This window comes from Frieseomelitta varia, unplaced genomic scaffold, assembly GCF_011392965.1.
Source record: "Frieseomelitta varia isolate USP_RPSP 00005682 unplaced genomic scaffold, Fvar_1.2 scaffold_491, whole genome shotgun sequence".
In the NCBI taxonomy this organism is placed as follows: Eukaryota; Metazoa; Arthropoda; class Insecta; order Hymenoptera; family Apidae; genus Frieseomelitta; species Frieseomelitta varia.
The window spans coordinates 95,473-155,161 of NW_025110247.1; the positions used below are offsets into that span (position 1 = coordinate 95,473).

General features: G+C 35.2%; 4 protein-coding genes and 1 long non-coding RNA gene across 9 annotated transcripts; 2 read left to right on the forward strand and 3 right to left on the reverse strand.

Annotated features, from left to right (window-relative positions):
* Positions 1-2,358: 2,358 nt before the first annotated feature.
* LOC122533046 (cytochrome P450 306a1) lies at positions 2,359-16,861 on the reverse strand. 3 transcript variants are annotated; one of them, XM_043662390.1, is made up of 8 exons: positions 16,695-16,861; positions 7,705-8,137; positions 6,800-6,948; positions 6,359-6,561; positions 5,462-5,771; positions 4,613-4,768; positions 3,816-3,990; positions 2,359-3,439 (listed from the first exon to the last, which is right to left on the reverse strand). In XM_043662390.1, exons 2-8 carry the CDS (start codon positions 8,024-8,026, stop codon positions 3,264-3,266), a joined length of 1,491 nt encoding a protein of 496 aa, XP_043518325.1. In that variant the 5' UTR covers positions 8,027-8,137; positions 16,695-16,861; the 3' UTR covers positions 2,359-3,263. The 3 variants fall into 3 exon arrangements, with proteins under 3 accessions (XP_043518325.1, XP_043518324.1, XP_043518326.1); XM_043662389.1 differs by lacking the exon at positions 16,695-16,861 and adding an exon at positions 8,856-8,953; XM_043662391.1 differs by lacking the exon at positions 16,695-16,861 and adding an exon at positions 8,870-8,922.
* A 5,026-nt stretch (positions 16,862-21,887) lies between these two features.
* Positions 21,888-24,545, forward strand: LOC122533051 (zinc metalloproteinase nas-13). Its single transcript, XM_043662397.1, has 5 exons — positions 21,888-22,121; positions 22,388-22,567; positions 23,044-23,346; positions 23,445-23,578; positions 24,214-24,545. The coding sequence occupies exons 1-5, from the start codon at positions 21,953-21,955 to the stop codon at positions 24,391-24,393; spliced, it is 966 nt and encodes a 321-aa protein (XP_043518332.1). The 5' UTR covers positions 21,888-21,952; the 3' UTR covers positions 24,394-24,545.
* On the reverse strand, positions 24,453-27,848 carry LOC122533043 (serine/threonine-protein kinase fused). Of its 2 annotated transcripts, XM_043662386.1 has the most exons (9): positions 27,711-27,848; positions 27,497-27,610; positions 27,279-27,424; positions 27,042-27,221; positions 26,820-26,964; positions 26,552-26,748; positions 25,072-26,282; positions 24,706-24,890; positions 24,453-24,606 (listed from the first exon to the last, which is right to left on the reverse strand). In XM_043662386.1, the coding sequence occupies exons 1-9, from the start codon at positions 27,846-27,848 to the stop codon at positions 24,538-24,540; spliced, it is 2,385 nt and encodes a 794-aa protein (XP_043518321.1). In that variant the 3' UTR covers positions 24,453-24,537. The 2 variants fall into 2 exon arrangements, with proteins under 2 accessions (XP_043518321.1, XP_043518319.1); XM_043662384.1 differs by having other exon boundaries at positions 24,453-24,890.
* A 427-nt stretch (positions 27,849-28,275) lies between these two features.
* Positions 28,276-30,038, reverse strand: LOC122533050 (U11/U12 small nuclear ribonucleoprotein 48 kDa protein-like). Of its 2 annotated transcripts, none has more exons than XM_043662396.1 (5): positions 29,807-30,038; positions 29,563-29,731; positions 29,424-29,486; positions 29,050-29,194; positions 28,276-28,968 (listed from the first exon to the last, which is right to left on the reverse strand). In XM_043662396.1, the coding sequence occupies exons 1-5, from the start codon at positions 29,936-29,938 to the stop codon at positions 28,341-28,343; spliced, it is 1,137 nt and encodes a 378-aa protein (XP_043518331.1). In that variant the 5' UTR covers positions 29,939-30,038; the 3' UTR covers positions 28,276-28,340. The 2 variants fall into 2 exon arrangements, with proteins under 2 accessions (XP_043518331.1, XP_043518330.1); XM_043662395.1 differs by having other exon boundaries at positions 28,276-28,971; positions 29,807-30,035.
* A 209-nt stretch (positions 30,039-30,247) lies between these two features.
* On the forward strand, positions 30,248-31,304 carry LOC122533056. The gene is made up of 3 exons (XR_006307637.1): positions 30,248-30,373; positions 30,518-30,599; positions 31,201-31,304. It is a non-coding gene; the product is annotated as an uncharacterized LOC122533056 (long non-coding RNA).
* Positions 31,305-59,689: the final 28,385 nt, after the last annotated feature.

Below are 59,689 nucleotides of genomic sequence, written 5' to 3' on the forward strand. Positions count from 1 at the left end.
AACCATTTGAAGTAATATTATAATACGGCAAAGTAAAGAAAAAAAAAAAAAAAAAAAAGAGGAAAAAAGCGAGTCACAAAACGAAACTATTCGCAGCATCCTTCTGCGTTCGAAACTTCGAACAATTAGGTATCAACGAAACTAGTGGAAAAATAAAGAAATTTATTATAATATAATACTTGTTATATTATAGTAAAAGAGGTACTATAAAAAGTGCGTGTGATACGATTGTTTGGACAGTTCAAAGTCGACCGTATGCACGTGTGTATTGTCTGGATTGTGACCAGACCTGCAGAACGAGAGCGCGAGAATCTCTCTCCTCTTTTCCCTTATCGTTCGAAAGTTTCGACGCTTCGTCTGAATTCGAATGGATTAGGAGTCTCGTTTAGGGCTGCGACGGACGCGGGCTGTTGACCAAGAACAGTGATTTTCGTGAAAGTTTAGAACGAGAATTCTTGCGACACCGCCGCACGCGCACCGCGCCGTGTACGTTACGTTAGCGTTTCAGAATTCAAGACCAACATCGAACTCTCGATCCGTTTGGGTGCAGGCAAAGATTAAGGCTGTGAATTTCGAATTTAGGACGTGGGATCCCTGTGATATCGCGATCGTAAAATCATTTCCAAAGATGTGTTCTTCTGCTGCGCGTCCGACAAGGGCCGACGAACCATCGACGCTGAATAGGCTTCACCCAGTCTATTGTTCTTCGTTTGTTTATTTTTTTTTCTCTTTTTTTTTTTCTCTTCCAATTCAGCGAACTTCAAATCAGAAGAAACGCGTCGATGGTTCGTTTTGCACGTTCATCATTAAGAAATTTACATGTGGCGCCTGCTCGAATTTTCGCGGAGAGCATCGCATTGTGTTCACCCGCCGACCGCGAGTCTGTGTTAACTTAATGTTATTTTCTTCTTCTTTTTCTTTTCTTTTTTTTTTTTTTTTTTTTTTTNTTTTTTGTAACGACCATTAAACGTAATGTTAATTTCTTTTTCTCATCCGATCGAGCCTGTAAGTAATTTTAATTATTAATAATTGCGCGTGCCTCCTCTTCGCACGAAATAAATAAATCGATGTATTTGTATTTTCATGGAGATCAGTGAATGCCGTGTGGATACGTCGTACTCACGATCGAAAAGGACGAATATGATTGCGCTTGTGATGTTGTTGCAAGTTAAGAAAAATTACATTGTTCGTTTTTATTCGTCCGTTCGATTCAGGAGTCGATTCAACCTCCCTCCTTTTCGCTCTTCCTTCCCCGTAGGATAGTCATTTCGTACTTTTGCCAGCTACACTCGAAACACTGTCCCGTTAGAAAGAAAGGTAAAGAAAAAGAGACAGAAATTTTGTCGACCTTCGTGCATTTGTAAGAAATTTTGAAATATAAAAAAATATATAAAATGTCCAAAGTATAATGCTTTCTGTAATATTTGGTAAAGGTAAAGCAATTTTCTATACTATTTTTCTAATTACGTTTTCGAAAGTGGAAAAGAATGCACAAAAACCGGTAATTTAATGATAACGAAGAAGAAGGAAGGAACAAAGAAAATTGTACAAAGTGACCGTGATAAAAAATAATAAAAAATAGTAAAAAGAAAGTTATAAGCTATAAGGCTGTAAAAAAAATTAAACTACAGTGTTTCTTATATTATAAAATCGACAGTCTAATGACAGCGCAGAGAAAGAATAAATAAATATAAAATTCTTCGTATAAAATATTCAAGATAATTGTTATGCACCAATTTTTTTTATTTCTCATTCTTCCTGGACTATATTCACAGAAAAATGAAATGGCATAAAAAACCCAGTCTAACAACGATGAAAAAGAAGAAAGAAACAAAATATTCAATGTTAGTACTATCCAAATACCATTTCTCCCATTTGTATTTCTAAAGATATACAAGTCCGCATAAAAATCCGCGATTTGATGACGACAAAGAACAAGAAGAAAGAAGAATGCCTTTCGTCCATTACGAGGAATCGATTTTGTACATTTTTCAAGTCAGAAATATACCCGCCGAGGGAAAGATGAAAAGATTGGAGAAGGTGGAACGAGAATGTGGGCGGAAGCTGGGCTTTGGGATAACAACCGATATACAAGAACAAGACGAAGGAACAGGTATTTAAGAAAAAAGACAGATACGAAAAAGGAGCGAACAGCAACAAAGGAGGGAGGGAGGAGAACGGTATTGAGAAAAGGAGAAACGAAAGAGTCCCGTCGTTTATCCGTTGGACGAAAACTTTCTAAATCGATCGATCTTTCGAACAGGTTAATTATAAAAAGCGTTCGTTCTCGTAAAAAAAAAAAAAAAAAAAAAAAAAAAACAAAAAAAAAAAAACGAAAAAGAAGAAAAAACGCTTGTAACAGATTTGAGTCTCCTCCTCCTATTGGATCAAAAAAAGATGTATTAAAATTACGATCAAATAATAATATTGTAATAGCTTCTGCCAAAACTGAGAAAAGATAAAATTAATAAAATTACAGTAATTGAAATTGATCGTGAAAACAAATTAATTTGATCATAATTTAATGAAAAATTTTTTATTATAAAAATTGTAACAATAAAATTTAAAGATCCTAAAATTGATGAAATTCCAGTCATGTGAATTGAAAAAATTGTAAAATCAACAGATGGAGATGGATGATATAAATATGATGATAATGGAGGAGTAAGTAGTTCATCCGGTTCCTGAATTTGGAAAAAATAAATTATTTAATAATAATAAAAATAAAGATGGTGGAAGTAATCGAAATCTAATATTATTTATTCGTGGAAATCAGCTATATCAGGAAATCCTAATATTAATGGAATTAAAAAATCTAAATCACAATGATCTAAATCACATACAATGATCTAAAATACATACATATATGTGTGTGTAAAAGTCTATGAAATTTGTATCTTATGTTTTATATTTTATTTCTTCTAAAGAACGTAGCAGATTTAAGAGTTATCAAGAATCTACAGAATCTACGAAAAATCTGCGAAAGATTCAAGGGAGAATATTTTATTACGATATTTATTAAAACGAAACAAATTTCCATTTCTTTTAGTCATATTTGTAAAAAAATATAAAACTGTAATGTAACGACGAGTCACCGTGGTATTTTCCATGTTTGCACATGTATGCAAAATCGTGTAAGTATACGAGAAAGTGGAACACATATCAAACTTTTGCTTTTGATCGTGTCGAATAGAGAATAGAGAAATTTCTTATTCAAAGATCCGCGATTTGATTAATAATAAGAGTCACAGTTCGCGTTTTTTTTATCGTGGAACGAACGTCAAACGATGTGGCTTCGGGACGAGCGTGATGCCACACTCGCCTTCGAGATCAACAACTTCGTTCGGTGGTACGGATATAGCGAACGCGCGCAGTATCCTCCCGGCGAACAGGAACAGTATCATCCTAGCGAGTTCCTCTCCCACGCAAACGCGTTTCCCTTTGAACACACACAATGAAATGAAACGATATCGAAGAGATCGGAGGAAAAGAGAAAAGAAAGAAACTTGTAAAAGAAGGAATTGAAGAACGTTCTAAGCGTTTACAAATACTGGAATACCGAAGCAAAATGGTCGTTAAAAAATGTTAAGATTTAGGTATTAGAAGAAGCATATAGACTCTTTTTTTTTATGAGAAACTTGAAGTTCGAAGGTGCATGGAATGCATAGTAATATGCAGAAATATGTAATTGCATTATTGAATCGAACATTAAAAGGAGCAAACAAAGACGAGGGAACAGAAAGTATCTGTAGTGGTCGCGGAGAGAAGTTGAACGAGAGATGAGAAGGGGCGGAAGAAAAGTTGGAGATAATTACCACTTTGAAATGGCAGAAACGATTCCGGTTTGAAGAAACTTCCATCATCGGTTAGGAATCTGTCGGGTCGAAATTCGAGAGGATCTTGCCAGTAAGCGGAATCGGTGTGAACAGCCCACTGCATCGGCACGATCATGGCGCCGCGTGGCACGTCGTAATCACCTATTCGCGTGTCCTAAAACAAACGTCGAGAATTTGGAATTAAATCTGAAATATTAAACAGACTTTGGCTATATAATACGCTAAAGCGATGAGAAAAGTTCGCGTGAGTGTGTGTTCTATTTAACCAGAGTTACAGCTACTTTTGGGTTTCTGGGACCATTTGAAAACTATACTCGACTTAAGAAAAGGAAACGAATTCATTTTTATAAATAGAATGGGATCTTCTTGTAATCGATAATTTTTTTTAAACTAAGCAAACACTAACATTCCTAATTTTTCTATTCTTTTATATCATCTTTATGTGAAATTCTTTAGAACAATAAATAGTTGTTAGCACATGTTCATTTTATTCTAATATAATAGTTCCAATAGGTCATCTTAAATTTTTTGCTTGCATTAATCTACCGTATAATAATGTTAGTTAATTGACAATGATATTAGTCAAGTTTCCTTCTTGCAATTTTTCATCAAGTAGAATATTCAGAATTTACTTGTAACATTTCGTTCGTTTCATTCGCCAGACATTTATATTGGTAGTTTGTTAATAAGTATCCGCTTGCGAAATTTCGCTAATAACGTTAGTTCAATCGTGCAAGATGGCCCAGTTATTGAAATACTAATGAGCAGTACCGTACCTCTGATGTACCACGAGGAAAACCGAGCGGTGTAACACTTCTTATCCTTTGCACCTCGGCTATAGCAGCTTCGAGACGAGGCATGGCGATTCTATCCTCCAAAGTTAGTTGAGCTCCTTCTTTCACACACAGGTCCATCTCCGATTGTATTTTTTCCTGTGAGTGATTACGATTTCAGCAACAAATGCATAGAGAGAATCGCAAGGGAGTTCTACAGTAGTAGTTACAGAGTTTTCCCAAATTTTCTAATAAAATAGTTTTACATTTCCTTTTCTCGTCGTGTCGAAATTTTCGTAGTCATGTAAAAAGTACAGTTAAATCATACAAATCAGATACGTTTTGTTCAACTGATTCACGAAAACACTCGAACATTTTTAAGAACATTTTTGTAAATTCTGAAAAATTGAAACTAGATACTTTGTATAAACTTGGACGTTTATACTTTATGAACATAATTAGTCGATTCTAAATAGATATTTCGTTTGATATTATTATAGAAATATCTATAATGTGTTTCTATAAAATTCCTGTATCATCAGAAATTAAATTGCATGGAATAGGACAAAGTTTTTGATGCAACAAAGAATATCGGCTTTCATCCAAATATTTGACGAAAGATATTTCAAATACGTTGCTGCAAGTCTCTATAAAATTTCTACAAAGAATTACTAGAATTATTGTTAATCGAATTGGCCATTTTTACCATCTCGAAGTTCTATTATTAATAATGTGACTATGGATGTAATAATACTCTACCTTGAATATTTATACATGTTACATGCACTTTGTAGGTTTCATTAACTTTCTTAAACTTAAAAGTTACTAATTATAAAAAAAGTGTAAATGTACCTGCTCCGCGGGATAGGCAGCCATGAATAAGAGGAACCAACGAAGGGTGGTCAAAGTGGTGTCAACTCCAGCACCATAAAGATCCGCCAATAAATGGTACAGTTGAGGTTCCGTAAAAAAGCCAGACTCCGCAGCGTTTCTTTTTCTCATTTGTTCGTCGAATGCCGCCAGGAAGTTGTCAACTTTGTCCGTATTTTCGGAGTTTCTGGTTCGTGCACGGTGCTCGACGAGTATTTGGCGATATACTTCGTGCGTTTTCTCCTTTCCATCGACGATAGACCGTATTGTTCTCTCGTATCTTGGCAAGAATCTGCAGAATAATTTCGAAGCGCAAGCGTATTATTTTACTTCTTAATTTCAGTTCTGTCGTTTAAAATTTTGACATTTAAATATTTCCATGGTTCATCATTGGAGCCATTAGTTTAGCAAGCGTTTTATTTAGAAATGATAGAAATTCGATAGAGTTTTCAGAGTTGGAGTAAAGTATTAATAAAATAAACGTTAGAGTAACTTTCAGAAGTAAAACATTTGCAATTGAAAAGCAATTGAAAATATTCGCATCGGCTGAACAAACATACTGCTTTCGTTTTGTTGAGTAAAAGTTATACTCTCGTCATGCCATCAGTGTACATAATATATTTCATTTAGTCATTAACAGCCTGCTATTTAATGTTTAACGATTGCTCAAAAATCGTTCGTAAATGAATTTAATATTACTTTTAATGTTGTTTCACAGTCAAACGAAATGAATTTAATATCCTTTCTTTTTTGTGATTAAATGCTAATTATTTTGATATGCACGTTTATTTATATAAAATTTATTTAGAGCCGTTTGCCAACTATTGCATCGTCTCTATCGTTTCAAGCATATTTTTTTCTCGCGAAATTGAATTTTACCTGAGAAAAGGTAAAAAGTTGAGTGGCCCGGCGACACCAATCTGCTTCACTCCTTCTTCCTGCAAATGTCTCAGCCATTTCCAGACCTGTTCCTCCTCCTCGTACGTTTTCCCAAACACGATGCTATTAACGAGATTGCCCATACAGTGATGAAGCGTATCTAATGGATCGATTGGTCCGTCTGCCCCGCGTCTTTCTAGTATCTATCATATTCGAATGGTGGAAATTGTATCGAAAAATTGTGTCGTTTTGAATCCTCCAAAGTTTCATAAATGAATTAGCCAGAGGTAGTAAAATTTTGGAGGTGCAAACTATGGCATACGCAGTAAAACTTTGTTCATTTGTAATGTGTAATTTAGTGTAGCTGCATTTCATTGAGAACTTTTCGTTATATATCACGGTCAAAATTATGACCAATTATAATAAAAAGAAGCAATGTACCGATACGCATTCGTCTGCCGCGTCCAATATTCGTTTCTCCATTCTCTCTCGTTTCGGTCCTTCGTGCTTCACCATCCCAAAATTTCGCAAACAGTTGCCAACGAATTTTCTCTGATCCTTCCATCGTTCTCCCTCTGCACAGACCAATCCTGCACAGAGTCACGCGAAATTTCACTCGTAATTTTAAGTTCGAAATAACAAGATATTTCGTATTATGTATGTAACGGAGAATATTGATAACGTAACGAAGAGATTATAACGAGTTCGTTGACGTTCCTTTAAAAAAACAGTGATCAAAGATCATTGCTTTCGCGCAAGGTTCGTTTAATCAATAATTACACTGTTATCCGTTACAAGTTTGATTAAGTAAGCGAGCATCGGCCTATCGCTTTGGAATATTTTTAATTTCCTTGCGATATTCTAATTTTAATTTTAATGTTCTTGCAGCATTTAAAATTATATTTATAGTACGATTAGAACTCAGGATAAAATGTGGAAGGTAAATGGGGAAAGTTTAAAAAAATGTAGGAGAGAAATAGTGTAAATGAAAATTGCACAATAATCGTAAATAAGAAAAGTACACTCGCATTAATAGATTAGGGATGCTCGTTCAAAATTTATAATAATTTCGCGAAAGAAATCCAAGTGGAAAACTGTTTCCTCAAAATATCAAATATTACAGAAATTGTAAACTGCATTTTGTACATTTTCATTACTTTAAATTTCTCATATCACTTTTATCTATTTTATTTGCTACTCTTTCCCATTCTTTCATATATAGAACAATGAAAAGAGAGATTCACTGTTTTTCCCTTTTTTTCCGCGTAGATTCTGTAAAATTTCGTGAAATTTCAACAGTTCTCTCGGGTCAATCGGTATACATCAGTGATTTCAATTGAACTCACCATATCCTTCCATAATTCCGTGTGTGAGGTACAAAGGCGCTCTGCTGCTCAACGCATCCTTCGCGAACGTTTGCTTTATTATTTGAGGATCGGACAGTATCACGGTGTAAACGGAGCCCATGTAAAATCCGCAAACAGGGCCGTAAACTCTAGCCAATTTCGTTAGGGTTTCGTGTGGTTTCTCTGGATCGATCCATGGAAGATAGCCGACGATCGGAAGTTGCCAGGGACCAGGTGGCAGACGACGCGCTTTCCGATTTGCGTGGAAGATATATACGACGATGGAAACGAATAGAACGAATATCGCGTAAACGAGATTCATCGTGAATCAGTTTTTGTGCACTTCAATGACGCGGATACTTTATTTGATCCGTCGTGGTAACGATATTGATCTCTTCTGGAACTGGATATTTGCTGTTTCTTTTTTTTCTATCTGTAACAAAGAACAAATTGATTGTACAGTTTGTTTCGTCAATTAAAAGATTACAATTTGTAACTTAAAGCGGGTGAGATTAACGTTAACAGATATTAAACAACCTAGTCCCGACGAAAACGACTGACTGACTATTGCCAGTTCGTAAAATGGTGTTGGATTCTACTCGTTGTTTGCTCAAACATGGAAACACGAATGGAAACAGAAACAATTTAAATTTCCGACTATCAAATGGTCGATCGACCGTTTTACATTCGAGGAACGGATGTTTTTCTCTCACTCTGATTTTTAACGAAGCTAAATTTAAAAGGGACGAAAGCACCATCTCTTCGATATATTGAGTGTAAATTCCATCGAAAATTTCCAAGTGATTGCAAATAAAATATCCATGAAAATCAAGTTACATTTATTGTTCAGTATACGTATACACAGCTGTATACGTAAAACGACTGTGAGACAAATAAATTACTTGTTAATTAACAATAACAATATAATAATTAATATTTAATAATATTTATAATATTATTAAATATTATTAAATATTATTAATTTAACAATATATTATGTATATTTATTAATATTATTAAATATAATATTAATAAATTTAGTAATATTATAAAATATATATTTATTATTATTATTAAATATTATTAATTTAATAATATTTAATTTAATATCATATATAAGTAATATATTAAATTTATCTTTATCGTCTTACATATTTAATCGTACATTCAGAGCTTTGTTATTTTAACTTGAAATATCACAATCGAAACAGCGTGCACTCTGAAGCTATCGAAGCTTACTACTGACGCACACTATCGACGTGAATACCTGATCTCATCCGTTCCTTGCTACCTGTCCGTCCGTTCACATCTGATATTTCTTGGCTGAATTCTCCACTTCTTGTTTTTGATGTAAATTCCAAGTCCTTTTCATCATTATGCTAGAATATCGTTGACCTAACTTGGGCCCCTTAGGACGAAAATAGACAGCTAAACGCGACGAGATTTGCCCATCTGATTTATTTGAGACGACTTTAAAAGCTGATTTCGGTTCAAGATATGATTGTTTAAAAGAGAAATTGACGAGCTACAGTGACTTACATAAAGTGTTCGAACAGTTGTGATATGTTATTTGGTTATTTATTTAATTGTTTGACTATTTGATCAATTATTTATTTCATAATAGCTCATTTTATTTATTTATTTAGCGCACATCTTGGAATTTAGTTTAATACATTTTTCACACGAAATTCACACAATTAAAATGGCAATTATTTGATATTTCTTTGTCCACGACTTTATTCATCTCATTTCAATTGTTTTAAAATATTTGCATATAAAAATTGATGAGTAGACAGGAAAATGTATAATATGTTTAGTAAAAATTAATATAGAACGTGAAATAGTCACTTTTATTAAATATAGCTAGCTATTTTCATACTTATAATACTTGTTTCAAATTTGATTAACACAGCCATGATATCTCACGTTCGACAGAATACATTCCACACTTCAATATTACGATATCCTTTTAATTATATTGTCAAAAATATTTGAATTTGCATAAAAATTCGCAGTTGTAAATCTAATTATAGCTTTTGTTAATCTTACGGACGCCGTCACTGTTCTGACACCATCGTTGAGAAGACCGCCAACTTTGCTTCTTCTTTTTCCCCGTGATCAGCAGAAAATTGTGCACGCGTAATTCTAACGCGATTCGTACGTTCAACATGAATTTCTTAGTGTTTGTCTTCTATTTCAACGCTCATATGGTGAAATATTGCTATTTATATGAGAAGAACGAAGAGACAAATTTTTCTCTAGGACAAAAACGCGAAAATGTGAAAACGCAAAAAAAAAAAAAAAAAACCGAGAAGAGATGGATACAAAAGAGCGAAAAAGCGAAGGTGACGATGAAAAAGCAAAGAAATGAAAGGATGAAAAGCGAAAGGGTGAAAAATTGAAAAAAGGCAAAAAGTGAAAAGGCGTGAAAATAAAAATACGAAAGGGTGAAAGCGAAAATACATTCGCAGTCTAGCTACAATATACTGCATATGACTGTATTGACAGTATTTTGCCAATGTATTCTATGAAAATAATTAATAAATTATAGATTCTTCATATCGTGAAAAAGATTCATATTTCTGAAGATTAGTATTACCATACAGTGTAAGTTAAACTTGGACGAACCTAAAGAAATAGAATCCAAATAGAAATTTACTTTATTTATTATACGTTGCAAAAAATACTCTACTTTAGATATTTACATACATTGCCTATTATGTTCATTTGTGTATATTTTTGGAGCTTCAAGTTTTCCATAAATTATCCTCTTTGAGCTTCCAGCTAAATAAATAAAGTAGAATTATTTTACCATTAATTACGAAAATGATCAGTATAGTACTCTGAAACGCTCAAAGGAATGAAATGTCTCCTCGAAACCATTGAAATTATTTTTCCTAGTCTTTTTCGTACGTTCCCTTCTCTCGAAAGTTCAACATGCTATTGACTTCTTTATGCAAGGTGAACGAACCACCCGATTTGAACTCGATATACCTACTCGGCTCAAGCTTTTAATGTAATTTCATTATTTTTCATTTAACCTAAGGACGACTACTCCGAGTTCGATAAAACGAATTTTTCCCCAAGGACCGCGCCGCGCCGGTTAATAATGAACGGTTGGCTGGCTGATGACCGCAGACTTTTTGTCAGCTCTCTTCGAAGGGTATAACGAACTTTATGCTGATCGCAGTCCTCATGGACACGAACCACGTAGTACTTTTTCTTCGTGATTCCTCCCCCCCTTCCACGGTTCATATATACATACACCATCGCGCACGAGTATTTGGACAGTTTCTATTAATAACACAGAAATAACAAAGTGAATTTCGAATCTAAATCAATAATCTCTACAATATAAATTTAATAACAGAGTATACTGAAACGATGCGCACAAAATTCAAACCACGACAATTAATACCACGAAAGTATCGAAGGATAAAGAAGAACGGGGGAAAAGAATTTCATCATTGGACAGCAGGGGTGTGCGGTTTCATTGTGTAAAATTGCCGATGTTACGAAATAAACAACGGTTGATTGATGAAACGTGAAAATAAATATAGCTCTACTCTATATATAATGACACTTGTCGCTCACGCTTGTTTTTACGAAAATAAAACACAGGTGGAGGGGAACACACTCTTGGAAAATGGTAGAGACGCATGTAAAACGCCTCTCTTGCATGGTGTGTGTCCGCCATATAAATTTATTTCAACGACGCTAGAATAAATGGGAGACGACACCGGCAGATACATATCTATGGGGATAATAAATTGGGAAAGTTATAAACGATCTTTGTGTTGTATTCTGCGGAGTGGCGATTGTCAAGGGAGATACCGAGTGGTTGCTGAGATGGCTATGTTTAAAAGGAGAGTTTAATGGTGGAACACGATGCAGGAATGGCGCATAGGTACCAGTCTATCTACTTGTTTCCTCTAATTCGCGGTGGTAAGCAGGTAGAACCGGGGCAACGATCGGCTGGGGTCATTGGCTGGATCCAGTTATCAAGGTTAGGGTCCTTTTCTTTGCACGCGAGAGATCATCGTTTCTCCTCGATAAATTTCTCAAGTTTATTCACCTGCGAGCGCGAGTCGCATCGCGCGACGCGACGTGTCAAGATTGCGGCCGACAACTCTTTGCCTCTCGAGTTTTAATTATTTATCAACTGCCAGGTAAACGATCAACAGCTGGATCGAATATCACGTGCATATCGCGCGTTAATGACGTCGAAGCTTGCAATTAATTTCGTGCGTGTTCCTCGCCGACTGCACGTCTGATCTCGACGGAGCAGGGTGGTTGGTTCGAAAGCCAAAACAAGTTGGATAAGAAATAATCAAATAATCAATCGACAAACAATTCGTTGCATCTTCCAGACAGGCGCAAGAATTTTATGCAAATTCATATTTGTCGAGGATATATAATTAAAAAAACATATAAACATCTAGAAGAAACACTATTTTTTGGATGTTTCATACATTTTCGCATCTTGCTATGCTAGTACCACTATTTCACAACTCTACATTTTTTAAATGTAATATTCGCAATCTGGTAATTATAAAAAAAAAAAAAAGATATACGAAGTAAATATTTTATTTCAACGTAGATAGTTCTATGTATGGTGTATATAGGAGGCTATTTTCAATTTATTTAAGCTCGACAAGTTCAATTTATCACACTCACACAAAAGTCTGATTATTCACGTGGATTTGTTGATTCTAATGTCAAAGATGCTACAGTAGTATTCCTTCGATGAAATAAAAGTCGTTTCTGCTATCAGCCTCCCAATTTTTACGCAGTTACGTTTATCCTCGACGTGGATCCTTCATTTTCTTCCTTCTTTTTTCACTCGAACCGCGTGCGTGCGCGCACCGTTTCTTTTTCGAATGTTGCCCCGTTGTCGCGCCGTATCTTGATCTTTCTGTTGCGAGACCCGTTCACACGGGAGAATTCGCAGATTCGACAGCCGAACCAAACGTGGCCGTGCGGCCAACGACCGCGACTTTCTCCTTTTATGCTAATTTCGTTAATACGCTATTTTCACGACTTTCGTACTTCGCAAGCATGCCACATTTATCGTCTTGTATATCTCCGATATACAGGACGGGCCGACGAACCAAACGAAATATCCCCGGCGAAAGGAGATAATTAAGAAACAGTTCGTTGCTCGCGGTTATTACGTAAAACCATATCGAGGCAATTCGAGGTAAGTTCAACGAATTTTGACGATTACGAGGCTTCGGGCGAACCTGGGGTCGCCATGTGCTGCTGATTATGCAGCTGACAGAACGCTTTGATTGATTTATGGTCGGGAGATACGTGAATTTTATAATTAACGGAGTCGCAATAAATTAATAAATTAGAAGATTGCTTTTGTTAGAAATGATTAATATACAATAATATAATTTATTTTATATTATAATCAGTAGGTATAGGCAAAATCTGGGATTCGTATCGAACGATAGAACGTTTTTTTCCTTATTATCAACGACAATAACTATCATCTATTTTAATTTTTTTAAAATAAAGTTACGTTTTTCTTAGAAAAATAATATTAGACCTCATTTACTGTATCTGTATCACAGAAATAAAATCTATTCCGAATACTTTACAAAATCAATAAAGAATATTTTTAGAAACTGCCGAGTAGAAAAGATTAGAAAAGATTCTAATGTGAATAGAAAGTCACTCTTAAACAAGATTATATTAGACCCTACAGATCCAAGAAAAATATTGGATTTCATCGTCAATCTCATAATCCTCGTCTCGATTCGTTCTACAATGAATTATTTATTTCAATTATTCTACAAAACCGCTTTCAATTAACACGGAAGATTCGTTTCAAATTTTTACCAATTTCGTCTCTCGTTACGATGTCAACAAATTATCAAAATGTTTCGCGCAATGCGTATATATATTCATAAAACATGTTCCCATGTACGAATAATTTCGTGGCCAACCAGTGCGCGCACAACAACCGAAAATAATCCAATTAAAACAGTCTGTTGAAAAGAACAAATCGAACAAGCCCAGAGAGGAGAACAGAGGTTCGAATTACAAAGAAATTCATCAATGGGTCGTCTCACGTTGGTGGTTCTCCAAACTTAATGTATGTGAAAGGTTGGTGTACGAGTGACACGGTGATTCGTGATACGATACAGAGAGTACATACCGAGTTCGTTGCCCTATAAAAGAAGGTGGGTGTTATTGGCCCCGACAGGCGTTTCTGGGTTTATTACCCACCGATCGAAAATTACCGGTGCGCGCGTTTATACCCTATTAAAATCTATCTGTATTATTTCGACTGGCAGCTGATCGCCAGTAGAAAAACACTGGCGAGAAAGAAGAAACACAAGAAGAAGAAGAAAAAGAAAAAGAAAAAGAAAAAGAAAAAGAAAAAGAAAAAGAAAAGGAATTATGGAACGCACCTTTCGAAATTTCTCCTCCGAAAGGTAATACATCGGGCACGACGAGGTAATACGTCGATGAAAGCATTTTAATGTCTTTTGAAGCCATCCGATGGTTTTACACGCTATACGAGTGTTTCTAACAGGCAGCGCATACTTGCCTGCCTTTACCGTCTTACTTTCTCTTTAATTCCCTTTAAACCCTCCAGTTTTCTTTACGCACACTCGCCTCCAGTAAGTAAGCACTGTTCCTCCTTTTCTTTCATTCTTTCATTCTTTGATACTTTCACGGACGGAGATGCTCGATTTCGTGCAAAGTCGGGGTACAAAGGAGTCGATGTTACGCTCTTTCGTTGTACGTTGCCTGACAGTCAATTTTACTTCGAGTGAACGATCCAACTATTTTTTTCTCTTTTCTTTTTTTAGAATAACGAAGCATTCTTTGATTTTCGGATGAGATGTATATATTGTTCTTGAATTTAACTAATCATTTACCACTTGTTGTGTTCTATCAATTGTTACTTGTCGTTATTTTTATGTTATATATTTAATATGACATAAATATATATAAATATATATTATATTGTAATATAAATATACATAAATATATATTATAGTATAATATAATTATACAGAAATATATATTATATATATAACGTTATATATATGTTATCATATTTATATTTATTATTATATCATTTTATGAATTTATACAATTCTAAATACACTATAAATAATTATACTTCAATATGCCCTAAAATTTTCAATAGATGGTGTATAGAAATAGTAATCCATTGTAAAATGGATATTAATAAACTCACAAAACTACTATAGAAGACGTTATAGATTACTTTTACTTATTGTCTTATTAGATACATACGAGCACCAAATATATTAATTATATATTAATAATAAAGAATTCCAAATATAACTGAGAAATATAAAAACGATGCATGAAGGGAAATAGAGATGAATGAAAATTGGCAACAGTCTCAGAGACAGACTATGATTAAAAAGTCACCACAAGAGAAATGATTAGACTGAAGATTTTTATGCTATATTTTTGAAAATATAGCTAAGTATCAATTTTATATATTTTTCCATATTATACGGAGTCTAGATAAATTTTATACTTTTGGATTTTTTCTTTCTTTCTCAAGTTTTCTGTATTTCTCAATTTCTGTCCAACGCACTTCGTATGAAATAATTTCTACAATTATTATTCTTATTATACAATCATTTCTACAGTTATTCTCAGAAAAGTTCTACCTCGTCGATTCCCATCTACCGGGATTTCGAAACTCAAGATAAAAGTTTAAACTTCAACGAATTTGAGTAAGTGAACACTGTCGAGTGTGTATAACTGTGTATAAGTGTGTTTGACGTGTAATGCCCGAGTGTTTGAAGATGTCTCTCGTTTAAATGCTGAGTGTTTACTGTAGGAAAGTCGAAATATGTCTGCTGCACGAGTACTGAATGTTGTCTCCTGTTTGAATGTTAAATAACACCTACTATACGAGTCTGTCTCTGTGTTTGAATCGGAATACTCGAGCTTCGCTCGATGTGCTCGTACTTCGATACTTTTCCAATCAGCAGTGAACGAAGAAGTATCCGCGACCGATCGACGTTTTTCTTCGAGACGAGAATGGAACGATGCCTAAACTGGCGCGGAGTGTTCGGTGTTTTTCGGAAGAATCGAGGCATTTCCTCCAAGTCAGAAACGTGTCTACCTAAATTACCATTCGGGAGCACCGAGTTTGAGAAAGCAACACGTTTCTTTGCTATTATATGCGAGGAAAAGTCAAAATTCGAAAATGCCGTCTATCACTTCGTCAATATTTTAAGATTTCAACATGAAAACAGCCTTTGTCTACTGCGATCAAGTCGCAACATGCTAATCTGCACGCTTTAACTAATTTCAAATACTGCAATAAGCACTTTAGATATTTTTTATATTTTCGCATAATATCTACAGTCTTGCATATTCAGATTGCCCACAAGTGTACAAATATTTGAAATTGCTTAATAGTTGCACTATACGATAATTTTAATTGCAGAAGCGAAAATTTGATCTGAGTAGAGGAGAATGTGGATGTATACTTTTAATGAGTAACGAAGAGCGAGCAGTCATTCAATTTTCATTTCGAAATCTTCCGTTAATAATAATAACACTCTACTATTAAATTAAATTTCAACATTTCCTACGAATGCGAACCTATTCTGATACTCGATCAACTACATTAACGGTGCAATAAGTCATCTGCTAGCAACAGATGATTCTCTAGTTACTAACAAACATTCTGCTCTGATCACGTGACACACTCGAATGTTAAATTGAGATATTCGAAAACTAGAGGTTCTCCCATCGTCTCCTATCTTAACAATCATTTCTGTTACAGTGTACTGACACTAAGAAGCCAATGATAATATTCCAACGGGCCTTCTCGAGCCGAGTTTTACAGAGTCAAGTCACATTTCAATGAACTCGCTCGACAACGAGTGAACGTACCGATGAAAACAGGTGGATAAAGATAGTTAGCCGGGGATGACGACGACGTAGAGTCATCGAGACGATAAAAATATACCTACAGAAGCCGAGAACGATGACGATAGCGGTGGCAATAGCCGACGAGACGACGATAATAGCGGTAGCGATGTCGCTTCTGCTGTCTCTTCTAGAGTCGGGGCTGGTTGTTCGTCAGCATGGCTATACGGTACAAAGCTTCTTTAGTGGGGATGGAGGACACTTTCACTCTCACAGGTGTATGACCGAGTCGAGAGCTCGGAAATACTTGTTACCTGAACGAGTATCGCCGAGGGAAGAAAAGGGGGGCAGGACATGGGAATGGAAGGGGTGGAAGGGGGGCGATGATGATGCGAGAAAGAGATCGCGAGAGCGTGAAAGAAAGAGGGAGTGATGGTAGAAGGGGTGGACACAAAGAGACGTGGCGAATAAATGGGATAAGTGACAGAGTTGTTTAATTTTCGCTCGATTATCTGCTAAATTGGATGTGTCGTTTCGCCGAAGAAAATTATGAACGTCGTTGGATTTATTGTTGAATTAATTGTACTGTACATGCCTGTACTGTGTTGCACATTATACCTACTATATCTAAATATATACAACTTTTGTAGAAAGGGTTTTTAATCTTTATAACTTTTCATTCGATCAATTTTTAATCGTGTTTGCCAAGATGAAAGCAACCTTCGCACCTTACGTTCCTAATCTCTTTTCTATCGTTCGGAGAAAAAGTGCCAATGAAAGAAGAAAAAAGGGAAGGAAAAACGCGAAGAGACGCGTTTGAAATTTCACTGGCATCAGAATGAGATACGATTGTACAGTTATATGGTTGAGTCCAGTTTAAAAATTCATATGGACGTTATAAATGACATTTATTGGAAATGGTCCCTCTGAATATCGAAGTGTTTGAAATACAGCGGGCCTCAATTTTAAATATATTAAAACAATTTCAATTACAAATATATAAAATAATAATTTCAAACATTTGGATTTTAAATAAAAATATGATTCAAATGTCTTCTGCAACCTCTATGTACATTTTCAACTCTGTTTCAGATTTTACTAAATTTTAATAATCACATTATTATTAACGAAAATTTCTAAATATTTCGTGGAACACGGATAATAAATTCCTACAGCTGGCAGTGATCAAATACTTTCGTGAGCCACTGGCGTCGATGAGCAACAAGACAACGACCAAAAGAAAAACGAGAAGATAGAATGCGAGGAGGCTGGACGAGGTCAATGAACCATGAAAGAGTATGGTTTTTTGGTCAGTGTACACATTACCGAAATATATGTTCCCGACGCGGCGAGACGTTCCTGCTGATATTTCCCAGTCGGTCCCAGTCGGTCCCAGTGGGTCAGTGGTTCACGAAGAATCGACATGGTATATCTCTCGAGGATACACGCGAGAAAGATCTGATCTTTTCGCAATACGTTCGGCGTTTCTTCGTATGTCTTTTTTTTTTTATTCTCAGAGTTCGAACATGCGCGTAGAACTTGCAAGATATTGTATATTCTTATGAATTATAATTAGACTGCGTCTGTGACGAATTCAAATATGCACGCAGTACCAATAATGTGCATTAATGCATAAAACATTCAAAGTATTTTAATGGATAAAACCGATAGGTTCCGTTCGTGAAAATAAAAATTCGCGGTCTAATTATAATTATTATATTACGACACTGCGTATCTCGTGTAGATATGATAAAAATAATATTTAGATAATCAACTATCTAATGCATCGACTTCTTAATGGACAGACTTTTTTCTATATCAGTTTTACAGTTGCTCACGAAACGGTTTATGAATATATTATACGTGTTACATAAAACATATTGATATTATCATTAACATTTCATTGCAAAACATAGCGAGAGACAACTGTTATGATAATGTTGGTATTATGTATATAAAAATAGGTATAAGATATAAACAGAGTAGATATATTGGTCAAGTATGAAAATAGATGTAGAAATTTTTAGATATGAAATATTTAATACAAGTGTACATCTTTGACTCTCCTTATCATATAAGATAACTATTCGTGATATATTATAATTTATTATTAAATAAATGTATGTTTAAAATAAATATCATACAATTTCTACACATGACGAAATATAGTCATAATAAAATCGTTTCTCGTATTGCAGTGTTAATGAAATTTCACAACATTTTATGTAACACGCATAACATGTACAAAAAATTTGCGAAAAATGTGGTACTTTTATGAATAATACAAATGAATTTATACACATTATTCAATTGGATAGTATCTTCAATTGTCAAGTAATGAGCGAATATTGCGGTCTTACATAGACTGGACTTTTCTACTTGCCCGTACATGCGAAAGTATTAAGAGATTAATATCTAATATTATACACTTTTGTACATGGTACATCTTACACAATATATGAAAATCTTTAGACTATTCATTACTTCTACCAAAAATAAGCCCACTTGGTAAATTTTCCATGTCTTCAAACTTATCGCTTAAACTTTCGTTTACAAGAAAGAAAATGCTGCTGCACTTGTATTAAATATCTCATAACTTTCATATACATATAAAACATATTTAATACAAGTAAGAGAAGATAAGATTTCAGATTTCTTTCAAACTTTACCAACATAGTCGTGAAAGTCGCGTCTCATAAGAATGGTAATGAAATTTCGGAATGTTTCATGTGCAGTGAAGAAATGATAAATGTTCATGAGGCACATAAAAATCGACAATGATCGTAAGCAGCCTGCGGATTTTTATGCAATTTCAAATTTTTACAAACAGATCTAAAGAAACAGAATTTACTTCGTTTAATCTTAACGAGGACTTCATTTTATAAATTTGTATATATCGCGACCGCATTCCGTGTCTTCAAATATCGCGTAAATGCACGATAATTTGCTAAATTCGTTTAATCACGAGATAATTAATCATACGAACGAGATTTCACGCGAAGACGAAGACGAGCGAAAAATAGAGAGAAACGAATCTCGAATCGTTCGGACCAGTCGAACGTTAGCCCGTCGTACCTACTTGAAAAAGGTATACCGATCGTTACAGACGCGAAAGAACCATTCTGCTTGCTTGCGGTTCCAAGAAATCCGGTTAGAATTTAGGCTATGTGGAGCTCCTACTCGAATCTGGAACAGGCTGGTCATCGACCTTGCTTGGATCGCTCTTTGAAAAGATTTTCAAGCGTGATTACAAGTTTACCAATGATTGTCTTCGACACGCGACACCAGACATTCCTGCCCTTTCCATGCGCTTTACGGCTATTCGAAAATCAAAATGTAGAACTGTTACTTCTTCTCTCTATTTTTCTCCTTTCTTTTTGCAACTGGGGGCTCGAATGCGTATCGAATTCTTTGGTCGATAGATGTCGATTCGAAAGTCTTTCTTCGTCGGAAGGATTTGCAAACAAATGTGAGACTCTTTTTGACTTTTGTCTTTGAATATAACGAAGGATATGTAGGAACAACGACGATCGAGGCGGAGATCGAAAGCTAACAAGAATACAGCGAGAGAGCGCGAAAGCAGGGGAGAAAGGCACGAAATGATTCCGAGATGACATGTCCATATACTGAATTACACGACTAACTACCGAATCATTTTGACCTACATAGGTATACACGATACCGATTTCGTCGTTGTCATCTTATCTTCTATCTCATCGCTATCGTGCTGATTTTTTGTCCCCAGTTGAAGATTATAAGAGAAGATGAACATGAACATAAGTCATATTTTTTTTATTCTTTGCAGGATTATTATAGCAAAGACTTGAGAGTTTAAACTACTACTATTAAAGGGAGAATTAATTCTACTTACGTAGAATTGTGACTTTGTAAATACGTTTGGCTATTATTTCTTGGAGATTCTATTTCTTAATATTGTTCAAAGAAAATTTTTTTCTAAGTTTTGATTGTGTTGCTTTTGACACAAACGTCTGATGCGACGAGCTTTGTACTCTGTCACTTGTTTTCTGATAATCATCACTCTTAAAGAATAGTTCAATCTAATCATCTAGTTCAATATAGTTCAATCTTGATTTCGTTCTCTTCTTAATCCTCTTAAAATTTAATTTATTGATAAGCGAACGCAAGATTAGAAAGAATAAATAAATAAATCGCAAAATCATATTAAGTAAATTCATGCAACAAAGAAAAACAAAATAGAATCTTAGTAGAACAATAAATATAAGTCTAATAGAAAGCTCGTAAATTATAAATGATTGATTTGAACTTTACAGAAATGAATGATTACAATGAGATGTGCTATCATTTTGTTCCTACACCATCGAGTAATATTAAAATAATATTACTTAATTTTAATATTACTAATCAAGTAATATTAAAATAAAAAAAAAATCAACGAAAATGCACTACTCACGTTTTTTTTTCTAGTGCTCTCTAAACGGTTATAGAGATAATTTTCAGTTGTAAATATATGTAGCTGAGTAGATAAAACAAATTTGTATTCTCTTCGCGATCCCGTTATCATCCACCATAAATTTGCATTGATATATTAGAAGAAAATGGGAAAGTACTACTTTGAATAGAACGGAAACGCGTTGGGTTTTGACATGAATTTTCATTATTACCAGCATATAGACTTAAACGACCTAATACCACAGATATCTCACAGAATACATGAAGTGAATTTGAAAGCATAACATTTTAGAAAGAAAATATTTAAAGAAATATAATAAAACAAGTTACAGAGATATTTTCACCCCCCCCCCCCTTTAATTATTTACTTTGAACGACTGATATTGTTTTGCGATACAAATTTAAAAATCCTCATCAACGATAATGAACAATGAATAAGCAATGATTAAGCTTAATTAATTCGCGTTGACATGAATCTTTATTGTGAAAGTTTGAAGTCGCCAATTAGAGAATACTTTTGTGACTCTCAGACACACAAAAGAGATATTTCCATGATTAAGAAATCTATTGGTTTGTTGAGTCGCAGTTTCTCAAAATAAGAAATAAGACTCGATACAATGGAACTCAATTCAAAATGAACCCCTATCCACTTGCCTGAACGTGAGCTCGTTATGCGAACGAAAAATCGCCAGTAGGGAGAATCACTCTTATCATTTAATTCTATAGATTATTTGTGCCACATCGGAAATGATTGTGCATATCGGTTGCGAGAAAGTTTTACCAAATAACGTTTGATAATGAATGACACGAGGAAAGGGTAAAACACGTGTGTATTTGCTCAAGTACTTAAGTACGTACCTCTGTCCAGATATAAAAGTACGGTAGCTACAACAGAATGTGGTATTTTAGTTATCTGCAATAACGAACAAAGATGTTCTGGCTCAAAAACAGTGAAACAGTAATTATATTGTTTATTGTAGTAGTGACGATTGGTGTCAATTCAAAGGCGATTGATTATGGTTTGAAACGGAAGAAGGTCGTTCCACCAGAGCCGAAATTTCAAGGCAAATTCGACGAAGCTCACGAGCATCATACTATTGGTATATGATAGTAATAGTAATTGGAAAGCTTTTTGAAAAAAAGAGTGTGTATGTCTAGAATTTTATATTGTTCAAAATAGAATATTAATTAATATTATAACAAGTGCTCCACTTTGGATATTTTCAAATTTAGTTGACATCAAATTGAAAAACCAAGGCAATCATTTTCTCTTAGAAAGCTTCTTCCTTTCAGAAAGCTTCAGAAAATAATGTATTGATCAAATTATGATTGATTATGATTATTTGTTGTTTCTACTCAATGTTAGCTGAGCGCATAAGATCATGGACAGAAAAGGAGAAACAGAACATTTGGGAATTAAGCGGTTTATACGAAGGGGATATAATGATTCATTCGGAGGAAAATGATGTGAAAAATGGTTTGGTAAACAAAGTGTTTCGTTGGCCAGGCGGAATTGTACCCTATTACATAAAGGAAGGGGATTTCGGTAATTTATTATAAGAGAAAAATTTCTATGTTCCATCCTGAAATATCTAAAAATAGGTAAACTAAGAATTAAATAATTATGGAGAGAAAATCAGTTTCAAGAAAAATATGAAAAATAATATATATAATTTTATGATCAATATTTTTCTTAATGAATTTCTCCATATCTTCGCCAGAAGCCAAAAAATTATCCATAATTTCTAAAATAATAATTTTTTTGATCCATGTCTGTTTAAAGTCTTAAAAATTAATATTAATTGACAATAATAAAAGAAATTAATATTTTTAAAATCTTTAGAATCATAAGCAAATTTTCGTTTCGATTAAAGAGACTAATCTTTTGGTCTCCTTTTTTTTAAAAGTATACTGTACTCTTTAACGATATCAATAACATAAACAAATTGCGTAAAAAAATATAAAACGCCAATAAAATGGTTAAAGTTCAGAAATGTTTTTATCTTGTATCTATCATTGTAGATAAAGAAGATATTGAAGTAATCGAAGGTGCTATAGAGGAATACCATAAAAATACATGCATACGCTTTCGACCTTACAAAAAAACAGACACCGACTATGTCACTATAGAGGGCAAAAATTCAGGATGTTGGTCCTTGGTTGGCAGACACGATCGCGGGCAAGTAGTGAACTTACAAAATCCAGGGTGTGTGCGTCATGGTGTGGTCGTACACGAGCTGTTGCACGCATTAGGCTTTTATCATCAACAAAGTGCCGCGAATCGTGACGAATGGGTCAAGATAAATTGGGAAAATATACAGTCAGGTAATTGATCGGTGATCTCGATGATGAACAAATTGAATGAACAGATGCAAAGCTTGGAGAGTTGAGATTTTTATTCAGGCTTGTTATGATTTACTTAGGAAAGGAGCACAATTTTAATAAATATGACAATAACACTGTCACAGACTATGGAATCAGTTACGATTACGGGAGCGTAATGCATTATAGTTCTCACGCGTTCTCGAAGAATGATGAACCGACCATTATACCAATAGTAAGTAATTCAGCAATTGAATTTTGCGAATCCAATACTTAACTCTTGTCTAACTTACTCGTCGTTAAATGCTAATGATAGAACTGATTGTCAAATACTACGAACGAATTAGGTAAATTTGGTATGAATTTATCGCACGTTTAAAAAACTAATTTGATTTCGATTGATTTTAAATTTAGATTTTTAAGTGGAATATCGATTCTTTATAGTCTTTTTCGATTACTACCCTCTCTCGAGTTTTTCGTTAGTCTTACCCTGTCTGTTAAGTATATTGAAACGACTGTTTGATTAAAAGAAAATCATAATTTTAGTAACTTTCTATTATCTAATATCTTTTTATTTAAATATGTGTATATAAAAGTCAGAAACTTTCGTCATTTAAAAAAATATTAAATCTATCTTGTACTTTGGTTTAATTGTTGTAACAATTAGACAATAGTTTTCGAAATTTTCTTTATAATTTAATTTTAAAATTCAAGGATAGTTTTATTACCAAGTATGTGCCATAATAAACCTAAAATTATTTTTACCTAAAAGACAGTTGTTTTAACATACTGTTCGCAGTCTTTTATTTTTTCTATTCTTAATAGATCGCATCACGTAGAATCATGTTAAATAATTTTCGTATCATGCAGAAGGAAGAAGCGGAACTTGGTCAACGAAAAGGACTCAGTGGCAAAGATACACAGAAGTTGGAAAAAATGTACAAAGAGGAATGTCAGAATCGACAAATGAATGAAATTAATGACAAAGACGATTCGTGGGATGATATATCTATTGACTGGTCATTTACCAGGTTGGAACATAAAAATTGATACTATAATAGGATTTAGTTCAGCTCCGTGTTGAATAATAAAAACAAAAACAATGGTAATTTGATAAAAAATATGACAATATTCATATTTCTTGTTGTCGAGTACAAAAAAAGAAATATTAAAGTATTCGAAGGAAAATACGCATCAAGTAACAGGATTTTGTTGATTATAGTACACCAATTCCTTTAATTCCTTAATTGCATCTTCAGCGGCCTAAAAGTATATCTCGTATGTATTCACGAACCTACATTTTAAACCACCACTGGTCCAAGTTCTTATCTGTTTTATTTTAATCATAGTTTTATTACTTACAAGCCTCACACACTGATCACTGTCAACAATTAAACTTTCTACTAAATTCTTCAGAGATTTACACCAGACTTGTTGCAAAGCTCTACAAGAAAACCTGGCCAAGAGTCTAATCAACTGACAAGTTCTCATTCTGACTATTGCTTGTCGATGTGTGAGCAGTTTATCTAACTGTTCTATCGGATTTCCTTTTTGCGAAAAAAGATATTTTACATTACGACGAAGCAATAATAGAAAATAAAAAAGAAAGAACATAATAGAAATAAAGAAGCAAAATAAAAAGGAACTAAAATAATAAAAATACCAAATCAAAATATCTATCATCTAATAATGGGAAAAGGAATGATAATTTTGTATTGACAAACTTACCCGATAAATGCGAATGTAATACAACTTTTTCCACGAGATGAGCATTTTCTGGCTGAGAGCGCAATATGTTGCTTAAAATCGCAACAAGATCTATGACTACGCGTGCTTTTCTCTTTTCCAAACTTAACAATTGTTGCAATAACGTTACTCCGTTTACGATATAAACAGCGTCGCAGAATTGAGTGAGAAATTGTTGTCGATTGTAAACTAATCTGCAAAGTACAAGCATCATGTATTCCAAGGTTTGCAGCTCGTCCGCGGATAACGTGGATGCTGATCTGGTGTTTGCATTTGTCGGTTCAGACTTTTTGTCCACTTCAGATTCGGCACGTTCAGACATTAAAAGTTTCAAAGAATAAACGAGGTTTGGCACTACTCGAACGTCCAAGTATACTTGCATGATTTTCTCAAGAGAATCTTTCGTCACTGATACGACGAATGGCAAAGACAAAAGACAAGCAACGTATTCAACAACTCGACAACTAGCTGCTGGGTTTCTTAACGGTGATACAAATACTGATACACAATTTTGTTGAAGCAATGATCCTACTTCACCGTCCATGATCTCCTCCATGGATCGTTGTAGAAATGCTATCCATTCTTCGTTTTCGATCGGCCTATCAACGGCTTTTGGATTCCAATCGGGTATTCTGTTGTTACATGATATTCCAATGTTAGCTGAATTGTGTCTTCGGTTACTTAGTTTTTGATTATACGCGTGTTCGTCATTTTCACAGTCTCTTTCAGGGTAAGTTGTCTCGACTTCTCGAGGAACAATTTGTTGCATGAGATTCAATTTACTTCCATCGTTCTTTTCTGGTTTTTCTTCTTCCGGATGTTGTCTCAAATTTTGTTCATTCAAATGATTAGGTAATTTCATATTTGACATCTGATCAAACGTTAAGATGGTTTGTTTATTTGTTGAATGCCCAGTATTTGGGCAATCACTTCGACATAATGCATGATCCGCTGAGAGTAAATCACTTTTCAATGATGCTCTTAAACTAAGATTTCCTAATAATACATCGACGCTAGTGCTGGAGTCTGTTCCGCTTGGCTCGCTATGTCGTAGAGTGTAACATTGGTTCATTTCATGATGGCAATATCCGTGTGATAATGGATAACGTGGATGCGATATGAATGGTTTCTGGTGACGTTCTTCAATCTTTCTTTCGTGCTCTTGCAACTTTTTAATAGCTTTTTCTAAAAATCTGCGTTATATTTATATGAAATTCTTATTTTCTAAAGAAAATAATGTCTATACTCAATTTCACAAGTCAAGATCAATTTTATGAAAGGTTTCTTGCCTCAATAATAGTATTAACTAGTTAATTCTAAAAATAGCAAAAGTTTGAACCAGCAGAATATAATTAATTCTTGAATTAACTAATTAAAACTAGTATTAGAGGAAAGATTTTTTAAATATTCACGAGAAGATTAAATTTTGATGGAACTTAGATCTTATTTATAACATATATACTTTGACTGATGATCAGTAGGTTGCATTGCCAAATTTTGTAATTGCAACTGTTTTTCCCTAGCTTGACTCACAGATAGAGGTGTAGTGAATGGCGTGGGTCCAATTTCGCCTATTATTACTATCCTATTTTTGACAAAAGGATGGTCTAAAAGAGCTGGCCATGTTAATCTTTGAGAAGGATCCTTTTGTAATAATCCCTACCAATAAAATTGTTGTTGATACACAAGCTAAAATAAAAACTTTTCAAGGTTTATAAAGGTGCTACAACCTGTAGAAATTGTTTACAATTCTGGGAAATATAATCTGGCCATTTTATTGCTTCAAATCTTATTAATCTGACTAAATGTAGAATAGAAGTTGTTTGAAAAGGTGGAGATCCTACAACTAGTTCATACACAATACAGCCCAAAGACCTAGAATTAAAATGTTCTGCATATTATATATATGCTTTGCTAAATATTGTGAAAGTTGTTTACAAAAATTAACACACCATAAATCTGCATTATGATCATAAGGACGTTCTTCTATAAGTTCTGGAGCCATGTACAATGGCGTTCCCTTTATAGAAGTTAAGACATGTGTCCCTGTACTCATACTGCGAGCAAACCCAAAATCACATAACTTTGCCACTCCATTGCTTTCTAAGAGTACATTTTGTGGTTTAAGATCCCTAAAGCAGAAATAACTATTATTATCAGGAAACATAGTTAAAGATGAAATATCAGACCTGTGTAATACTCTGTTGGAATGCAAGTAATAGAGTGCAGATACAAGGTCACAAGCTATTACTTGTGCTCTCTGTTCAGACAGACGACCTGCTTTACCTAATATTTCATATAATTCCTTCTCTGCGTACTCAGTCACAACAACTATCTGAAGAAAAGATTAGTTATACTTGGTAAGAAATGCATAACTGCAAACACTTTCTAAGAACAATATCAATACCTCATTTTCTGTTTCAAACGAATCAAGCATTTGTACTATGTTTGGATGATGAAGATGACGTTGAATCTCACATTCCTGACGCAAACTTTTTAGTTCTTTGAATGATCTACCACGCTACATGATTTTGTTTGTATGAAACGAATAAAATATACAAAATTATAAAACTAAACAAGCAATCATCACCGGAAGCTTGGTGAAATATTTACTGCGTTACCTTCCGAATTACTTTGAAGGCTACAATTTCACCATCAGATCGTTTCTTTGCTTTGTACACTTGTCCAAACGATCCCTCGCCCACTTGTTTTAAAACTTCGTATTTTTCCATAATCTTATTGAATATACGCGCGTACATGCGCGTCTGCGTACATACTATACGTATATTAACCACAGGTTATACAAATATGACAAGATAAATCAATAGCTTTTTAAATAAGAAGTATAGTATATATGATACATGGATATTGTACGTACTTGGATTTGACAAATGACAAGGCACTCGTTTGGTAATGCGTAATGGACTATAACTATATCTATAGTCAAATGCAATGGGACACAATATATTCTATTCTACGCTATATGCTATGCAATAAAATACACCATAGCTGAACCTAACCAAAATTTAAAGACCTCAAGCACAAATAAAGCAAGTTATGTAAAAAAATATTGTTGTTAAATAATAATAATTATTAAGGTTAGTAAGTTAACTTATTGTTGGTGAAATGATAATAATAAAAATAATATATTTTCTTTATCCTATTCTATGGAAAAGGAAGAAATTGTTATATGGAGATAATTTTATTTATACAGAATATTTTGCAAATCAATAATCATACAAGGTTAATAATTATAATATTAGTTTTTCATGACTTTCTCGACGATCACTACTTCGTTTAGAATAGGTATTATTATCGAACGATTTCTCATTTTTACGAGATTTTTTATGTGACCGCGTAGATCCGTGTTTACTTTTTCTATCGTGATCACGTTCCTTCGAATGAGATCTTTTACGTTTATGTTTATGTTTATGTTTTATGTTTGTCTTTTGTGCTTTCGATGATTCTGTTATACTTCGTGAACTCTCTCTTTGTTTTGAATCTTTTGGGTAAGTGGCATATGATTTCTCGTAGTGCTCATATTTCTTATATTGAGAACTACAATTACCGCGACGATCCTCCTGATCTTCTATAAGATCGTCACCATATTTTGATGGAAATTCGTTGACCACGTTATTAGGACTATTATTAGAATTTTGAGCTTCGGTAATAGTTTTCTCATCGCAATTAGTTGTACGTGTTTCTGTTACATAATCGCTATATAACTCCATCTGCTGTTGTATAACTTCCCTGAGAACCTCTATATGAGATTTTTTATTTGTATGCACACCCCTGTGCTTAGCCCGGCGTCTTTTTAAATTACGTTCTTGTATAAGCAATTCCAAGAAGGATAGTTTCTTATGTTCTTTATCCTGGCTTTTTCTGAAACAGTGTTTAAATATATTACAAAATACTTCGTATACAAGGCTCAAAAAGTACATTTTGTTTGTACAAACTTACAATTTCTGAATATCTGTAATATCATGGCCAATGTCAGGCTTGATTGTATTTGAAGTAACATAATCATATAAAACTTTCCTCTCATCACACGTAAAATCTGTGAAGATTCTATTGGATGTTCTTGGAATTAATCGCTCATCCGAACCTATCATCAGTGTTAAGAATTCATGTTTTGAAAGAAACTATACATTTTAAACATAAATAAAATAAGGAAATATAAGGAATTTAATGTTATTCAAATATGTGGCAAAGAACATGAAAAAGGATATATAGAGCTTGTGCCAAGTAGGACATTCATAATTTGCTGCAAAAAATGGAGTGATTTAAAACTTGTAAAAATTTCAGGACTGAAATTTCATATGCAATATACTAACCAATTTTCAAGGTTGGATGTTTCTCTTTTTCTTGTTGTAAAATACTGTTTTGCATCTTAGAATCTATGATTAAAACAAGATTCATTATGAATTATATTATTTGAATTAAAAATTGCTTCTTATAAAATTCAATACATACCTAATTTTATTGAGGAATATGAGTTTGATGGCAAATTTGACTCAGGCAGAGGAATATCAAATTCATTGTAACCTTCTTGTTTCCATTGACAGCACTCCAAATGTCGATATAGCATTTTTTTACTAATTTGATGAGATGACTCGTATGGACAAACCAGCATATTATCATTCTAAACAAATGCATAAATAAAGTAATTTTTGCTTTAATATCGATGAGATATTGATATTAATATTAGAATACTTACATCAGCTTTTATACTTTCCATCGTCCAATTTAAAGAAGAGGTAATTTCAACAATTTCTTGATGTATTTTTTTTGTAAAGTCATCTAAATTTTGGCACTGAATTTCACGTTCGTTCATGGCAGAATTTAGCATTCTTATTTATTGTTAAAAACAGTTAAATACAATAATATTTAATTTCTTATTTTCATTTATTGTGATCCGATTGTAGAGACATCTAACGTGAGTAAAGGATAGATATCACCATAGATAAAATATGGTGTAGATGTGGCATCTTGTGGGATTTTGCAGTAAGTTAACGTAAAGTCATAAATGCAAAATAGTAGTTAATAAAAACAATTTTATGAATAATATATAAATTATTTGCCTTATTTAATAAACTAGTTTCAGTTAAAATAAGTATCTTTGAAATAGGCGCGTAATAATATCGAAGTTTACTAGCAACTATTTTTGATATCCAATCGCAATCGATATAATTTCTTCTAATCGATCCAGAACATTGGGATGTAACGTAAGAATTTAAATTTTAAGCAGGAAGCACAGCAAGAAGAATCGTCCAGAAATTATCAGGTACAAACTATAATCAATAATTTTTAGAGTTGATTTAAATTGTCAAATATGTCTAAGATTAAATACACTAAGAATTATTTAAAAATTTTTACGTATGTATAGTCAATTTATTCAACGATACGTTTTGGTTTTTTTTCGTTTTAGATTAATTATGAAGAAAATGTTAGAGCATAAAAGGGATATTATAGAATTCAAGAGGACTAGAATTAGTGATAAATTTGTGAAGGTATGATAACATTTGATTTATAGTAATGAAGACGTAATTAATCTCGTTGGTTAGAAAATGAGTTAGCATTGAGTAAATTCTGAATTTATCTGCAATGTTTAAAATGCTACATTTCCTACAATTTTGTTCAGTTTGGTTTTAATTTCAATAATTGTTAATATTGCAATATTTGCTGCAAACAGTGGGTAAAATTTAAAAAAAAGGCATTCGATAAATCATTGAGTATATGAATAAATTCGTTTATCAGTGAAGTCGATATTATACCAAGAATTGGTATAATACCAACAATAGATTAGAGTCACGGACAAAAGTAATCACAAACTAAATGGAAAATTGTCGTGTTTAATCTGTTATAACTTTATGAAAGAAAATATAAGAAAATATTCACTTGATCTCATTTTAAAGCATAAAACATTTAACAGAAATTATAACAGTTTAAGGTATTGACAATTTTTCATCAAGTGTGTGAATATTATTGTCCTTTTTTAAAGAATTTCTCATGAATTTTGTGTATTTGATTTAGACCAGAATTTTTTACTTTTTATTCTTTATTTTATTTTTTATTCCAAGTTATCATTTTGTGAGAAATGCGCGATTACAGCGCCCCTACGGTGAAGTATGGAATACACTTCCTACGATTCTCGAATCGATATTTTTCACGATCGAGTTTTAAGCGGGTAAAATGGCGGAAGGAAGCACACCTCTGTAAAGAAGAAAATTATTGTCTAGAAAAATCATTCAGAAAGTGCTATCCAGAAATTCTTAGGTAAAAATTTAAATCAATATTTGTTAGATTTGTATTTGTGTTGTGAATTTTTAAAATAAAACATGCATTTTTGCTTGCTTCAACTCAAGGTAAGATTTAACCAAATAATTATTACATGCAATCTTCAACAATTAATGAAATAATGGCATATGAACATTTAGACAGAATATATCATGTTAAATACAATATAAAATATAAAATATAATTTTATACCAAAATTTAATTTCAATTCTAACCAATACAAATATTGTAACCTTGTAATACGGCTGACTTATTATTATATATTATTATATATAATATGCTTTTACTTCTATTATAACATTTTCTACTCATTTATTGAATCTTTAACTTCATATACTGCGTAATTCTTGACAATTCTAATATTAAATTCAGCAATAATTTATTAAATATGTACGTATTTAATGGCTGAAATAATAATTCTACTGTATAATATAATACAATTTCTCATGTCTCAATTTAAAATTAACGATTTATCATTAAGTGTGTTTAATTCCTCGTTCTTTTTTAAGAATTTTCCATGAATTCTTTGATTTAGACCAGAGTTTTTTATTTTTTATTCCTAGTTAACATTTCGTGCGAAATGCGCGATTACAGCGCCCCTACGGTGAAGTATGGAATACATTTCCTACGATTCTCGAATCGATATTTTTCACGATCGAGCTTTAAGCGGGTAAAATGGCGGAAGGAAGCACATCTCGTCTGTAAAGAAGAAAATTATTATCCAGAAAAATCATTCAAAAAGTGCTATCCAGAAATTCTTAGGTAAAAATTTAAATCATTTGTTATATTTGTATTTGTGTTGTGAATTTTTAAAATAAAATATGTATTTTTGCTGGCTTCAACTAGAGGTAAGATTTAACCAAATAACCATTACATGTAATTTTCAACAATGAAGGAATAGTAGAATATAAACATTTATTAAATAAAACATACTGTGCTAAACGTTATTTATAATTTTATATCAAAATTTAATTTCAATTCTAACCAATATAAATATTGTAACCTTGTAATTGACTCATACATGTATTTTTTTATATGCTTTTACATATACATTTCTATTGTAACATTTTATATTTATTTGTTGAGTTTTTAATTTCATGCTGTACAATTTTTAACAATTTTAATACTAAATTTAACAATAGTTCATTAAGAATGTATGTATTTAATAGTTAAAATAAGTTTTAGTGCATAATATAATATATTTCTCATTTCTCAAATAAAGTAAGCCGTAGGCCTTAAGTCTCGAAATTCGAAACAACAACACGAACAGAATGTTTATGTACGTCCTGTTATCGTTCGAACTCGTTCGTTCAGGATCACCTTATCCCCTCTACTATTTTCCCAATTGCTTGACGAGACGTGTCGCGGTGTGTCATTCGGCTATCGAATTTCGAGACAACAACACGCGTTACGTGTTAGATTTGTAACTTTTCCTAACCTATCGATGGCGTCCACTCGATAGCGTCGCTTTTTCGACACTCTTTTACTTCCATTTACATCTCGTTAATAGTATATTTAATTAATATACGTGTGTTTGACGATTCATTAAGAAACTAACAAAATCGAGTAGAATTTTGAAGCTTCTCGTACAGATTTTTCTTCGATCATCGATCTCACTCTTACAATTACCAGTACCTTGCCTCATACGCTTTTTTAATAGAATTTAAAGTTGATTATCGTTTCATTATTTGCCTTCATTTGACATATTTGTTCTAACTTTTGGTTTCTTTATGTACAGGTTATTCCTTCATTACAAAGATAGCATAGAGTGCATAGACGCCACGATCATTATCATTAATGAACAATCTGATGAAGTTTTATGGAAAGTTGGTAATATTTTATTCATCTTAGGTAACATTTGCTATATAATTTATATATATTTGAGATACAATTCACAATATCTAACTTCGTAATTATATGGGATACAAGAATAAAAATAGAAAAGATTAAATCAATTAATATTTTATTTTGAATATAGAAATCGTAGTAGCTTAATGCTATATGCTTTCAAATGGATATATATTCTTGTATTAGATTATTAAATCCAAAGCTTTCGTACTTTATTATACTTTGCTACAATATACTTACTTTTTTTGAACGTTGACACTCAATTGAACGATTCAAAGCAAGACTTCATACGTGTATGATTTTCTAAATACATTAGCTGTGAAATTTTGATTTATGCAAATATTTTTGAATATTTATAACACGACGTGATATACTACTAATGTACATATCTCATACTTTATAATGAACATTCAGAATACAATTTCTACAGATATTTCTGCAAATATTGAGAAATACTTTATAATTTCTCCAATTAATATCTTTAATTCATATTCAAGTTTATAATTATTCTATAGAAAAATAGCAGTATTTTCTAAACGAACGTACTCTTTGCCCTCCTCCTACTAATCAGCTTTATTTTCAGAAAATTTTTGTGACCGCGCGCAATGCGGTCGGTAGAGCCAGTGTTTGTTGCGTAATATTTTAATACTTGTCTGAGCGAAATGGCTCTTATGAAATAAAATTATTAATTCATTTAAATTTAATTCGCGAAGTTAGAGTCAGTGAGTTCGCCGATTGTTACTTAAACGCGCGCGTTGATAGTCTTTTTTTTTTTTTTTTTATATATATCTTGTTCAATACTTTCGGTATTAGAATCAGTGCATAATCAGTGCGCAATCAAGAGGATAACGCCTCTCCAGGAAATCAAGATCGTAAGTAGTTTATATATTGTACTTCATTTTATTCAATTTTTCAAATTCAACAAGTACATATAATGTTTAACGTTTTGTTACAGACCTTTCACATCAGCATTAATTTTTTTGGGGAAAATCCAACAATGGCTCTAAAGCTAAGAATGTAAGAATCTTTCATTATTTGCAACTTAAAATTTTGCTTTGCTTTTAAATACAAATTCTAATGTTCAGTGTTTTGTTACAGATATTCTACCGTCTCCACTTCCCCTAATCCTCCGAAAATCTTATGATACTTCAAAAGCTAAGAATGTAAGTTACTTTAGGATATTGTACTTGAAATAATTCTCTTCTCTATAGTTTTCTTTCTATTAAAGTCGAATGTAAAATTATAACTATAAAATAAAAATACTTCAAATTATTAGTCTCAATTTTTATCATTATTAAAATTTAAATTTTCACAAATAACACTGTCTCTTTATAAATAATATGTTTTATGTTTTTTAAGAAATTTTCCACGGCGTTCACTTCCACCATGGAATTCTCATTGGTATCTACTTGATGAGGATCTTCACGATAACTTTTCCTGATGCAGTGCAGCATTGATCTTCACATCTATCACGTGAGTCGCATGTATTTATGTTCCTCCGGTCACTCAATCATGTCGTAGGACGAAAGGTCCGAATCGGCACGAGTGACTGGTTGTATACGTAGAATTTTTGATGAGCATAGTGACCGCGGGTATTTCTTATACCTGTGAGTAGTAACATTTTTTCAGGTTTTTTATGAATTAGATCAGGATAGAGCTTCTTGCACATCGCGACTTTAACAGTTAATTTAGATGCGTACGTTTATAGTAATTGTTTATAAAATCAAAATATATTTATTACAAATATTACAAAAGTAAAATATCCGTATTAATATCTATATGAAATAATAATAAAAAATAAATATTTATAAATCATCATTATTAAAATGATTTCATTTGAGCATTTCGTAGTAGAGAAGTCAGATACCCTCTGACTTCGTTTCTATGAAAGATGCAGTTATTACTATTAATACGAATAATATATTTTGTTATAATAATTACTGATTAATAATTATTATAAAATAATTCCCAGTTTCACTTTCCCTTTTATGATAGAATTGAATGATTGAATTCCATTAGATTTTGAAGTATAATAGATGAGAATTCTTTTCGTAAAAAAATGTATAAAATTTTATGTGCAAGGAGATACTTCGCGATAGGCAGATTTTTGAATCAAAGCAACAAGTTTGAATACTGTTTTCGTATTTTCGAAAATGTGCTTTGATGAAGAAATCGCCTGAGATTATTTCTATTAATATTTAATTTGGAGTCATTTGTTTGATTTTGATTGTTCGAGTCAATTGTCAGATTTCATAGTATCTTATTTTAATAAATTCAGTTCTTGTTCATTGTCTTTATTCTCTTGCAATTTCAATAATTTCTGAAAGAGTAGAGTCATTAGAATTTGAAATAAAATGATATAATGGTCCGTTTAGATACAAACTGTATAAATTAATCATTTTTTTAGTTTAGGATTTTCAGGTTTAACCCTTTCCGTGTTCATTGTCAGGATCTCACTCACGTGCTCAGGTGCTACTTGGGTGGGTGAAAGACATTGGGCACGATGACCATAGTTTGTAATTTCATAAATAATTTCTCAGCGACTGACAATGTGTTAGCATATCGTGCACGACGTATTTTCCGCATGTGTGTGTGTGGTTAGGATGTGGAACTGCGTCGTTTCTAATCTATTCCATTTATTATAAGTTGAAATATTTAAAATATTTATGCACTAATTTTAAGTGTGAATTTATCATAACAATACATAGTAAATACAGTATAATTATATTATTAATTATACTTTCAATTATAATAATGATTCCAAGTCAACTTGCACATGTAACTTCTACAGAAATTACATATATGTTTATTCAGTTATTAATATTTTACATATAACTATAAATACAAACGTGTTTTAATCACGTTTTACGCAATGATAGCTAGCCATTGTCAGTCGATTTCAGGAAAATGGTACGTAAATTAGAGTGTGAATGTTGTGTGCGACACTCGGGTGTCGGAGGCGTCCCGGGATGTCCTCTCTAGTGTAGGCTTTTGCGCCCGAGTGTATGTGTGAGAACCGTGGAGCGANCTTTTCGCGTGTCCAACCTGTTTCAGGAAATCTAATTTGAAAAATCGACAGTGAAATTGGTACAAATTGAGCATGCCATTTGTTTCTGGTTTTACTCTTCGATTTTTCGAATTTAGTATCGCGGTCGCGGTCGTGGATAGGTCGCGAGTAGGTCCCGAAACGAACGTTTACGTAGGTGTTGCTCGAGCACGCACATGCGAACGGACAACGATCACTATGATCGATGGTCGTCCATGTGCAATTGAATCAGCTTTCGCGATTTATCTTTTTATTTCACCTTTATTTTTTGGTTTACGATTAGAAGACTCGAGCTACATATAAGTTTCAGCGGGCATTGCGCTCGAAGAAAGAAAAGGCTAGAAGCCGAAGAGACCCGGCAAACTGCCACGAAGAGGGTCGCAACAAATGGCTTCTTATCCTCTGGATCATTTAAATGACTCCAGAGCATAGGAAGTCATTCTCGTTACTACTTTGTCACTATGCTCTTTTAGTATTTGTAGTTGTATCTTTTTTTTTTTCTTCATCATCGTTCATCATCGTTTTGGGCAAATCGCGGTTTTTCTTGTCAATGTTGCGAAAGATTTATTACGGTGTAAATTAGAGTTGCGAAGAAATGATAATCGCGTTTACTTTAGAGTTGCGAGTTATGGTACCGCGATTGTCTTTTGCAATTTTGATTGTGAATTTTTAAAGTTATCCTAGAGTTTTATATAGTAAAATTTGTCTTGTTTTCTATTGTTTTAAATTAGATTATAGAGTCATTGCTTTTAATTAATTTTAGAATGTTAGAATATTTGAATATTAGTTTTTTGTTCATATAGCAGCTTTTATATTCTTGATAATAATTTTCATTGAATATATATAGTTTTAGAATTAGTGTTACGATATTGTTCCATCGCGAATTCCAATTTGTTTCCCTCTTAGTGTTGCGATAATGAATGATCGGGTTTCTTGAAGTAGTGTTGCGCTTACAAAATGCCCAAATTCTTCCATTGAATACGTGGAAGGATGTTCCTGCTCCTGGATCACTCATGCAGCTACAAGAGCTGTATAGAGGTGGTCATCTATCAGCAATCTCTAGCATAGTTGCACTGGACGCGTCGCAATTAGTGTTGCGTATTTCTAAAGATGAGTGCATAGATTAATAGCGTTGCGTACTTACTTTCGGGAGTTTTGAATATGATGAAGCACTCTTCGCGTTTGATTTTGAAAATTTCCTATTTCATAGTTAAAGCTAGTGAATTAGTGTTGCGAAATAAGATACAATTTGTTGCTCGGGTTCGTATTGTAGATAATTGTTCAATAATCCTTCTGGTTATTGAGTAGGATATGCTTGTTTTTTAGTAGTCCTTCTGGCTACTATATCGCGGTTTTTTTCCAGTGGCCCTTCTGGTTACTGTATCGTGGTTTCTTTTTCAGTAACCCTTCTGGCTACTGTTTTAGATTTTCTTTGTCAGTATACCTTCTGGTTACTGTGTTAGGTTTTTTTTTTCAGCATCCCTTATTACATACTGCGTTTGTTACTGAAAATACTGCTAAAAAATATATATTTCTTTATTCAGTATAACTTTGTTACAGGTTTTCGCATGTAGAATTTTATTATAAATTTAATATATGTACACATATGAAAGTATAATTGATTTTACTTGTCATATAGTGAGAAAACTATCGCAACAAAATATTGAAATATTACAAGGAGAGTTTGAAATTCTTCTTACAAAATAGTTAAATCATAGAATATTAGCTTATTTTGAAATATGAATTAGTATTCAATTTATTGTTATTAATAATAATAATGAGTGCTCGTTATCAGAGTTATTTTGTTATAATTTTTTCGATCTCTTCTTTTATTTATTCTAAATATTTCAATTATAAAGTAGAATTTTAAAAATATTTAAATTTAGTATGCATAAATCAAAGTTTATGCGTGATCGTTGTTTAATGAAAATCTTGCAATGAATGTATTTTGCACAATTTTTTCTATTTGTTTTATATAACGAGTAAATGTGATATCAATTGATTCTTCTTTCATGTTTGTATCAAAAATAAATTTAAAATTTTTGACTTGTTCAGTTTAATTCAAATCCAATTACTAGAGATTCTTGTTTTCAAGAAAATTCATTTCATAATTTCGAGTCAACAGAATAATTTAATACAATTAATAAAGTATAATTTTCAAGTAATATCTTGACGATGACCTGATTTTTTTTGTATGTGTAATATGTCTTCATTGCAGACCTTTTTATTTTATCTTTTTATTTAAATTATAATACTAATCCAATATATAAGTTTGTTTCAGATTTATTAATTTGCAGAAAGTCACAGAAAAATATACAGAGATATGTACACTGAAAATTGAAAAAATGGAATATAAATTAAAGAAAGTGACTTAAAAAGAAAAAATTATTACAATAAAATGATGTTTCATTCAATTGCAAGTCATAATTATATTTTACTAATCTTACCCAGTTTCTTAGATTTGTTACAGGTACAGATTATGGAATCAACAGGAGAAGATTTCATATAATACAACAGATTGAAGAATCGTCAAAAGAAGATATTTACTTCATATAACATTCACTTCATTTCTTTTTAATTATATTTATGTATTTATATAAATAGAATGAATGAAAATCGCTAAATACTTTTTGGAGAAATGCTAGACCAATTTAGAATAAATTAAATTTAATTAGATAGATAGTTTCAAATTGGGTGTTGTGTTGTGTTGTGTTGTGTTAATTTTAAGTTAGTTTTCTTGGTTATTAGATTTAAGCTTAAGCATGGTAATTCTAATAATATAAGATGCGTTAGTCTTTAAGTGCATGCATGGTGAAGGGTAGTTAATATTAATTTACGTAGGATCAATAAAATTCTATATGAGACACATTTTGTCTTTTTAACTATAGTCGAAGTCTCATATAGAGTTATATAGTTAGTTTAAGCTTCGATAGAATTTCTGCTATCACAGAAATTTAGCTTTCCGCGTCGGTTTTCCTTACAGCTCCTTTTATTGTCTGATTTGCACAACGATCAATGTATTGAACGTTTTGCAAACGTATAATAGAAGAAGCGTTTATTCACAAATTTATGTTTCAAATTAATCAATTTTTGTTCGCAAAAGGAGGGTGGATGGGCCGCGGATAGGGTGGGTCTCCACTCGCAGCACCTCCACGTGGTGGGACCTGGGCAATCGATATTATTTGACATATAATTACTAATTGCATTACTATATAGCTAATAATTGATTATATAACTAATACAGTTATTAATTATATAGCAAGTAATACGAGCTGATTGGCTGCGATCTTATGTAGATGTTTGTATATGTAGGTATATAGGTAATTAATTTGTAAGTGTGTAGAAAATATTTGATTTGTACACTTTTGGAAAGTCTAGGGTTAATTATTTTTTCTGCAACAATTATATCTGTAAATAAGAGGGTTGTTTTTTCTTCTTTTTTAGTTCTATTCGTATTACATCGGACTTTTTATAAAATTTGTTTGAGCTAATAGGTTCTTTAATTTTTAAAAATTTAGAATGATCAATCCTGCGTAGTCAGGATTCGTATCACAAACGAGATATAGACATTCAAAATCATCTGCGACCGTATGGATAAATTCGTTCACCAGTGTAGTCGGTATTTCATCGAGAGTCGGTATACCAACGAAAGATTAGAGTAAATTATCGATTACAAACTGTGTTATCAGTTATGACATTTTTTCTTATCGACGCTAGATATTCTGTCGTTTTATCCTATCTAATCAGCAGTTGGTATAATTGAAATTATATATCTAAAATTATTTATATTTGCATTATATTTCGTTCGTTATTCAAGAATCTTTGGCGATTATGTTTCTACAGATTTTTAAATATATAATTCTGATCATATTCGTTATTTCGTATGAAAATCACGGAAAAGCAATTTATAAAGATGTATTTAAAAAATACTTCAAATTGAAGCAAGAAAGAAAGTAGATTGAATGCTTTCCGACCTATTGCAAACCATCGAATGTATTATCTGCAGTAAATGTCCTCGATAATAGTTCATAATACGCTTTAATGGTGTACTCAGGTGTGGAGAACTCCTGTTATTTACCTTCGAATTACTACGTGCACCCTAGGGATTTGTTACTGATATCGCGTTACAATAAAATTTTCATTCATTTCTTCAACAAAACTGATACAGACGTTTTCATTGTCAACCAAATTTCAAAACAATGTTTTCGCGTACCATATACACGAGCACAATTTACCTGTAGACTTCTTAAGTGTAGAATGATCCGATAGTTGTAGACACGATTAGTCCCCTCGATCCAAATTTATTTTGACAAAGTAAAATTCACACGTTGACGCGTGGCGCGGTACGTAGGTCTCTTCTGAGGATCAAGTGCATCGAATTCGTAGAACGTAGACCGGATGAAATTCGTTTGACGGTTCCGAGCGCGAGGAACGCATACACCAATGAAAGCTCCGGCAACCTGACAGTTAATCGTAGGAAAATTCAAATACGTAATGATCCTTTCCCGGTCCTAAGGAGTAGACGTAATGTGCGTATATTTACTTTAGTACCCACCTGTTGCCGTAACCCAGTTTCTTACATATACCACCCGGGAAGTTTTTCAACTTTCCAAGGATTCCTGAAATTCTCGACCTTTATGCTATATTTGCCGGGGAGGACAATCGAATTAGAAGGCGTTGCATTAATGGTGTACGTTGATGTCGTTGGAGAAAAGTAGGGAATATTAATTGTTCTTATTATTTGTTCTTCGAAATCGCTAAAAGTTGTGAGTTTTAGGTTTGGGTTAGGCCTTCTTCTATGCCATTCACGAGTGGCTTGTCAACGAATCTTGATTCGTTGTCTGTGAGTTTTCATGTTCGATTTTCTGCTTATGTTTGATCAATTGCAATAACGCGTTTATAGTCATTCTAATGTATCTTATAAATATGGGAACAAAATGACCAAATTTAGTATCTGGAGAATAAATATTGGGAGGAAAAAGATCGTTAAATAGCAAGCATTTTGTTTTCTTTATACTAAAAAATTGGACAAATGAAAATATACTTTCAGTCAAAAATCTTAGGACAAGTATATATATTTGTTTCGAACATGGGAAAATTAAATGATACTGTATGCAACACAAGTTTTAAAAACTGTCTACGACAAGTACTGAATATTAATAAAACTTTCAAATAGGAGTTTAAAGGAAATGTTTGTGCCTCGTTTGAAAATATTTTATTATTTCATACCAGTAAAAGTTATTTGATTGTTTTTGAAAAGAAATTTTGGTATTGGAGATGAGATAAATTTCAAATAAAATTCAAAATTATGAACACAGATTGAGAAATGACCAAAGTAATTACTCTCATATAATTAACTTTAGTTTAAAGAAGACACCTGGAAAGAAAAAAATCAGCGAATAGAAAACATTTTCTTCAAATATTGTGTTGAAAAAGTCACAAATTAATTGTGTTGGACGCAGTTTCATAAAAAAGATACAGCTGTTTTAATCCGCAGTATTATTTTGTTTATTTACAGAGGAAAAAAATTATTAGTTAATCGTAGCTATTTAAAATCTACTGGAACTAACAATTATTTTAAAAGTAGTGAAATTGTAAGCAGACGAAATAAAATTTTCAGCACGTGGATACACGAGTATGCAAATTATACGAGGATTATATTGCAGAGGATTAAATTTATATCTGTATATATCTAAAAAATGTTTCCATTTTTGAAGATCAACTTTATGACAAAATTCGTGATCTATCGATTGAAATAAAAACCGTGAGCGTCATTTGTACTTGTGTCTAATTTGCATAGACATCCACAGTCCAGTCGTTAGTTTGTTCGTCAACTTGAAGATTGAACAACGAAAAAAGACACCGTGCTATATTGTTAGACGATCCGACAGACGTGCACAAGCAAACTATAGTAAAGGCCGGAACGTACGAAATACGTGATAATAATAACGATCTTATTTCGATAAATATATCCGTATAAATAAATAGTTTAACAAAATGAACAAATAGCTTGCAAACAGACGAATGAATAGATGAAAAGATGGATGAATAGATAGATAGATAGATAGATAGATAGATAGATAGATAGATAGATAGATAGATAGATAGATAGGTGGATAGATAGCGGGCAAAAGAGGAAGAAAGAGAGGGACATGGCGCGACGCGTCATTGCACGTGCACGTGCATTGATACCGATATTTATGCCCGCCAGTTAATCATGTCAAAGTCGTTTGATTTGTCGTTGGCTTTTATGGAGGGGAATTAAAACGTTCATTTCGCCGCAGACACTCGGCAACAGTGTGCTCGTCCTGCTAGCGTTGCTGGCGGGTGTTGGTTGGTGTGCCGGTGCGTTGCCTGGGCTGTTGCCGCGATTGCTCTATGAATTATTTTCTGGACAACCCTTGCCCGGTGTAACAAAAGGGTGGGAGGGAGGGCGGAGGGGGGGGGGAGCTTTTTGGAAAATTACAGTATCTCGTTTACGTCGAAAATTCGTATCTGTGACGTGTCCCGTCGTGTTTCACATAGATGGCTACAACTTGCGACTCGATAAACCATAAACGAATGAAAAGTATCGCGGCGGCGCGAAAATGAAATTCGAAAGTCTTTTTTCACCCGTTCACCTCCACGGGTTCGGGAATCCGAAATTACGGGAACAGCGGTAATTGATAGTTCTCGCTGTGCTTCGCGAGTCGGGCTACTGTTTATCGCAACAGTTAAATTGCATGGTTAACTTCGTCGCATGGTTGGACCTTCGTCCTTGAAACGGCGTTTATGGAAAAGAAGTTGCTTTTGATGGGTTTAACGAAAAGGGTTGTTACGATCGCGTTTTACCGCTGCAGTTATGATGGGCGTCTGACGAATATACTCGCGAGAATTCTATCTGTCTGATCGCTCCGACGTATTCGTAAGATTATGGTTGTGGTAGAACGTGTTCTGACGAACTGTCGCGTCGTTTTGACAGATGAAATATCCGAAGACCGAAATGTTTCGTAGCAGCCACTCTCGGGAGGATCTATATTAGAGACCACGGTTTTTGAACTAAAATACACGTGATGGAGACGTGTCACGTGGAACTGAAGTCGACAATTACAGTTGAATCGATGTCACAATTCTTGAATTCTTGATCGAGCTTTAAAAATGATCTCTTATATATATGTAAAATTAGAGATGTAAATATCTCTCACTTTACTTGCTAGTAGATGTGCTAGACGATTGACAAGTCCTGTGTATTGAAGAGATTAATGTGTTTTAATACACGTGTGCACGTGCCACATGAACGTAATTTAATACACAAATTTCAAGGAATTAAAGATACAGTCGAACAGTACTAGTTTGTATCGCGTCATATAGTTTTGATCGAGATTAAGATTCCTTCGTTTCTGGCAGCTTCAATTTAACTTGATTGTATGTATATATTCTACACAGTAGAATATATATATATATATATATATATAGGTATAATAGAAATACATGGGTATTAAAAATATATGTAATGTATTAAAAATTACATCGAGATCATTACAAGATTATACATATACTCGCCAAAATAGACATTCACTGCAACCATACCTCACACGTAAGATCGCTCCAGACACGTTACGATTTCCGATCGTGATCGAGTATGCAAAAATACGTAACAGATAGAGATAAAAGAATGACCGATTGACCCTCGTATCGTATCGCATCGCATCGTATCGTATCGTTTCGTTTCGTATCGTATCGTATCGTATCGTATCGTTCAAGGACGTTTATCGTCAAATGTTCCGACGATGGTGAAAATTCTGAAGACGTGTGGACAAAGTTAGTAGGCGGATGGGCGAGAGGGATGGCGGGGGTGGTCCCTTGCGTATCGACAGCCGTCCGTCAAGGTGGTCGGTGACACGCGAAGCTGAACGAACTAGAGAAAAAGTCGGAAGACCCGACATTCTCTCAGTCTCTTTCTCAGTCACCCTGAGGATCGGTCTACCGAGAATACCGAGGCGAAGGGGACAAGAATGTTGGCAAGAGCGAGAGAAAGAGAGAGAAAGGGTGGAGAAAGTAAAAGGGGGGTTCGCGAGGAAGGAAAGAAGTAGAGAGAGAGCAGGCAGGCGGGGGAGGGGGAGGGGTGTGGTAGAAAGATGGAAGGTGGAAAAGAGGAGGCAGTAGCAGTCGGCATCAGCTAGGTCCGCGCACTTCTATCACGTTGGGCGAACGGGCGGACAGCTCCGAGGCGATTTGTCTTTCATTTCGGGCTAATTTATTGCGCCCAAGCAGTTCCCCCTTTCTCTTTCTCTTTCTCTTTCTTCCTCGCGCGCGCGCGCACGTACATACAGACACATACACACGTACATACTCTCTCTCTCTCTCTCTCTCTCTCTCTCGCGGCGTTTCTTACTTGCTTGCGTTTCCCACCACCCCTCTTGATCTCTGTTCCTTTCTCCTCTCGGTGTGTCTCCTCTCGTCTTTCCAAGCGCTATTCTCGACTCCGCACCATTCAACCACGCCCCACCCAACTAATGTCCCACATAAAACTTGGTATCAGCGATCCTCAAACGGGGATTTACAATCCCTTCAAGCGCCGCTGTCACGATAAATCCTCCGGGGCGACGTCGATATATCTCGCGCGCGAATACTTCTGTCCCTAATGGATACCCCTCGGTACATACAATGCACGTCGAAGCTGAAACCAGTCTGGATCTTTCCTACGTCCGCTCTGCTAGTCGATTCGTCCTCCGGCTCCTCTTCTTTTACCTCGTTCCGTTCGTGTTTCGTACCGGTGTAACCGGGGGTGTGTTACCATAGGTTCCTCCCCTCACCCACCCCCTACTCAGACGTTCAACGTGTCTTTCTGTCCTTTCGTTTCTCGGTTTCTCTGTCTCTCTTCCCCTTTCATTTTGATCAAAGCGAAACATCGCGTCGTGAGTGGGGAGGGAGGAAAGAGAGAAAGAGAAAAAAAAAATGAAGAAAGAAAGAAAGAAAGAAAGATAAGATGCTATGGAAAAGATCCGCGTGAAAACGCATTATCCAGGTAATAACGCCATCCTATTAGGGTATAGTCGTCGCCGACAGTTAATAAGAGTAAAAGCGCGCGTTCGCGCAATTAAGAGTAGTAATAAGCGCCTTAAGGCCAATAAGATGTTTCCTAATGGAACTAGCTAACAGCTTCGAGCCAATTATCTAGGCGCGCATTAAAACGAACGCGGAGGTTCACCCGATACGGCGGGTATGCCCTGATATCCGCGATCGAACACGCGTGCACGATTGTATCCGATTTTCATCGTACGTGGCCTTATTGTTTCTTTATTTCGCGCGACGTTCCGCTTTTAACCTTTGCGTGGCCAGCTAGCTACCTTGGTTATCCTCGATTTTTCTGTTTCTTTCTTCGTCCCCTGTGCTTTCGTTCCCTTTAGCGTTCTCAAGTGTCGTTTCGAATGTATGTTTCTTTGAGTATTCCCCCGTTTCTTTGAGTATTTTTACGTGAAAATTTACCAATTTAATAAATTTAACAAGTTCGATAGTTTATTGATTTAGTAAATTTATCAGTAAATAAATTTAAGCGTAAATGTTGCTTCCGTCTCTTTGGATACTTTTACCAAGTTGATTAATTTGCCAATTTAATAAATTTAATAAGTTTGGTAACTTACTGATTTCAAGTGAAATTCTGAGTTCAAAGTTTGCTAAAATTAACAAATCGACTTTCTAACAAATTGAAAAATTTTGTAACTCTATTCACTGATTCATTAATTACCGAAAATTTATGATAACTTTCGACTGCCAACGCGAATGTCTAACCTCTGTCTGTCTTGCCTTCGTTAATTTGCCTAAAAAAAAAAAGAAAAAAAAATTGTTTCACGACGAGAAAGGGAAAGAAATTCACGAGTATCGGAATAAAAGCGAACGGGGAGAGGGCGTGAGGTAAAAAGTTAACGAAGAAGATTCGTCGTGGGACGGTCCGAAACGGTCGCGGTACGGTTCTGAAATGCTCGACGGTGGCTCGAGGGTTGGTTTAACATTGGCATAAAATGGAAGAGCGACGAACGAACAGCGGACAGAAAACGGACGACGAGATGCGTAGAAAATGCGGGGAGAAACAGACGGTGACGAAGAGGAGACGGGAGAAAGCTCCGTGACTTCTCGTTGGGGAGGCTTTCGGCGTAAGTCCTCGTTATGATTCAACGCGGCTTAAGCCGGTTGTTCGCGGTTCCTTTACCTTTCTCTCTACACTGTTAATTCTCCCAATGAGCTCCTTGTCTTTCCCGCGTCTATTTCCAAAAGTAGAACGTCGCACGTTGCGATACTTGATGATAGTCGAAGGGAAGGGATTGGACAGTATCGGTTATTTGAAATTAGCTTAGAAAAATTGAGGTGACACGCGTTGGATTTTGTACATGACTCGTATGCATCATTTCACAGTTGGTTACATTTCATAGTTATGGAAGATCGAAATGACGTGTAAATCCATTACATTGATGTATTAGTGTCTGTTAGTTGTAAATATTGAATAATATTCATTCTCGTGATAGTTTATATGGAAATCATTTTTATCAACAATTTCTCCTGAGCCTATTTGTTTTTAGCATTTTTGTTTCTTTTATTGTATCAAATCACGTTCTTCGATTAAGATATAATCCTTCATGTATCGATTTTAACATGTATAGTTGAACTCTGTTAAGATCCATTTACCTATTGTGAATCAATGTTTTCAAATTCAGTCAAAGTTATAGTAAAAAAAAAAAAAAAAGAAAAAAGGAATAGTCCCTACAGATGATGTAATAAATGGAAGTAGTCCCTACACATTTCGTAATAAATTTCAATTGACAAATACTCGAACTGATACTGAAAAAGACTGACAAATGGTCGTCGATGTTTTTGAATTAGTTACATAGATAACTATGATATACGGTCCCACGGTGTTGTTTACAGTCCTCCTCTAGATTCTGTGTTCTGTCAACGACGTGGCACTGCTCTGTACAAATACTTTGAGTACTGTGAAAAGTAACTAACAAATAGATGTCGATTTTTTTTTTTTCAATCATAGAGACGAGTGTGGTATGATTTCACAGAACGATTTATTAATTTTGTACCCGTTTCTTCTAGATTTTATGTTCTGTCTGCGACATGCGACTGTTTCGTACAAATACTCGAGCACAGTGATAAATTGACGTTGGTTTTTGAAAATTACAATTAAAGTTCAGTTGATCAATATTCGTTTAATAATATAATTTAATTACAGTGCAAGTTATCTCTATAATTATTGGGTTAGCCAAAGAATAATTGCGTTTTTTTTCTAACAGATGATTTTTTTCATACATAGGATGGGCCAAAAATCATTTCCTACTGAAATAAATATATATCTTCTTTAATTTTTTTTACAGATTTTTAAAACATAATAAAAAAATTATGTTTGAACTTAAATTTAATTTAAAATTAATAAAATTAGTTCTTTGACATTTTATTAAGAAACATAGGCGGGAAGAAACTTTTTGCCCACCCGGTGTGTGTATAAAATGGTCAATAAAATTGATAAAACTTTTGTTTCTCATGAGAAATTCGCTTCTCGTTTGTACACACATACAAAAAAAGAACGTAGTTAGTTTTTTGGTCAAACTAATAATTATAGAGATAAATATGATGTACAATAAATCTCACGATTTTGTCACAGAGTCAGCGACGCACAGCATTCGAAGACGTTTCTCGATACTTGTACACGCGGATCGTAGCACTTTTCGAAGATCGAAACACAGCCGCGTCGCGTCGAGTTGAATGGATGCTGCGAACTTTTCGATCGATCTCGATGGATTACGGTATACCGGGTGTATTCCTGCAATGCGACCGCGTTAATTGCAACGATTATTAACTTGCTCGTAATTGCACCTGATCGCGAACGCGATGTAACACATGAGATAGAATATGCGTGGCGTAGGGAAATGGGAAACGAGGTGGTTACTGGTACAGGACGCGTGAAATTTCGCAATTATAACTCGAAGGTAAAGGGCGGAAACATGTTGCTGCGATAGAGACAGGGGGAGAGAGGGGTTGCTGAACGCGTTATGCCAATCGGAAGGATCGATCTTTACGATTTCGATTCGATTACATTCGAATTCCGCTGCTCTCCACCTTTTTTTTTTTTTTTTTTCATTGTGACAGTTGCTCTGTCATTGTATCGAGCAAATCGTTGCACAGACGCTTTTATTATTTTTTTTTTCATTAACACCTAGAGCTATCAAAATTTGTAATTTTTCGTAGAGTTTTTTTCCCCCGTGGATTTACAACGGTGGACTTTATAGAGATTTGAGTGATTTTTGGTGAAATGTCGAACGATAGATACAGTACTATTTATTTTATTTTACTTGATTAAATGAACTCTTGCTGGTTAAATTCAATTATTTGAATTTAAACTGAACAATTACTGATAGAGAATGGGTTTCTATTATATGAACTTCAGTCAGGCGTATAAATTATTTGTTCTCTGAGACAAGTTCACATGAACGAAGTTTTACAACGATACAAGTTTTAATATCTAGTACGAAGACTCGGCTGGTATTTTATCAATTTGGTTTGGCAAATGAATTTTCAAGCAAACCGTGTATTCAGAACCTGCTTAACGCGATAATTCAACGAACAACCAAAAAATAAATTTACGAAATGATGTTAATTCGTGTCAACGGCAAGCAGGAATTGAATTTGAAATGACGTGAATTCGTGTCAACGGCCAGTAATAATACGTTGAAATCGTATACTTGTTGAAATTATTCGATTTTTTAGGTAATGACGGACTTTAGTTACAGACAAGGCTCACAACGTAGTAGGATTGGTATTAGTAAATGACATCTGTCTTGACTTATTGTCAAAGAAAATCTAATTCTTCTGATCCTATAGTGTCACAATTTAGTTAATAATTAGTGGTGCAGTTGCAGAAGTTATAGAATCGAAGCGTGCTATTGGATGGCTGGGAAAGTGACGTTTGAGAATTTGGATTTAGTTCAACTCTTAATTAATTTCGTAATTAATTGAATTGTATATATAGTGCAAAGTAACTGACGGATAAAAGAAAACGATTAAGAGAAAAGCAGTAAGGAAATAGGTTTTAGAAAGTAGAATTACATTGGTGAAGACAATGAAGAAATGTAAAATATATTTCAGAACTGTCAGTATGATAAAAAATATTTAGCAGAATGCGTTCATAAATTCCTATATAATTACACTGGCTAAAAAAAAAAAAAAAAAAAAATAGGAATTAATTAAAATTTACGTTATACAGCTACGAAAATTTAACAGTATGAAAGTGAGAAACAAAGGTTCCACTGCAATCAGTGCAGGTCGTCTACAAAACGTATAAACTACTAAATACCAAACAAACTTTTCCAACAGACGTAACACTATCCCGACGATATAAATTCACGCGTTCGCGACTGCTCTCGTTAGAACCCCGTCCTCCTTGAACTCTTTTCCCATGGCGTGTCCAAGACCCTCAAGATCTACAACCCCTACTAAAAACCATTACTCCCGGACTAACTAACGTTTACGCGCGCGTATCGAAATAGAGCCGGTGCCGGTTGTATGCGCAGTGAAACCAATCGCGGTTACAATCACGATCGCATTCGTAGTTGCAGTTGCAGTGGTTGTACGAAGCGAGGCTGGACAGTGCGGTAGACAAGAGGGACAAAGAGGGACAGGGGAACAGGGTGGAGGGTGGCGGAGTGAACCAGGAGGGAGAGGTTGGAAAGGGACGGAGAGAAATACAAAGAGAAGTGAGAGGGAGAGGCGAAGCGATGGCGAGAGGGGGTTGGGACACAAGGGAGGGAAAAGGGGAGTTAGCGTTGTTTTACCGTAAGGGGTTAATTGCATTGCCAATAACAGATAATGCAACAATCAATGATTTAAGGGAGGTGGGGTTGCGAGCGGGGAAGGGTGGACGGAGGGGCCGGGGGTGGACGGAAAGGGGAACAGGGATGGAGATCGGGACGTGGTCGAGAATGGGAATGAGGTTGGGAATCTGGGAACAGGTAGAGGTCGGAGCGTGCAAGAGAGACAACGAGGAGGAAAGCGTGGTGTGCTCTCTGCGTGTGGTGCGTGAGTGCGTACGGTTAAGCAAGAGAGGGTGGATGGACCGATTGGCGCGAGGAGGAACGAAGTACACAAAGTACAGCGGAGTTTGGGAGGAAAGGGTGAGGCGCGGAGGTGGTTGGCGACTCGTGCGTGGATGCTAGTTGGTAGCAGCGGCGGAGAATGGAAGGTCGCGTGCGCATTTCCCCTTTCCCTCTGTCCCACGGCCGATCGGTTAGGTATGTCCACTACAGTATGGCCTATATACCGCGGCAATGCTCGCGATGCGCATTTCGCGTAAAGCGAAAGCGATCGTGGACGTGTGTTAGCCACATAGTTGCGAGCTGAGAAGACGATCGTGGCTGGGACGTTGCTAGGGCAGGAAGAATACCTATACGATTAGCTCGCCGAGTCTGATTCTAAGGTTGTTCAGGCAATTTTTAATAGTAGATAGCCGTTGTTAGTGTCTTGTTTTTACGAGTCTACGAAGTAGAGCTAATCTCAATATGAAAGTGTTATTACATAATTTTCAATGGTAGATGGGACTACTCGGGATCCCATCAGTTTCCAACGGTATAATAAACGTTGGTCAAGACACTGCCGGGTCAAAAGTTTGCTCTACTTGATCCTACGCAACTTTCATAATAGATTTGTCCAATAGATTTGATCAGTCCGTATTTTTTCTTTCTTTCCTATCGTTTTATTGTTCGTTTGTTTGCTTGGTCTTTTAACTTGTTCGATTTTTATCCGTAAATATATATCTACTTATAGTATATTTGGAAGCTAAAAAAAAAAAAAAATGGCAGTTGCCTAATAGACGTAACTGTTTGATCAATGTGCTTTTCTGTTGATCCAATGATACAGATCCCATATTCATTGGAAAAATGGCACTCAACTGATTGGTTCTCGTTGAACATCAAGAAAGAAGATGTTGTCTGTGTTTATTGAAATATATTCCTTATACCTACCACTAGAAATAAATAAGACAGAGCCAAGCCTAGGAAACTGAATATCCCTCCCGTCATTGTAACAGCTCAATCGTCTCGAGACGCTCAAACGTTGTCGTCAAAGACCATAAACCAAAGAGATAGAAACACGTACGTACACGTAAGATAGAAAGATACGGCCCGATACTTTCGGATCACTGCCGGTAGTTTGTTACTGTAGCAATGGTCGCCCGAACGGTTCTCATCGAGGAACTTTTCGCAAGGTTTCGCCCGGCGAGCTCCGAGAGGGCCAAGAGTAATGTCTGTCAGGAAATTAATATAGGCAAGATTTGTTGTTATTGCGGGACACGCACAGAAAGGCGGAGAGCGAAGTGGAAGAAGGGAGGGAGAGAAAGAGAGAGAGAGAGAGAGGAACGGAGAAGAAGAGATTGGCGCAGAATGGTGGCGCGCGCGAAGGCTTTCTCAGGGTAGAGAGCAAACCCATTACTTACTATAACTGCCGTCGGCGGGGTAGGAGGCTGACCGAGGTAGGAGTTGCTGTCAGGCATCCATCATCGCGACTAATGGCTCCACTCTCCTGCCAATAACATCCGGGTGTGCACCGCCGGCCGGAAACCTCTACGGTTTAGTCGCTTTGCTCGATCTTACGTTCAACTGCTCTTCAACCGTGCGCTCAGCCCGTCCGAGAATCGAAATCCCGAATTCTCCGAACGGTTTCTAAGAAACATCTTTTCGGTCGCCTTTTTAGGCCCACTCGTCCTTCCTCGTCGAATAAACCAAACTCGAGGCCTTGAATGTTGTCAGAGTTAAAATTAAAGGTTCTCTGCCTAAGCTTAAACGAGAATGGTAATCTGGGAATTATGATAAAAGTGTTCAATATACGAGGACTAATAAGCATCCAAAGAGCCTATCTGAACGTCTTGGAACTTGCTTGGTATCGAAAGGCACGTAATCTAATAGTTTGAGGCATACGAAGGTCCTTTATTTATTTTTTTCTTTCTTTTTTTTTAAGTGGAATTGTATAATTTTCAATGATGCATCAGTAAGTTTATCTCTACAAAAATCTATTTTAACTTCAGCGTCTTTGAAGTTAACTTTAATTTTGTAAAATCTATCGTGCGAAAGACAAGAGCAGACGATTGATATTCTTGTGATTGTGTTGCGATTTTATAAGAAAGCTCAAAGGCCAGTTTGAAGTTTCTACCCCTTCTAGTTGCCACGAACCAAATCAGGATTTCTATTTTTACACATTTCATTAATTTCATACTACTTTGCCATCTTAAGCTATTCCCTACTTGCGACAAGGCTTCTTTTTTTTTTCCAACGGGACTTGATAATCTTGTCAATCAACTACTGCGTTCCTCTTTCTCAAGACGTCTCTCGCGACAAACGACCGGATCGCCGCGTACCGCTGGAAACGTCGAATCCTCCTCGATTCTTTGATACGCGTTATCGTTATCCCGGCGATAAATTCCCGCGATTATTCTCGATCATACGATACGACTGGGCCGGAGAGACGTTTCGATTGCTGGTAAGCCTGCCGCACCGTGGACACGCTGCACAGTGTGTAACGGTAACGGTCAGATAGTTACTGCTGAGCGATTCGATAGGTGGATAATGACGAGTAATGACACACCGCGGTGGGAATCGAACCTCCGCTCCCTCGGTTCGTTTCTCTTGCTTTCGCTCCTGGCTCCTGTCCCTCCCTCCCTCCCTCCCTCCCCCTTTCTCTTGCTCTTGCTTTATGTTACGTCCCGTTCACGCTACTCGCGCCCGGTTCGCGCAGCCCTCTCGGTTCTGCTTTTCCCTCGCGCACCCCTTTCGCATTTTCGCGCCTCTCTCGCTTTCTCTTTTGTCCTTTCCTTTCCTCTTCTATGTGCTCTACACTCGCGTATCTATACTCTCTCTCTCTCTCTCCCTCTCCCTCTCTCTCTTCCCTCTGTTGCCTCTCTTCTCACCCCATTACTTTCCTCGTTCGACGTTGTTAACCCCCTCCTCCTCTGTACGGACGTCCTCTTCTCGCGATTCTCTGTTGCGCGTTCGCTCGCGAATGTGGATAGCCGAGATTGCGTCATGCATATGCAGCTGCATTTGGCATCGGAGTATGCCAACCCAATCACAGCCGTGAAACTTGATTGTCGCCGATTATCCACCGTCGATCGACCTAATAAAACGCGAGTATTTTTCTTCCTTTTCTTTTTTTCTTTCTCTGCCTCTTGTCGCGCTCCTTTCGATTTCGACTTGCTCTCCTTTTCGAAGAAAGCGTCTCTGTCGGACGCTTGTCACCAGTGTTGTTTAGATCTGGTATCGCGTCTCGGTCTGCGAGTTTCACGCGGTTTTAAATTCATTAAGTTAGTGGTTTTCAACGTTTTTCCTTGGTATCAAGATATTATCTCTTTCCAGGGTTTTGTTTTGCGTTTTATGTAATAAGTTCCTTTACTTTAGAATAGCAATAAATTTGTTTTAACATTATATCCCCCTTTGAGATTTCTTGCATTTTTATGTAAAATGTCGTATTTTATTTTGATATCACGTCCCCCTTCTTTCGAAACTTTTCCTGCTTTCTCGCCTTTGTTTTGGACATTGATACGTCATGTAGATTCCATTTGGTATCTCAACGAAAATAATAATAATAATGATCGATCGAAGGGCTAAGAAAATTAACTGGATATTCAAGGACACGAGGATATTCGTCGCGGTTAGCTGAATCAGGCTTCTGAATAGCAAACTTGTTCAAGCCAAGAAGAGTTGGTCGGTTTATTTTATATACGCTGACTCGCTGCCTGGCCAGCAACTATCCTACCAACATTTACGTACATAGTGGACAAGAACCACGTATGCGCTCTACGACGAACCTGCAACAACGTGTGTAACGTGTGTGGTTGTAACGATAGCAGTGGTGGTCGTATGTTTCGTTCGAAGGACGACGAATTTTGATGTCGAACGATACGAGCGTGAGAAATGATTTAATATCGAGTTACGTTAAAGCATACGTTACCTTATTCAAAAGTAAGAAAAAAAAGTTCAATTTTCACGTGACAAAGAAACTAAAGTCAAATTGCATCCCTTTTTGAAACTATTTCACTCTCTAACTATCTAACTCATCGATGACACGTACGATTTACGAAGAGAATCTAGAAATCTATATCAATATTAGCGCATATGTGTATAAGTCAGATCTCTTGACGACAATGATCCAGTTTCCCCGGTTCGAAGGTTAAATTAACGTCGCAAGAGATTCCAGCAGATTTGTGTAGTTACTAGAGTTCCGAGATCACGTCTCGGTTGTTTTTCCCCTTTCCTCTTTACTCAGCAAATACGAAACGACGAGCATTTGATCTTGTTCTAGCGTCGAGCTGGTAATCTAAGAGGTAGCGATGATAAAAAAGAAAAAAAAAAAAAAGAGAAGAGAAAAAACTACGACGATAGCTGGCGAAATCGCGAATCTTTCTCGACGATGGTACTCAGAGACCAGGCCTGAAGATTCAGCAGTTGTTATCGGTTTCAGAACGGAAGAGAGCAATACCTGTTGCATACGTCAGGGATTCTTTTCGCGCGACGAACGATCCTTACGAAAAAACGAGAAATCGACCCTTTGCTCGACGGAATATTTGCGGGAAATTCGCGCAGAAATCGCAGCAGCAGGGTGAAACAGTATGATACGCCTACCTTCGTAATTAATCACTAGAAAGAAGTCGTTTGATTTATCGATGTGCTAATTATATTTCTGCTTAAAGAACAAATTGAAATACAAAGCTGAAAGTCACATACCTATTTCAAAAAATATGAAATTACTTCTTTAGTAACTACTTACAGAAAAAAAAAAAAAAATTCACAGAATTTAACTTATTTCTGGACAGTTGTCTCGATTTTGAAGTCTTTCTTCTTAATCTCTACATCACTGGAAAATTGATAAATTTTCAATGTTCCACGACGAAAAAAAAAAAATAGAATCAACTCCGTCATCCGATCGAGACGCTTTCGCGCGAACTATGACGCGAACTCGCGTCGAATATCTCTCGTAATTGTAAATATTCTCGCGTCACTCGAGTCTGGCGCGGGCACATCCTCCTCCGCAGTTTGTTACCCGAATCACGAGTTTAGGTTAGGCGCCTAAGTCGAAAAGTGGGTTAAAAAGCAGCGGAAACGCGCAGTTCGCGCGTCGGGTATCGTAACTCAGTTTCGTTAACTCCGTAGCATGGGGGGGGGGGGGGGGGGGGCGAGGAAGCGCGCTAGGGTTATGGTATTCGAGATAGCGAAGCGAAGCGTGGGTGGAACGGGGAAAGCAATCAGAACTTGGGCCATTGCTGGATATTACGGAGACGTGAGAGATGTCTCCTCAATCATATTAATTGCCGAGATAACCGGTGCTTCGATGGCGCCCACCACCGGTGGCTCTTGGTCCACCTTACCAACTGCCGCGACCGAATTTTCTGCTACTCGGGGCACCTCCACCCTTTCCTCCCACCTTGGTCCTGTCCCCTATCCTTCTTCATCACTTCCGTCAAATTTCTTCCGTCAACAAACACCGAAGAGAAAGTGCAGCAACGTTGAAGTACATTTTGCTTACGAACGTGAATATATCGTGTCGTATGAAACACATATTCTGACATTTTGTCAACGAGTAAGGGAGATTCGATGATGTTTGTCAAGCTGGAGTTTTACAATTACAAGTACAATTGTTTGCGAAAATATTCGAATGCATTGTATGCGTCGTATGAAACACTTTGACATTTTATCAGCGAAGGAGCCTCGATTACCGTGATTGGTCATGTTTGGAACAAATCTAGAAATACAGTAGAATAATTCACAGGAATTATAAATACAAGTTTAGAACGTCATCTTGCTTCGTAATTGTTCAAAATTTCTTCAAAATTTAAAAAATTCTCGAAAGTACCTTAATTTTCCTAAAGAAACTTGAATACTCGAGTCGAGTCGATGAAGTGGATTTGAATTACTTCGAAATCGAGTCATTTGGTTTCGAGAAACTGTATTCTCGATTATTGCGAACGGAACTTGACGGAAGTTTAGCAATGAACAGGAGCTCGGATAAGCTTTCGAGTCATCGAAATTTGCATAATTTCCGCGTTGCTTGTTGCAAAAAGAAGGGCGCAAAGGGGAGAGAAAGGAGGGAGAAACACGAAAGTGAAGGAAAACGGAATGTTAACGCAATATGGAAACGAAAAGAATGGCAAGCATCGTATTCAAAGCGGTACGTGACAAACTTGCAGTGGTTCTTATCTGTCTGTCCCCATGGTATAGCGAATCCTACGAGATTTCTGTGATAATCGCGATATTTTGCTTCTCTCTTTTCTCATTTTCCTCTTTTTTATTTCTTTTTCTTCCTTGTTACTCACTGCAACAATAAGAATCACTGTAATATTAGTTAGTGTTGATCCGATAGATCACCAATCTGGCTAGACAAAAAGTAGGATCGTCATCATTTTGGCGATCATCGTGTTGTCTTTTAGTTTTGATTTTATACAACTGGAAAAGATCTAGAACGAGTGAACAGCAGTCTCAATAGTTTCGATTAATATAATATAAATATATAAGTAATAATATAAATATCTGTAACGAAATTCAACCAAGTTCAGGAATCGTATCGCGGTCTGACACAGATTGGATGTTTCTACTTACGTGCTGGTATATATCTACGCCATAAGCGTAAGGATAATAAGTCGCAATATTTGATAGAATCATTCATTAATTTTGATTATTACCAAATATATGTTTGCAATAAATGTTTTGCAACTTTTACGTACATTTTTAAATCGATTTCAAATTTTAAAAATATAACTGTGGTAGTTACGTCTCGTTACTAGAGTGCGGATATTTATATAATTTCCTGCTTTTATAATTAACAAATATGATGATATAAAATAAATAGAATTTACGTGGAAAATTGTTTTATTTATTATATATTAATAAATATTGTGTAAAAGTTTTGGTCTTACATGTACTCTATAGATCTTCATACATTCAAAATCATAAAATTACATGTTACGTTATTTTATCATTAAAAATTACAAAATTACATAAAAATTCGCAGCCTAGTTGTAGTAATGTTAATAAAATTTACACACATGCATACACAAGTTCTTCTATTCTAATTGTGAATGTTCGAATACATTCACGAGCCATTGTATCATAAAATCGATACGCACCAATCGAATCATCGTTTCATATCTTTGTTTCGTCCTGTTTCGTTTATCCTCGCCTCGTTCTAACGATATTAAAGTACCAACACATCCGCAGGTCCCTTTGGTTTCCTCTCCATTCGCAGACGCAGTAGCCGCTTTCTTTCCCTGATTAATCTTAACGAAAAAGAAAGAGAGTCAAAGACGCGACGGTCCTTTGTTCAGTTCCTATCGAACCAAGCAGTGGAACGTTAGATTCCTTCTGCTCTTTTCTTTCGTACCTCGAATTGCAGATTTTGCCGCGGGTGTATATGCAATGTGGATAGAAAGACAGACATATATATATATATATATATATATATATATATATATATATATATATATATGTTGCTGCTGCTACACGTTAAGAAGCTTTCTTTCGTTTCCGACGATATCCAATCGTATTTCTTTTTCTCCGTCTCCTTTCTCTTTCTCTTCGTGATTTTTTTTTTTATCGGTGTACCAGTTCTCTTTCTTTTTTTACGATCGCCTCTCTCTCTCTCTCTCTCTCTCTCTCTCTCTTTCTCTCTTCCGTTCCCTACGGTTCACGTGGAAACACACTTTGTCTAAATTAGAACGCCAGCCGGGAAAAGTAAAACGGCGAGAGATTGACAAACGAAATGGTTGTGAACGAGTCGCGTGCAACGATAGCGAAGTTTGCTAGTCGGGTGTATAAAACGATAAATAGTCGTGTCACGTGCCCGATAAAGAAAAAGAGAGACAGCCAGCAACTTTGTATCGGGAGCGAACGCGCGCGCACGCGAGAGAGAGAGAGAGAGAGAAAACGAGAGAACGAAACACATGTCCGTGTCACCGTGTCGCCTCTCTTGCCTGGAATCCTGGAATTTATGCCGGACAGTGAATCATGTCAAAATTTGATTTGTCGATAGCTTTTATAGCGGCAAGTTATTGCACGCGGGTTAGGTACAAATTCGGGCGTAGTGTACGTCGACGGTGTGTTTAAAACGTTTCAACTTTGTCGGCCTCGGTTACGTTTTCAAAATGCAAGTAACGCACTACTTACGACCGTGTTAAATCGTTTACGTTTTCTGTAACAAGTCTTTGCGATTGCGTTACTTTTACACTGACAGAGCATTCACCAAGCTTGGCCGCGACTCACTAATATATATTCGAACGCTTTCGACAGCAGAGTTTTTTTTTTTATACAGAACATTCTGAAATTTCATTGACGTTGAGTCACGAGGAACGAGAGGCCAAAATGATTACGTTTAAAAATTGAAATCAATCTGACGAGAGATATTCATTGCGAATAAAAGATTTGTATGCAGCGTGAATAATCTCACTGAATGAGAATTGAGGAATATATTGATATAATGGATTGTAGCTGTTTAAATATTTTTGTAATCGCTCTGTGAAATATGTATTAAATATCTTGTAACTTCGGTGTACATTTTCGGATTTGTAATATAATCGTGAGAAACTGAGTTTCACTGTTAATGGATATTTTGCAAATTAACAGGAGTGCCTCTCGTATCAATGATGATTTCTTTCTCTCGTATATATTAATGTATCGTGACGGAAAAATGAAGATGGCCTATCATCATACGTATGAAACGCGTAGAAATGCAACGATCTACCCCTTTTTGGATCGATAACAATGCACTTTGTTATTATTAATATCTTTAACGAAAAATGCGGTTTTCTACTGTTCTCCAAATTTTCCTCAGCATTGGTCGCTTCTATCCGTACCGCGTTTCTCCAAATGTTGATCGATCACAATAGTATCATTTTCTCTTTCCAAGCTCTTTCATCATCGCTCATACTCATCCTCTGTTTGTTTCCATTAAACTCACAATCGCCAGCAATCTTTCTAACCATATTTTATCGCGCTGACGAATCGGAGACCCGACTTGCTGAAGCGACTTAAACGAGCGCGTAATTTTTTATTATATGTATATCTACATGTATGTATGTATGTATGTATGTATGTAGAAGCGAATGTTTACCGAGAAAGTACGGACGAATTTTGAAAACGTTACCGCGACTGCAGTCAGGCGGTACCGACGGGAGATACGCATATATCAAGCGAGCACAACGAATATATCATTCATAATTTGTTCGGAACGGTTGATTTGTAGCCCGCGACGTGTGGCGTCGAGCTGTCCCCCTATACACGTGCAATCCACCTCCTCCCCCTCCCACCCTTTACCTCTATCTCTATCTATCTATCTATCTATCTATCTATCTATCTATCTATCTATCTATCTATCTATCTATCTATCTATCTATCTATCTAT

Bases quoted from the DNA above. Each gene is read 5' to 3' on its own strand.
- LOC122533046 (XM_043662390.1), bottom strand. From the start codon at position 8,026: ATGAATCTCGTTTACGCGATATTCGTTCTATTCGTTTCCATCGTCGTA. The intron at 3,991-4,612 runs GTACGGTACTGC...CGTTTGTTTTAG, and splicing joins TTCCTCGTGGTACATCAGAG to GACACGCGAATAGGTGATTA. The intron at 3,440-3,815 runs GTAATTATCTCC...GTGTGTTCAAAG, and splicing joins GTTTCTGCCATTTCAAAGTG to GGAAACGCGTTTGCGTGGGA.
- LOC122533051 (XM_043662397.1), top strand. From the start codon at position 21,953: ATGTTCTGGCTCAAAAACAGTGAAACAGTAATTATATTGTTTATTGTA. The intron at 22,122-22,387 runs GTATATGATAGT...ACTCAATGTTAG, and splicing joins TCACGAGCATCATACTATTG to CTGAGCGCATAAGATCATGG. The intron at 22,568-23,043 runs GTAATTTATTAT...CTATCATTGTAG, and splicing joins CATAAAGGAAGGGGATTTCG to ATAAAGAAGATATTGAAGTA.
- LOC122533043 (XM_043662384.1), bottom strand. From the start codon at position 27,848: ATGTACGCGCGTATATTCAATAAGATTATGGAAAAATACGAAGTTTTA. The intron at 27,425-27,496 runs GTATTGATATTG...TCTTTTCTTCAG, and splicing joins CGTTTGAAACAGAAAATGAG to ATAGTTGTTGTGACTGAGTA. The intron at 26,283-26,551 runs GTATATATGTTA...AATATAACGCAG, and splicing joins CCTACTGATCATCAGTCAAA to ATTTTTAGAAAAAGCTATTA.
- LOC122533050 (XM_043662395.1), bottom strand. From the start codon at position 29,938: ATGCTAAATTCTGCCATGAACGAACGTGAAATTCAGTGCCAAAATTTA. The intron at 29,487-29,562 runs GTATGTATTGAA...TTTTAATCATAG, and splicing joins ATATTCCTCAATAAAATTAG to ATTCTAAGATGCAAAACAGT. The intron at 29,195-29,423 runs GTTAGTATATTG...CACTGATGATAG, and splicing joins ACATCCAACCTTGAAAATTG to GTTCGGATGAGCGATTAATT.